Source organism: Procambarus clarkii, chromosome 89 (genome assembly GCF_040958095.1).
Source record: "Procambarus clarkii isolate CNS0578487 chromosome 89, FALCON_Pclarkii_2.0, whole genome shotgun sequence".
In the NCBI taxonomy this organism is placed as follows: Eukaryota; Metazoa; Arthropoda; class Malacostraca; order Decapoda; family Cambaridae; genus Procambarus; species Procambarus clarkii.
In genome coordinates, this window is record NC_091238.1 from 19,953,259 (window position 1) to 20,025,347 (window position 72,089).

Below are 72,089 nucleotides of genomic sequence, written 5' to 3' on the forward strand. Positions count from 1 at the left end.
CTTCCAAGATACTCTCACCAGCACCTCTCCTTCCATTCCACTCTCACCAGCCACTCTCCATCCATTTTACTCTCACCAGCACCTCTCATTCCATTCTACTCTCATCAGCACCTCTCCTTCCATGCTACTCTCACCAACTCATCTCCTTGCATGTTACTCTCACCAGAACCTCTCCTTCCTTGCTACTCTCACCAACACCTCTCCTTCCATGCTTCTCTCACCAGTACCTCTCCATCCATGCTACTCTCACCAGCACCTCTCTTTCCATGCTACTCTAACCAACACCTCTCCTTCCATGCTACTCTCACCAACACCTCTCCTTCCATGCTACTCTCACCAGTACCTCTCCTTCCATGCTACTCTCACCCACTCCTCTCCTTCCATGCTACTCTCACCAACACCTCTCCTTCCATGGTACTCTCACCAGCACCTCTCCTTCCATGCTACTCTGACCAGCAGCTCTCCTTCCATGCTACTCTCCCTAGCACCTCTCTTTCCATGCTACTCTCACCAAAACCTCTTCTTCCATGCTACTCTCACCAGCACCTCTCCTTCCATGTTACTCTCAAAAGCACCTCTCCTTCCATGCTACTCTATCCAGCACCTCTCCTTACATGCTACTCTTACCAACACCGCTCCTTAGGTGCTACTCTCACCAGCACCTCTCCTTCCATGCTACTCTTACCAACACCTCTCCGTAGGTGCTACTCTCACCAGCACCTCTCCTTCCATGCTACTCTCACCAACACCTCTCCTTCCATGATACTCTCACTAACACCTCTCCTTCCATGCTACTCTCACCAGCACCTCTCCTTCCATGCTACTCTCACCAACACCTCTCCTACCATGCTACTCTCACCAGTACCTCTCCTTCCATGCTACTCTCAACAACACCTCTCCTTCCATGCTACTCTCAACAGCACCTCTCCTTCCATGCTACTCTCACCAAAACCTCTCTCTCCATGCTACTCTAACCAACACCTCTCCTTCCATGCTACTTTCACCAGCACCTCTCCTTCATGCTTCTCTTACCAACACCTCTCCTTCCATGCTACTCTCACCAACACCTCACCTTCCATGCTACTCTCACCAGCACCTCTCCTTCCATGCTTCTCTCACCAGCACCTCTCCTTCCATGCTACTCTCGCCAGCACCTCTCATTAGGTGCTACTCTCACCAGCACCTCTCCTACCATGCTACTCTCACCAACACCTCTCATTAGGTGCTACTCTCACCAGCATCTCTCCTTCTGTGCTATTCTCACCAGCACCTCTCTTTCCGGGCTACTCTCACGAGCACCTCTCCTTCTATGCTACTCTTACCAACACCTCTCCTTCCATGCTACTCTCGCCAGCACCTCACCTTCCTTGCTACTCTCACTAACACCTCTCCTTCCATGCTACTCTCACCAACATCTCTCTTTCCATGCAACTCTCACCAGCACCTCTCCTTCCATGCTACTCTCACCAGCACCTCTCCTTCCATGCTACTCTCACCAGCACCTCTCCTTCCATGTTACTCTCTCCAGCACCTCTCCTTCCATGCTACTCTCACCAACACCTCTCATGCTGCTCTCACCAACACCTCTCCTTCCATGTTACTCTCACCATCACCTCTCCTTAGGTGCTACTCTCACCAGCACCTCTCCTTCCATGCTACTCTCACCAGCACCTCTCCTTCCATGCTTCTCTCACCAGTACCTTTCCTTCCATGCTACTCTCTCCAGCACCTCTCCTTCCATGCTACTTTCACCAGCACCTCTCCTTCATGCTTCTCTTACCAACACCTCTCCTTCAATGCTACTCTCACCAACACCTCACCTTCCATGCTACTCTCACCAGCACCTCTCCTTCCATGCTTCTCTCACCAGCACCTCACCTTCCATGCTACTCTCACCAGCACCTCTCCTTCCATGCTACTCTCACCAACACCTCTCCTTCTATGCTACTCTCACCAGCACCTCTCCTTCCATGCTACTCTCACCAGTACCTCTCTTTCCATGCTACTCTTACCAACACCTCTCCTTCCATGCTACTCTCAACAGCGCCTCTCCTTCCATGCTACTCTCACCAACATCTCTCTTTCCATGCTACTCTCTCCAGCACCTCTCTTTAAATGCTACTCCACCAGCACCTCTCCTTCTATGCTACTCTCACCAGCACCTCACCTTCCATGCTACTCTCACTAGCACCTCTCCTTCCATGCTACTCTCGCCAGCACCACTCATTAGGTGCTACTCTCACCAGGACGTCTCCTTCTATGCTACTCTCACCAGCACCTCTCCTTCCATGCTACTCTTACCAACACCTCTCCTTCCATGCTACTCTCACCAGCACCTCTCTTTCCACGCTTCTCTCACCAGCACCTCTCCTTCTATGCTACTCTCACCAGCACCTCTCCTTCCATGCTACTCTCACCAGCACCTCTCCTTTCATGCTACTCTCACCAACATCTCTCTTTCCATTGAACTCTTACCAGCACCTCTCCTTCAATGCTACTCTCACCAGCACCTCTCCTTCCATGCTACTCTCACCTACACCTCTCCTTCCATGCTACTCTCACTCGCACCTCTCCTTCCATGCTACTCTCACCAGCACCTCTCCTTCCATGCTACTCTCACCAACACTTCTCCTTTCATGCTAACCTTACCAACACCTTCCTTTCCATGCTTCTCTCACCAGCACCTCTCCTACCATGCTACTCTCATCAGCATCTCTCCTTCCATCCTACTCTCACCAGCACCTCTCCTTCCATGCTACTCTCACCAGCACCTCTTCTTTCAAGCTACTCTCGCAAGCACCTCTCCAATGCTACTCGCACCAACACCCCTCTTTCCATGCTACTCTCACCAGCACCTCTCATTCCATGTTACTCTAACCAGCACCTCTCCTTCCATGCTACTCTTACCAGCACCTCTCCTTCCATGCTACTCTCATTAACACCTCTCCTTAGACGCTACTCTCACCAGCACCTCACCTTCTATGCTACTCTCACCAGCACCTCTCCTTTCATGCTACTCTCACCAGCACCTCTCCTTCCATGCTACTCTCACCAGCACCTCTCCTTCCATGTTACTCTCACCAGCACCTCTCCTTCCATGCTACTCTCACCAACACCTCTCCTTCCATTCTACTCTCACTAGCACCTCTCCTTCCATGCTACTCTCACCGCACCTCTCCTTCCATGCTACTCTCACCAGCACCTCTCCTTCCATGCTACTCTCACCAGCACCTCTTCAGCCATGCTACTCTCACTAGCACCTCTCCTTCCATGCTACTCTCACCACCAACTCTCCTTCCATGCTACTTTCACCAGCACCTTTACTTAGGTGCTACTCTCACCAGCACCTCTCATTCCGTGCTACTCTAACCAGCACCTTTCCTTCCATGCTACTCTCACCAGCACCTCTCCTTCCATGCTACTCTCACCATCACCTCTCCTTCCGTGCTACTCTCACCAACATCTCTCCTTCCATGCTACTCTCACCAACACCTCTCCTACCATGCTACTCTGACTTGCACCTCTCCATCCATGCTACTCTCACCAGCACCTCTCCTTCCATGCTATTCTCACTAGCACCTCTCCTTCCATGCTACTCTCTCCAGCACCTCTCTTTCCATGCTACTCTCACCAACATTTCTCCTTCCATGCTACACTCACCAGCACCTCTCCTTCCATGCTACTCTCACCAGCACCTCTCCTTCTATGCTACTCTCACCAGCACCTCTCCTTCCATGCTACTCTCACCAGAACCTCTCCTTCCATTCTACTCTCACCAGCACCTCTCCTTCCATTCTACTCTCACCATCACCTCTCCTTCCATGCTACTCTCACCAACACCTCTCCTTCCATGCTACTCTCCCCAACACCTCTCCTTCCATTCTACTCTCACCAGCACCTCTCCTTCCATGTTACTCTCACCAGCACCTCTCCTTCCATGCTACTCTCACCAGCACCTCTCCTTCCATGCTACTCTCACCAGCACCTCTCCTTCCATGTTACTCTCTCCAGCACCTCTCCTTCCATGCTACTCTCACCAACACCTCTCATGCTGCTCTCACCAACACCTCTCCTTCCATTTTACTCTCAACAGCACCTCTCCTTCCATGCTACTCTCACCAGCACCTCTCCTTCCATGCTACTCTCACCAGCACCTCTCCTTCCATGCTATTCTCACCATCACCTCTCCATCCATGCTACTCTCACCAGCACCTCTCCTTCCATGCTACTCTCACCAGCACCTCTCCTTCCATGCTACTCTCGCCAGCACCTCTCCTTGCATGCTACTCTCACCAGCACCTCTCCTTCCATGCTACTCTCGCCAACACCTCTCCTTCCATGCTACTCTAACCAACACCTCTCCTTAGGTGCTACTCTCACGAGCACCTCTCCTTCTATGCTACTCTTACCAACACCTCTCATTCTATGCTACTCTCGCCAGCACCTCTCCTTCCTTGCTACTCTCACTAACACCTCTCCTTCCATGCTACTCTCAGCAACATCTCTCTTTCCATGCAACTCTCACCAGCACCTCTCCTTCCATGCTACTCTCACCAGCACCTCTCCTTCCATGCTACTCTCACCAGCACCTCTATATCCATGTTACTCTCTCCAGCACCTCTCCTTCCATGCTACTCTCACCAACACCTCTCATGCTGCTCTCACCAACACCTCTCCTTCCATGTTACTCTCACCATCACCTCTCCTTAGGTGCTACTCTCACCAGCACCTCTCCTTCCATGCTACTCTCACCAACACCTCTCCTTCCATGTTACTTTCACCAACACTTTTCCTTCCATGCTACCGTCACCAACACCTCTCCTTCCATGTTGCACTCACCTGCACCTCTCCTTCCATGCTACTCTCTCCAGCACCTCTCCCACCATGCTACTCTCACCAGCACCTCTCCTTAGGTGCTACTCCCACCAGCACCTCTCTTTCCATGCTACTCTCACCAACACCTCTCTTTCCATGCTACTCTCACCAGCACCTCTCCTTCCATACTACTCTCAGCAACCCATCTCCTTCCATGCTACTTTCACCAACACCTCTCCTTCCATGTTACTCTCACCAACACCTCTCCTTCCATGCTACTCTCACCAACACCTCTCCTTAGATGATACTTTCACTAGCACCTTTCCTTCCATGCTACTCTCACCAGCACCTCCCCTTCCATGCTACTCTCACAAACACCTCTCCTTAGATGCTACTCTCACTAGCACCTCTCCTTCCATGCTACTCTCATTAACACCTCTCCTTAGACGCTACTCTCACCAGCACCTCACCTTCCATTCTACTCTCACCAGCACCTCTCCTTTCATCCTACTCTCACCAGCACCTCTCCTTCCATGCTACTCTCACCAGCACCTCTCCTTCCATGTTACTCTCACCAGCACCTCTCCTTCCATGCTACTCTCACCAACACCTCTCCTTCCATGCTACTCTCACTAGCACCTCTCCTTCCATGCTACTCTCACCGCACCTCTCCTTCCATGCTATTCTCACTAGCACCTCTCCTTCCATGCTACTCTCACCGCACCTCTCCTTCCGTGCTATTCTCACAATCACCTCTCCATCTATGCTACTCTCACCAGCACCTCTTTTTCCATGCTACTCTCACCAGCACCTCTCCATCCATGCTACTCTCACCAGCACCTCTCCTTCCATGCTACTCTCACCAACACCTCTCCTTCCTTGCTTCTCTCACCAGTACCTTTCCTTCCATGCTACTCTCACCAGCACCTCTCCTTCCATGTTACTCTCACCAACACCTCTCCTTAGATGCAACTAATACCAGCACCTCTCCATCCATGCTACTCTCACCAACACCTCTCCCACCATGCTACTCTCACCAACACCTTTCCTTTCATGCTACTCTCACCAGCGCCTCTCCTTCCATGCTACTCTCACCAACATCTCTCCTTCCATGCTACTCTCACCAACACCTCTCCTACCATGCTACTCTCTCCAGCACCTCTCTTTCCATGCTACTCTCACCAACATTTCTCCTTCCATGCTACTCTCACCAGCACCTCCCCTTCCATGCTACTCTCACAAACACCTCTCCTTAGATGCTAATCTCACCAGCACCTCTCCTTCCATGCTACTCTCATTAACACCTCTCCTTAGACGCTACTCTCACCAGCACCTCACCTTCCATGCTACTCTCACCAGCACCTCTCCTTTCATGCTACTCTCACCAGCACCTCTCCTTCCATGCTACTCTCACCAGCACCTCTCCTTCCATGCTACTCTCACCAACACCTCTCCTTCCATTCTACTCTCACTAGCTCCTCTCCTTCCATGCTACTCTCACCGCACCTCTTCTTCCATGCTATTCTCACTAGCACCTCTCCTTCCATGCTACTCTCGCCAACACTTCTTCTTCCTTGCTACTCCCACCAGCACCTCTCCTTCCATGCTACTCTCGCCAACACCTCTTCTTCCTTGCTACTCTAACCAACACCTCTCCTTAGGTGCTACTCTCACCAGCACCTCTCCTACCATGCTACTCTCACCAACACCTCTCATTAGGTGCTACTCTCACCAGCACCTCTCCTTCTGTGCTACTCTCACTAGCACCTCTCCTTCCATGCTACTCTCACCAGCACCTCTCTTTCCATGCTACTCTCACCAGCACCTCTCCTTCTATGCTACTCTCACTAGAACCTCTCCTTACATGCTACTCTCACCAACACCTCTTTTTCTATGCTACTCTTACCAACACCTCTCCTTCCATGCTACTCTCACCAGCACCTCTCCTTCCATGCTACTCTCACCAGCACTTCTCCTTCCATGCTACTCTCACCAACATCTCTCTTTCCATGCAACTCTTACCAGCCCCTCTCCTTCCATGCTACTCTCACCCGCACCTCTCCTTCCATGCTACTCTCACCGCACCTATCCTTCCATGCTACTCTCACTAACACCTCTCCTTCCATGCTAATCTTACCAACACCTTTCCTTCATTGCTACTCTCACCAACACCTCTCCTTAGGTGCTACTTTCACCATCGCCTCTCCTTCAATGCTACTCTCACCATCACCTCTCCTTATGTGCTACTCTCACCTGCACCTCTACTTCCATGCTACTCTCACCAGCACCTCTCCTTCCATGCTACTCTCACCAGCACCTCTCCTTAGGAGCTACTCTCGCCAGTATCTCTCCTTCATGCTACTCTTACCAGCACCTCTCCTTCCATTCTACTCTCACCATCACCTCTCCTTCCATGCTACTCTCTCCAGCACCTCTCCTTTCATGCTACTCTCTCCAGCACCTCTCCTTCCATGCTATTCTTTTCAACACCTCTGCTTATGTGCTACTCTCAGCAGAACCTCTCCTTCGATGCTACTCTCACCAACACCTCTCCTTCCATGTTACTCTCACCAGCACCTCTCCTTCCATGCTACTCTCACCAGCACCTCTCCTTCCATGCTACTCTCACCAGCACCTCTCTTTCCATGCTACTCTCACCAGCACCTCTTCAGCCATACTACTCTCACTAGCACCTCTCCTTCCATGCTACTCTCACCACCAGCTCTCCTTCCATGCTACTTTCACCAGCACCTTTACTTAGGTGCTACTCTCACCAGCACCTCTCCTTCCGTGCTACTCTAACCAGCACCTTTCCTTCCATGCCACTCTCACCAGCACCTCTCCTTCCATGCTACTCTCACCATCACCTCTCCTTCCATGCTACTCTCACCAACATCTCTCCTTCCATGCTACTCTCACCAACACCTCTCCTACCATGCTACTCTGACTTGCACCTCTCCTTCCATGCTACTCTCACCAGCACCTCTCCTTCCATGCTATTCTCACTAGCACCTCTCCTTCCATGCTACTCTCTCCAGCACTTCTCTTTCCATGCTACTCTCACCAACATTTCTCCTTCCATGCTACACTCACCAGCACCTCTCCTTCCATGCTACTCTCACAAGCACCTCTCCTTCTATGCTACTCTCACCAGCACCTCTCCTTCCATGCTACTCTCACCAGCACCTCTCCTTCCATTCTACTCTCACCAGCACCTCTCCTTCCATTCTACTCTCACCATCACCTCTCCTTCCATGCTACTCTCACCAACACCTCTCTTCCCATGCTACTCTCCCCAACACCTCTCCTTCCATTCTACTCTCACCAGCACCTCTCCTTCCATGTTACTCTCACCAGCACCTCTCCTTCCATGCTACTCTCACCAGCACCTCTCCTTCCATGCTACTCTCACCAGCACCTCTCCTTCCATGTTACTCTCTCCAGCACCTCTCCTTCCATGCTACTCTCACAAACACCTCTCATGCTGCTCTCACCAACACCTCTCCTTCCATGTTACTCTCAACAGCACCTCTCCTTCCATGCTACTCTCACCAGAACCTCTCCTTCCATGCTACTCTCACTAGCACCTCTCCTTCCATGCTACTCTAACAAGCACCTCTCCTTCCATGCTATTCTCACTATCACCTCTCCATCCATGCTACTCTCACCAGCACCTCTCTTTCCATGCTACTCTCACCAGCACCTCTCCTTCCATGCTACTCTCGCCAGCACCTCTCCTTGCATGCTACTCTCACCAGCACCTCTCCTTCCATGCTTCTCTCGCCAACACCTCTCCTTCCATGCTACTCTAACCAACACCTCTCCTTAGGTGCTACTCTCACCAGCACCTCTCCTACCATGCTACTCTCACCAACACCTCTCATTAGGTGCTACTCTCACCAGCATCTCTCCTTCTGTGCTATTCTCACCAGCACCTCTCTTTCCGGGCTACTCTCACGAGCACCTCTCCTTCTATGCTACTCTTACCAACACCTCTCATTCCATGCTACTCTCGCCAGCACCTCTCCTTCCTTGCTACTCTCACTAACACCTCTCCTTCCATGCTACTCTCACCAACATCTCTCTTTCCATGCAACTCTCACCAGCACCTCTCCTTCCATGCTACTCTCACCAGCACCTCTCCTTCCATGCTACTCTCACCAGCACCTCTCCTTCCATGTTACTCTCTCCAGCACCTCTCCTTCCATGCTACTCTCACTAACACCTCTCATGCTGCTCTCACCAACACCTCTCCTTCCATGTTACTCTCACCATCACCTCTCCTTAGGTGCTACTCTCACCAGCACCTCTCCTTCCATGCTACTCTCACCAGCACCTCTCCTTCCATGCTTCTCTCACCAGTACCTTTCCTTCCATGCTACTCTCACCAGCACCTCTCCTTCCATGTTACTCTCACCAACACCTCTCCTTAGATGCAACTAATACCAGCACCTCTCCTTCCATGCTACTCTCACTAACACCTTTCCTTCCATGCTACTCTCACCAACACCTCTCCTTCCATGTTACTTTCACCAACACTTTTCCTTCCATCCTACTCTCACCAGCACCTCTCCATCCATGCTACTCTCACCAGCACCTCTCCATCCATGCTACTCTCACCAGCACCTCTCCTTCCATGCTACTCTCGCCAACACCTCTCCTTCCTTGCTTCTCTCACCAGTACCTTTCCTTCCATGCTACTCTCACCAGCACCTCTCCTTCCATGCTACTCTCACCAACACCTCTCCTTAGATGGAACTAATACCAGCACCTCTCCTTCCATGCTACCCTCACCAACACCTCTCCTTCCATGTTACTTTCACCAACACTTTTCCTTCCATGCTACCCTCACCAACACCTCTCCTTCCATGTTGCTCTCACCTGCACCTCTCCTTCCATGCTACTCTTTCCAGCACCTCTCCCACCATGCTACTCTCACCAGCACCTCTCCTTAGGTGCTACTCCCACCAGCAACTCTCTTTCCATGCTACACTCACCAACACCTCTCTTTCCATGCTACTCTCACCAGCACCTCTCCTTCCATACTACTCTCAGCAACCCATCTCCTTCCATGCTACTTTCACCAACACCTATCCTTCCATGTTACTCTCACCAACACCTCTCCTTCCATGCTACTCTCACCAACACCTCTCCTTAGATGATACTTTCACTAGCACCTTTCCTTCCATGCTACTCTCACCAGCACCTCCCCTTCTATGCTACTCTCACCAGCACCTCTCCTTTCATGCTACTCTCACCAGCACCTCTCCTTCCATGCTACTCTCACCAGCACCTCTCCTTCCATGTTACTCTCACCAGCACCTCTCCTTCCATGCTACTCTCACCAACACCTCTCCTTCCATGCTACTCTCACTAGCACCTCTCCTTCCATGCTACTCTCACCGCACCTCTCCTTCCATGCTATTCTCACCAGCACCTCTCCTTCCATGCTACTCTCACCGCACCTCTCCTTCCGTGCTATTCCCACAATCACCTCTCCTTCCATGCTACTCTCACCAACACCTCTCCTTCCATGCTACTCTCACTAGCACCTCTCCTTCCATGCTACTCTCACCGCACCTCTCCTTCCATGCTATTCTCACTAGCACCTCTCCTTCCATGCTACTCTCACCGCACCTCTCCTTCCGTGCTATTCTCACAATCACCTCTCCATCTATGCTACTCTCACCAGCACCTCTTTTTCCATGCTACTCTCACCAGCACCTCTCCATCCATGCTACTCTCACCAGCACCTCTCCTTCCATGCTACTCTCACCAACACCTCTCCTTCCTTGCTTCTCTCACCAGTACCTTTCCTTCCATGCTACTCTCACCAGCACCTCTCCTTCCATGTTACTCTCACCAACACCTCTCCTTAGATGCAACTAATACCAGCACCTCTCCATCCATGCTACTCTCACCAACACCTCTCCCACCATGCTACTCTCACCAACACCTTTCCTTTCATGCTACTCTCACCAGCGCCTCTCCTTCCATGCTACTCTCACCAACATCTCTCCTTCCATGCTACTCTTACCAACACCTCTCCTACCATGCTACTCTCTCCAGCACCTCTCTTTCCATGCTACTCTCACCAACATTTCTCCTTCCATGCTACTCTCACCAGCACCTCCCCTTCCATGCTACTCTCACAAACACCTCTCCTTAGATGCTAATCTCACCAGCACCTCTCCTTCCATGCTACTCTCATTAACACCTCTCCTTAGACGCTACTCTCACCAGCACCTCACCTTCCATGCTACTCTCACCAGCACCTCTCCTTTCATGCTACTCTCACCAGCACCTCTCCTTCCATGCTACTCTCACCAGCACCTCTCCTTCCATGCTACTCTCACCAACACCTCTCCTTCCATTCTACTCTCACTAGCTCCTCTCCTTCCATGCTACTCTCACCGCACCTCTTCTTCCATGCTATTCTCACTAGCACCTCTCCTTCCATGCTACTCTCGCCAACACTTCTTCTTCCTTGCTACTCCCACCAGCACCTCTCCTTCCATGCTACTCTCGCCAACACCTCTTCTTCCTTGCTACTCTAACCAACACCTCTCCTTAGGTGCTACTCTCACCAGCACCTCTCCTACCATGCTACTCTCACCAACACCTCTCATTAGGTGCTACTCTCACCAGCACCTCTCCTTCTGTGCTACTCTCACTAGCACCTCTCCTTCCATGCTACTCTCACCAGCACCTCTCTTTCCATGCTACTCTCACCAGCACCTCTCCTTCTATGCTACTCTCACTAGAACCTCTCCTTACATGCTACTCTCACCAACACCTCTTTTTCTATGCTACTCTTACCAACACCTCTCCTTCCATGCTACTCTCACCAGCACCTCTCCTTCCATGCTACTCTCACCAGCACTTCTCCTTCCATGCTACTCTCACCAACATCTCTCTTTCCATGCAACTCTTACCAGCCCCTCTCCTTCCATGCTACTCTCACCCGCACCTCTCCTTCCATGCTACTCTCACCGCACCTATCCTTCCATGCTACTCTCACTAACACCTCTCCTTCCATGCTAATCTTACCAACACCTTTCCTTCATTGCTACTCTCACCAACACCTCTCCTTAGGTGCTACTTTCACCATCGCCTCTCCTTCCATGCTACTCTCACCATCACCTCTCCTTATGTGCTACTCTCACCTGCACCTCTACTTCCATGCTACTCTCACCAGCACCTCTCCTTCCATGCTACTCTCACCAGCACCTCTCCTTAGGAGCTACTCTCGCCAGTATCTCTCCTTCATGCTACTCTTACCAGCACCTCTCCTTCCATTCTACTCTCACCATCACCTCTCCTTCCATGCTACTCTCTCCAGCACCTCTCCTTTCATGCTACTCTCTCCAGCACCTCTCCTTCCATGCTATTCTTTTCAACACCTCTGCTTATGTGCTACTCTCAGCAGAACCTCTCCTTCGATGCTACTCTCACCAACACCTCTCCTTCCATGTTACTCTCACCAGCACCTCTCCTTCCATGCTACTCTCACCAGCACCTCTCCTTCCATGCTACTCTCACCAGCACCTCTCTTTCCATGCTACTCTCACCAGCACCTCTTCAGCCATACTACTCTCACTAGCACCTCTCCTTCCATGCTACTCTCACCACCAACTCTCCTTCCATGCTACTTTCACCAGCACCTTTACTTAGGTGCTACTCTCACCAGCACCTCTCCTTCCGTGCTACTCTAACCAGCACCTTTCCTTCCATGCCACTCTCACCAGCACCTCTCCTTCCATGCTACTCTCACCATCACCTCTCCTTCCATGCTACTCTCACCAACATCTCTCCTTCCATGCTACTCTCACCAACACCTCTCCTACCATGCTACTCTGACTTGCACCTCTCCTTCCATGCTACTCTCACCAGCACCTCTCCTTCCATGCTATTCTCACTAGCACCTCTCCTTCCATGCTACTCTCTCCAGCACTTCTCTTTCCATGCTACTCTCACCAACATTTCTCCTTCCATGCTACACTCACCAGCACCTCTCCTTCCATGCTACTCTCACAAGCACCTCTCCTTCTATGCTACTCTCACCAGCACCTCTCCTTCCATGCTACTCTCACCAGCACCTCTCCTTCCATTCTACTCTCACCAGCACCTCTCCTTCCATTCTACTCTCACCATCACCTCTCCTTCCATGCTACTCTCACCAACACCTCTCTTCCCATGCTACTCTCCCCAACACCTCTCCTTCCATTCTACTCTCACCAGCACCTCTCCTTCCATGTTACTCTCACCAGCACCTCTCCTTCCATGCTACTCTCACCAGCACCTCTCCTTCCATGCTACTCTCACCAGCACCTCTCCTTCCATGTTACTCTCTCCAGCACCTCTCCTTCCATGCTACTCTCACAAACACCTCTCATGCTGCTCTCACCAACACCTCTCCTTCCATGTTACTCTCAACAGCACCTCTCCTTCCATGCTACTCTCACCAGAACCTCTCCTTCCATGCTACTCTCACTAGCACCTCTCCTTCCATGCTACTCTAACAAGCACCTCTCCTTCCATGCTATTCTCACTATCACCTCTCCATCCATGCTACTCTCACCAGCACCTCTCTTTCCATGCTACTCTCACCAGCACCTCTCCTTCCATGCTACTCTCGCCAGCACCTCTCCTTGCATGCTACTCTCACCAGCACCTCTCCTTCCATGCTTCTCTCGCCAACACCTCTCCTTCCATGCTACTCTAACCAACACCTCTCCTTAGGTGCTACTCTCACCAGCACCTCTCCTACCATGCTACTCTCACCAACACCTCTCATTAGGTGCTACTCTCACCAGCATCTCTCCTTCTGTGCTATTCTCACCAGCACCTCTCTTTCCGGGCTACTCTCACGAGCACCTCTCCTTCTATGCTACTCTTACCAACACCTCTCATTCCATGCTACTCTCGCCAGCACCTCTCCTTCCTTGCTACTCTCACTAACACCTCTCCTTCCATGCTACTCTCACCAACATCTCTCTTTCCATGCAACTCTCACCAGCACCTCTCCTTCCATGCTACTCTCACCAGCACCTCTCCTTCCATGCTACTCTCACCAGCACCTCTCCTTCCATGTTACTCTCTCCAGCACCTCTCCTTCCATGCTACTCTCACTAACACCTCTCATGCTGCTCTCACCAACACCTCTCCTTCCATGTTACTCTCACCATCACCTCTCCTTAGGTGCTACTCTCACCAGCACCTCTCCTTCCATGCTACTCTCACCAGCACCTCTCCTTCCATGCTTCTCTCACCAGTACCTTTCCTTCCATGCTACTCTCACCAGCACCTCTCCTTCCATGTTACTCTCACCAACACCTCTCCTTAGATGCAACTAATACCAGCACCTCTCCTTCCATGCTACTCTCACTAACACCTTTCCTTCCATGCTACTCTCACCAACACCTCTCCTTCCATGTTACTTTCACCAACACTTTTCCTTCCATCCTACTCTCACCAGCACCTCTCCATCCATGCTACTCTCACCAGCACCTCTCCATCCATGCTACTCTCACCAGCACCTCTCCTTCCATGCTACTCTCGCCAACACCTCTCCTTCCTTGCTTCTCTCACCAGTACCTTTCCTTCCATGCTACTCTCACCAGCACCTCTTCTTCCATGCTACTCTCACCAACACCTCTCCTTAGATGGAACTAATACCAGCACCTCTCCTTCCATGCTACCCTCACCAACACCTCTCCTTCCATGTTACTTTCACCAACACTTTTCCTTCCATGCTACCCTCACCAACACCTCTCCTTCCATGTTGCTCTCACCTGCACCTCTCCTTCCATGCTACTCTTTCCAGCACCTCTCCCACCATGCTACTCTCACCAGCACCTCTCCTTAGGTGCTACTCCCACCAGCAACTCTCTTTCCATGCTACACTCACCAACACCTCTCTTTCCATGCTACTCTCACCAGCACCTCTCCTTCCATACTACTCTCAGCAACCCATCTCCTTCCATGCTACATTCACCAACACCTATCCTTCCATGTTACTCTCACCAACACCTCTCCTTCCATGCTACTCTCACCAACACCTCTCCTTAGATGATACTTTCACTAGCACCTTTCCTTCCATGCTACTCTCACCAGCACCTCCCCTTCTATGCTACTCTCACCAGCACCTCTCCTTTCATGCTACTCTCACCAGCACCTCTCCTTCCATGCTACTCTCACCAGCACCTCTCCTTCCATGTTACTCTCACCAGCACCTCTCCTTCCATGCTACTCTCACCAACACCTCTCCTTCCATGCTACTCTCACTAGCACCTCTCCTTCCATGCTACTCTCACCGCACCTCTCCTTCCATGCTATTCTCACCAGCACCTCTCCTTCCATGCTACTCTCACCGCACCTCTCCTTCCGTGCTATTCCCACAATCACCTCTCCTTCCATGCTACTCTCACCAACACCTCTCCTTCCATGCTACTCTCACCAGCACCTCTCCTTCCATGCTACTCTCACCGCACCTCTCCTTCCATGCTATTCTCACTAGCACCTCTCCTTCCATGCTACTCTCACCAGCACCTCCCCTTCTATGCTACTCTCACCAGCACCTCTCCTTTCATGCTACTCTCACCAGCACCTCTCCTTCCATGTTACTCTCACCAGCACCTCTCCTTCCATGCTACTCTTTCCAGCACCTCTCCCACCATGCTACTCTCACCAGCACCTCTCCTTAGGTGCTACTCCCACCAGCAACTCTCTTTCCATGCTACACTCACCAACACCTCTCTTTCCATGCTACTTTCACCAACACCTATCCTTCCATGTTACTCTCACCAACACCTCTCCTTCCATGCTACTCTCACCAACACCTCTCCTTAGATGATACTTTCACTAGCACCTTTCCTTCCATGCTACTCTCACCAGCACCTCCCCTTCTATGCTACTCTCACCAGCACCTCTCCTTTCATGCTACTCTCACCAGCACCTCTCCTTCCATGCTACTCTCACCAGCACCTCTCCATCTATGTTACTCTCACCAGCACCTCTTTTTCCATGCTACTCTCACCAGCACCTCTCCATCCATGCTACTCTCACCAGCACCTCTCCTTCCATGCTACTCTCACCAACACCTCTCCTTCCTTGCTTCTCTCACCAGTACCTTTCCTTCCATGCTACTCTCACCAGCACCTCTCCTTCCATGTTACTCTCACCAACACCTCTCCTTAGATGCATCTAATACCAGCACCTCTCCTTCCATGCTACTCTCACCAACACCTCTCCTTCCATGTTACTTTCACCAACACTTTTCCTTCCATGCTCCCCTCACCAACACCTCTCCTTTCATGTTGCTCTCACCTGCACCTCTCCTTCCATGCTACTCTCTGCAGCACCTCTCCCACCATGCTACTCTCACCAGCACCTCTCCTTAGGTGCTAGTCCCACCAGCACCTCTCTTTCCATGCTACTCTCACCAACACCTCTCCTTTCATGCTACTCTCACCAGCACCTCTCCTTCCATACTACTCTCAGCAACCCATCTCCTTCCATTCTACTTTCACCAACACCTCACCTTCCATGTTACTCTCACCAACACCTCTCCTTCCATGCTACTCTCACCAACACCTCTCCTTAGATGATACTCTCACTAGCACCTTTCCTTCCATGCTACTCTCACCAGCACCTCCCCTTCCATGCTACTCTCACAAACACCTCTCCATAGATGCTACTCTCACCAGCACCTCTCCTTCTATGCTACTCTCATTAACACCTCTCCTTAGACGCTACTCTCACCAGCACCTCACCTTCCATGCTACTCTCACCAGCACCTCTCCTTTCATGCTACTCTCACCAGCACCTCTCCTTCCATGCTACTCTCACCAGCACCTCTCCTTCCATGTTACTCTCACCAGCACCTCTCCTTCCATGCTACTCTCACCAACACCTCTCCTTCCATTCTACTCTCACTAGCACCTCTCCTTCCATGCTACTCTCACCGCACCTCTCCTTCCGTGCTATTCTCACAATCACCTCTCCATCCATGCTACTCTCACCAGCACCTCTTCTTCCATGCTACTCCCACCAGCACCTCTCCTTCCATGCTACTCTCGCCAACACCTCTTCTTCCTTGCTACTCTAACCAACACCTCTCCTAAAGTGCTACTCTCACCAGCACCTCTCCTACCATGCTACTCTCACCAACACCTCTCATTAGGTGCTACTCTCACCAGCACCTCTCCTTCTGTGCTACTCTCACCAGCACCTCTCCTTCCATGCTACTCTCACCAGCACCTCTCTTTCCACGCTACTCTCACCAGCACCTCTCCTTCTATGCTACTCTCACTAGAACCTCTCCTTACATGCTACTCTCACCAACACCTCTTTTTCTATGCTACTCTTACCAACACCTCTCCTTCCATGCTACTCTCACCAGCACCTCTCCTCCCATGCTACTCTCACCAGCACTTCTCCTTCCATGCTACTCTCACCAACATCTCTCTTTCCATGCAACTCTTACCAGCACCTCTCCTTCCATGCTACTCTCACCCGCACCTCTCCTTCCATGCTACTCTCACCGCACCTATCCTTCCATGCTACTCTCACTAACACCTCTCCTTCCATGCTAATCTTACCAACACCTTTCCTTGATTGCTACTCTCACCAGCACCTCTTCTTTGGTGCTACTCTCACCAGTACCTCTCCTTCCATGTTACTCTCACCAGCACCTCTCCTTCCATGCTACTCTCACCATCACCTCTCTTTAGGTGCTACTCTCACCAACACCTCTCCTTCCATGCTACTCTCACCAGCACCTCTCCTTCCATACTACTCTCACAGCACCTCTCTTTCCATGCTACTCTCACAAACCCCTCTCCTTCCAGGCTACTTTCACCATCGCCTCTCCTTCCATGCTACTCTCACCATCACCTCTCCTTATGTGCTACTCTCACCTGCACCTCTCCTTCCATGCTACTCTCACCAGCACCTCTCCTTCCATGCTACTCTCACCGACTCCTCTCCTTCCGTGTTACTTTCACAAACAGCTCTCCTTAGATGCTACTCTCACCAGCACCTCTCCTTCCATGCTACTCTCACCAGCATCTCTCCTTCCATGCTACTCTCACCAGCACTTCTCTTTCCATGTTACTCTCACCAACACCTCTCCTTCCATGTTACTCTCACCAACACCTTTCCCTCCATGCTACTCTCACCAGCACCTTTCCATCCATGCTACTCTCACCAGCACCTCTCCTTCCATGCTACTCTCACCAACACCTCTCCTTCCTTGCTACTCTCACCAGCACCTCTCCATCCATGCTACTCTCACCAGCATCTCTCGTTCCATGCTACTCTCACAGCAACTCTCCTTCCATGCTACTCTCACCAGCACCTTTGCCTTGGTGCTACTCTCACCAGCACCTCTCCTTCCATGCTACTCTCACCAGCACCTCTTCAGCCATGCTACTCTCACTAGCACCTCTCCTTCCATTTTACTCTCACCACCAACTCTCCTTCCATGCTACTTTCACCAGCACCTTTACTTAGGTGCTAATCTCACCAGCACCTCTCCTTCCGTGCTACTCTAACCAGCACCTTTCCTTCCATGCTACTCTCACCAGCACCTCTCCTTTCATGCTACTCTCACCATCACCTCTCCTTCCATGCTACTCTCACCAACATCTCTCCTTCCATGCTACTCTCACCAACACCTCTCCTTCCATGTTACTCTCACCAACACCTCTCCTTAGATGCAACTAATACCAGCACCTCTCCTTCCATGCTACTCTCACTAACACCTTTCCTTCCATGCTACTCTCACCAACACCTCTCCTTCCATGTTACTTTCACCAACACTTTTCCTTCCATCCTACTCTCACCAGCACCTCTCCATCCATGCTACTCTCACCAGCACCTCTCCATCCATGCTACTCTCACCAGCACCTCTCCTTCCATGCTACTCTCGCCAACACCTCTCCTTCCTTGCTTCTCTCACCAGTACCTTTCCTTCCATGCTACTCTCACCAGCACCTCTCCTTCCATGCTACTCTCACCAACACCTCTCCTTAGATGGAACTAATACCAGCACCTCTCCTTCCATGCTACTCTCACCAACACCTCTCCTTCCATGTTACTTTCACCAACACTTTTCCTTCCATGCTACCCTCACCAACACCTCTCCTTCCATGTTGCTCTCACCTGCACCTCTCCTTCCATGCTACTCTCTCCAGCACCTCTCCCACCATGCTACTCTCACCAGCACCTCTCCTTAGGTGCTACTCCCACCAGCAACTCTCTTTCCATGCTACACTCACCAACACCTCTCTTTCCATGCTACTCTCACCAGCACCTCTCCTTCCATACTACTCTCAGCAACCCATCTCCTTCCATGCTACTTTCACCAACACCTATCCTTCCATGTTACTCTCACCAACACCTCTCCTTCCATGCTACTCTCACCAACACCTCTCCTTAGATGATACTTTCACTAGCACCTTTCCTTCCATGCTACTCTCACCAGCACCTCCCCTTCCATGCTACTCTCACCAGCACCTCTCCTTTCATGCTACTCTCACCAGCACCTCTCCTTCCATGCTACTCTCACCAGCACCTCTCCTTCCATGTTACTCTCACCAGCACCTCTCCTTCCATGCTACTCTCACCAACACCTCTCCTTCCATGCTACTCTCACTAGCACCTCTCCTTCCATGCTACTCTCACCGCACCTCTCCTTCCATGCTATTCTCACTAGCACCTCTCCTTCAATGCTACTCTCACCAGCACCTCTCCATCCATGCTACTCTCACCAGCATCTCTCGTTCCATGCTACTCTCACAGCAACTCTCCTTCCATGCTACTCTCACCAGCACCTTTGCTTAGGTGCTACTCTCACCAGCACCTCTCCTTCCATGCTACTCTCACCAGCACCTCTTCAGCCATGCTACTCTCACTAGCACCTCTCCTTCCATTTTACTCTCACCACCAACTCTCCTTCCATGCTACTTTCACCAGCACCTTTACTTAGGTGCTAATCTCACCAGCACCTCTCCTTCCGTGCTACTCTAACCAGCACCTTTCCTTCCACGCTACTCTCACCAGCACCTCTCCTTTCATGCTACTCTCACCATCACCTCTCCTTCCATGCTACTCTCACCAACATCTCTCCTTCCATGCTACTCTCACCAACACCTCTCCTACCATGCTACTCTGACTTGCACCTCTCCTTCCATGCTACTCTCACCAACACCTCTCCTTCCATGCTATTCTCACTAGCACCTCTCCTTCCATGCTACTCTCTCCAGCACCTCTCTTTCCATGCTACTCTCACCAACATTTCTCCTTCCATGCTACACTCACCAGCACCTCTCCTTCCATGCTACTCTCACCAGCACCTCTCCTTCTATGCTACTCTCACCAGCACCTCTCCTTCCATGCTACTCTCACCAGCACCTCTCCTTCCATTCTACTCTCACCAGCACCTCTCTTTCCATTCTACTCTCACCATCACCTCTCCTTCCATGCTACTCTCACTAACACCTCTCCTTCCATGCTACTCTCCCCAACACCTCTCCTTCCATTCTACTCTCACCAGCACCTCACCTTCCATGTTACTCTCACCAGCACCTCTCCTTCCATGCTACTCTCAACAGCACCTCTCCTTCCATGCAACTCTCGCCAGCACCTCTCCTTCCATGTTACTCTCTCCAGCACCTCTCCTTCCATGCTACTCTCACCAACACCTCTCATGCTGCTCTCACCAACACCTCTCCTTCCATGTTACTCTCAACAGCACCTCTCCTTCCATGCTACTCTCACCAGCACCTCTCCTTCCATGCTATTCTCACCATCACCTCTCCATCCATGCTACTCTCACCAGCACCTCTCCTTCCATGCTACTCTCACCAGCACCTCTCCTTCCATGCTACTCTCGCCAGCACCTCTCCTTGCATGCTACTCTCACCAGCACCTCTCCTTCCATGCTACTCTCGCCAACACCTCTCCTACCATGCTACTCTCACCAACACCTCTCATTAGGTGCTACTCTCACCAGCATCTCTCCTTCTGTGCTATTCTCACCAGCAAATCTCTTTCCAGGCTACTCTCACGAGCACCTCTCCTTCTATGCTACTCTTACCAACGCCTCTCCTTCCATGCTACTCTCGCTAGCACCTCTCCTTCCTTGCTACTCTCACTAACACCTCTCCTTCCATGCTACTCTCACCAACATCTCTCTTTCCATGCAACTCTTACCAGCACCTCTCCTTCAATGCTACTCTCACCAACACCTCTCCTTCTATGCTACTCTTACCAACACCTCTCCTTCCATGCTACTCTCACCAGCACCTCTCCTTCCATGCTTCTCTCACCAGCACCTCTCCTTCCATGCTACTCTCTCCAGCACTTCTCCTTCCATGCTACTCTCACTAACATCTCTCTTTCCATGCAACTCTTACCAGCACCTCTCCTTCCATGCTACTCTCACCCGCACCTATCCTTCAATGCTACTCTCACCAACACCTCTCCTTCCATGCTAATCTTACCAACACCATTCCTTCATTGCTACTCTCACCAGCACCTCTTCTTTGGTGCTACTCTCACCAGTACCTCTCCTTCCATGTTACTCTCACCAGCACCTCTTTTTCCATGCTACTCTCACCAGCACCTCTCCATCCATGCTACTCTCACCAGCACCTCTCCTTCCATGCTACTCTCACCAACACCTCTCCTTCCTTGCTTCTCTCACCAGTACCTTTCCTTCCATGCTACTCTCACCAGCACCTCTCCTTCCATGTTACTCTCACCAACACCTCTCCTTAGATGCATCTAATACCAGCACCTCTCCTTCCATGCTACTCTCACCAACACCTCTCCTTCCATGTTACTTTCACCAACACTTTTCCTTCCATGCTCCCCTCACCAACACCTCTCCTTTCATGTTGCTCTCACCTGCACCTCTCCTTCCATGCTACTCTCTGCAGCACCTCTCCCACCATGCTACTCTCACCAGCACCTCTCCGTAGGTGCTACTCCCACCAGCACCTCTCTTTCCATGCTACTCTCACCAACACCTCTCCTTTCATGCTACTCTCACCAGCACCTCTCCTTCCATACTACTCTCAGCAACCCATCTCCTTCCATGCTACTTTCACCAACACCTCACCTTCCATGTTACTCTCACCAACACCTCTCCTTCCATGCTACTCTCACCAACACCTCTCCTTAGATGATACTCTCACTAGCACCTTTCCTTCCATGCTACTCTCACCAGCACCTCCCCTTCCATGCTACTCTCACAAACACCTCTCCATAGATGCTACTCTCACCAGCACCTCTCCTTCTATGCTACTCTCATTAACACCTCTCCTTAGACGCTACTCTCACCAGCACCTCACCTTCCATGCTACTCTCACCAGCACCTCTCCTTTCATGCTACTCTCACCAGCACCTCTCCTTCCATGCTACTCTCACCAGCACCTCTCCTTCCATGTTACTCTCACCAGCACCTCTCCTTCCATGCTACTCTCACCAACACCTCTCCTTCCATTCTACTCTCACTAGCACCTCTCCTTCCATGCTACTCTCACCGCACCTCTCCTTCCATGCTATTCTCACTAGCACCTCTCCTTCCATGCTACTCTCACCGCACCTCTCCTTCCGTGCTATTCTCACAATCACCTCTCCATCCATGCTACTCTCACCAGCACCTCTTCTTCCATGCTACTCCCACCAGCACCTCTCCTTCCATGCTACTCTCGCCAACACCTCTTCTTCCTTGCTACTCTAACCAACACCTCTCCTTAGGTGCTACTCTCACCAGCACCTCTCCTACCATGCTACTCTCACCAACACCTCTCATTAGGTGCTACTCTCACCAGCACCTCTCCTTCTGTGCTACTCTCACCAGCACCTCTCCTTCCATGCTACTCTCACCAGCACCTCTCTTTCCACGCTACTCTCACCAGCACCTCTCCTTCTATGCTACTCTCACTAGAACCTCTCCTTACATGCTACTCTCACCAACACCTCTTTTTCTATGCTACTCTTACCAACACCTCTCCTTCCATGCTACTCTCACCAGCACCTCTCCTGCCATGCTACTCTCACCAGCACATCTCCTTCCATGCTACTCTCACCAACATCTCTCTTTCCATGCAACTCTTACCAGCACCGGCCTCTCCTTCCATGCTACTCTCACCCGCACCTCTCCTTCCATGCTACTCTCACCGCACCTATCCTTCCATGCTACTCTCACTAACACCTTTCCTTCCATGCTAATCTTACCAACACCTTTCCTTCATTGCTACTCTCACCAGCACCTCTTCTTTGGTGCTACTCTCACCATTACCTCTCCTTCCATGTTACTCTCACCAGCACCTCTCCTTCCATGCTACTCTCACCATCACCTCTCTTTAGGTGCTACTCTCACCAACACCTCTCCTTCCATGCTACTCTCACCAGCACCTCTCCTTCCATACTACTCTCACAGCACCTCTCTTTCCATGCTACTCTCACAAACACCTCTCCTTCCAGGCTACTTTCACCATCGCCTCTCCTTCCATGCTACTCTCACCATCACCTCTCCTTATGTGCTACTCTCACCTGCACCTCTCCTTCCATGCTACTCTCACCAGCACCTCTCCTTCCATGCTACTCTCACCGACACCTCTCCTTCCGTGTTACTTTCACAAACAGCTCTCCTTAGATGCTACTCTCACCAGCACCTCTCCTTCCATGCTACTCTCACCAGCATCTCTCCTTCCATGCTACTCTCACCAGCACTTCTCTTTCCATGTTACTCTCACCAACACCTCTCCTTCCATGTTACTCTCACCAACACCTTTCCCTCCATGCTACTCTCACCAGCACCTCTCCATCCATGCTACTCTCACCAGCACCTCTCCTTCCATGCTACTCTCACCAACACCTCTCCTTCCTTGCTACTCTCACCAGCACCTCTCCATCCATGCTACTCTCACCAGCATCTCTCGTTCCATGCTACTCTCACAGCAACTCTCCTTCCATGCTACTCTCTCCAGCACCTTTGCTTCGGTGCTACTCTCACCAGCACCTCTCCTTCAATGCTACTCTCACCAGCACCTCTTCAGCCATGCTACTCTCACTAGCTCCTCTCCTTCCATTTTACTCTCACCACCAACTCTCCTTCCATGCTACTTTCACCAGCACCTTTACTTAGGTGCTAATCTCACCAGCACCTCTCCTTCCGTGCTACTCTAACCAGCACCTTTCCTTCCATGCTACTCTCACCAGCACCTCTCCTTTCATGCTACTCTCACCATCACCTCTCCTTCCATGCTACTCTCTCCAACATCTCTCCTTCCATGCTACTCTCACCAACACCTCTCCTACCATGCTACTCTGACTTGCACCTCTCCTTCCATGCTACTCTCACCAACACCTCTCCTTCCATGCTATTCTCACTAGCACCTCTCCTTCCATGCTACTCTCTCCAGCACCTCTCTTTCCATGCTACTCTCACCAACATTTCTCCTTCCATGCTACACTCACCAGCACCTCTCCTTCCATGCTACTCTCACCAGCACCTCTCCTTCTATGCTACTCTCACCAGCACCTCTCCTTCCATGCTACTCTCACCAGCACCTCTCCTTCCATTCTACTCTCACCAGCACCTCTCTTTCCATTCTACTCACACCATCACCTCTCCTTCCATGCTACTCTCACTAACACCTCTCCTTCCATGCTACTCTCCCCAACACCTCTCCTTCCATTCTACTCTCACCAGCACCTCACCTTCCATGTTACTCTCACCAGCACCTCTCCTTCCATGCTACTCTCAACAGCACCTCTCCTTCCATGCAACTCTCACCAGCACCTCTCCTTCCATGTTACTCTCTCCAGCACCTCTCCTTCCATGCTACTCTCACCAACACCTCTCATGCTGCTCTCACCAACACCTCTCCTTCCATGTTACTCTCAACAGCACCTCTCCTTCCATGCTACTCTCACCAGCACCTCTCCTTCCATGCTGCTCTCACTAGCACCTCTCCTTCCATGCTACTCTAACAAGCACCTCTCCTTCCATGCTATTCTCACCATCACCTCTCCATCCATGCTACTCTCACCAGCACCTCTCCTTCCATGCTACTCTCACCAGCACCTCTCCTTCCATGCTACTCTCGCTAACACCTCTCCTTCCATGCTACTCTAACCAACACCTCTCCTTAGGTGCTACTCTCACCAGCACCTCTCCTACCATGCTACTCTCACCAACACCTCTCATTAGGTGCTACTCTCACCAGCATCTCTCCTTCTGTGCTATTCTCACCAGCACCTCTCTTTCCAGGCTACTCTCACGAGCACCTCTCCTTCTATGCTACTCTTACCAACGCCTCTCCTTCCATGCTACTCTCGCCAGCACCTCTCCTTCCTTGCTACTCTCACTAACACCTCTCCTTCCATGCTACTCTCACCAACACCTCTCCTTCCATGCTATTCTCACTAGCACCTCTCCTTCCATGCTACTCTCTCCAGCACCTCTCTTTCCATGCTACTCTCACCAACATTTCTCCTTCCATGCTACACTCACCAGCACCTCTCCTTCCATGCTACTCTCACCAGCACCTCTCCTTCTATGCTACTCTCACCAGCACCTCTCCTTCCATGCTACTCTCACCAGCACCTCTCCTTCCATTCTACTCTCACCAGCACCTCTCTTTCCATTCTACTCACACCATCACCTCTCCTTCCATGCTACTCTCACTAACACCTCTCCTTCCATGCTACTCTCCCCAACACCTCTCCTTCCATTCTACTCTCACCAGCACCTCACCTTCCATGTTACTCTCACCAGCACCTCTCCTTCCATGCTACTCTCAACAGCACCTCTCCTTCCATGCAACTCTCACCAGCACCTCTCCTTCCATGTTACTCTCTCCAGCACCTCTCCTTCCATGCTACTCTCACCAACACCTCTCATGCTGCTCTCACCAACACCTCTCCTTCCATGTTACTCTCAACAGCACCTCTCCTTCCATGCTACTCTCACCAGCACCTCTCCTTCCATGCTGCTCTCACTAGCACCTCTCCTTCCATGCTACTCTAACAAGCACCTCTCCTTCCATGCTATTCTCACCATCACCTCTCCATCCATGCTACTCTCACCAGCACCTCTCCTTCCATGCTACTCTCACCAGCACCTCTCCTTCCATGCTACTCTCGCCAGCACCTCTCCTTGCATGCTACTCTCACCAGCACCTCTCCTTCCATGCTACTCTCGCTAACACCTCTCCTTCCATGCTACTCTAACCAACACCTCTCCTTAGGTGCTACTCTCACCAGCACCTCTCCTACCATGCTACTCTCACCAACACCTCTCATTAGGTGCTACTCTCACCAGCATCTCTCCTTCTGTGCTATTCTCACCAGCACCTCTCTTTCCAGGCTACTCTCACGAGCACCTCTCCTTCTATGCTACTCTTACCAACGCCTCTCCTTCCATGCTACTCTCGCCAGCACCTCTCCTTCCTTGCTACTCTCACTAACACCTCTCCTTCCATGCTACTCTCACCAACATCTCTCTTTCCATGCAACTCTTACCAGCACCTCTCCTTCAATGCTACTCTCACCAACACCTCTCCTTCTATGCTACTCTTACCAACACCTCTCCTTCCATGCTACTCTCACCAGCACCTCTCCTTCCATGCTACTCTCACCAGCACCTCTCCTTCCATGCTACTCTCACCAGCACTTCACCTTCCATGCTACTCTCACCAACATCTCTCTTTCCATGCAACTCTTACCAGCACCTCTCCTTCCATGCTACTCTCACCCGCACCTATCCTTCAATGCTACTCTCACCAACACCTCTCCTTCCATGCTAATCTTACCAACACCATTCCTTCATTGCTACTCTCACCAGCACCTTTTCTTTGGTGCTACTCTCACCAGTACCTCTCCTTCCATGTTACTCTCACCAGCACCTCTCCTTCCATGCTACTCTCACCATCACCTCTCCTTATGTGCTACTCTCACCTGCACCTCTCCTTCCATGCTACTCTCACCAGCACCTCTCCTTCCATGCTACTCTCACCAGTACCTCTCCTTCCATGCTACTCTCACCGACACCTCTCCTTCCGTGTTACTTTCACTAACAGCTGTCCTTAGATGCTACTCTCACCAGCACCTCTCTTTCCATGTTACTCTCACCAACACCTCTCCTTCCATGTTACTCTCACCAACACCTTTCCCTCCATGCTACTCTCACCAGCACCTCTCCATCCATGCTACTCTCACCAGCACCTCTCCATCCATGCTACTCTCACCAGCACCTCTCCTTCCATGCTACTCTCACCAGCATCTCTCCTTCCATGCTACTCTCACAGCAACTCTCCTTCCATGCTACTCTCACCAGCTCCTTTGCTTAGGTGCTACTCTCACCAGCACCTCTCCTTCCATGCTACTCTCAACAGCACCTCTTCAGCCATGCTACTCTCACTTGCACCTCTCCTTCCATGCTACTCTCACCACCAACTCTCCTTCCATGCTACTTTCACCAGCACCTTTACTTAGGTGCTACTCTCACCAGCACCTCTCCTTACATGCTATTCTTACTAGCACCTCTCCTTCCATGCTACTCTCTCCAGCACCTCTCTTTCCATGCTTCTCTCACCAACATTTCTCCTTCCATGCTACACTCACCAGCACCTCTCCTTCCATGATACTCTCACCAGCACCTCTCCTTCTATGCTACTCTCACCAGCACCTCTCCTTCCATGCTACTCTCACCAGCACCTCTCCTTCCATTCTACTCTCACCAGCACCTCTCCTTCCATTCTACTCTCACCATCACCTCTTTTTCCATGCTACTCTCACCAACACCTCTCCATCCATGCTACTCTCCCCAACACCTCTCCTTCCATTCTACTCTCACCAGCACGTCTCCTTCCATGCTACTCTCACCATCACCTCTCCTTCCATGCTACTCTCACCAACATCTCTCCTTCCATACTACTCTCACCAACACCTCTCCTACCATGCTACTCTGACTTGCACCTCTCCCTCCATGCTACTCTCACCAGCACCTCTCCTTACATGCTATTCTCACTAGCACCTCTCCTTCCATGCTACTCTCTCCAGCACCTCTCTTTCCATGCTACTCTCACCAACATTTCTCCTTCCATGCTACACTCACCAGCACCTCTCCTTCCATGCTACTCTCACCAGCACCTCTCCTTCTATGCTACTCTCACCAGCACCTCTCCTTCGATGCTACTCTCACCAGCACCTCTCCTTCCATTCTACTCTCACCAGCACTTCTCCTTCCATTCTACTCTCACCATCACCTCTCCTTCCATGCTACTCTCACCAACACCTCTCCTTCCATGCTACTCTCCCCAACACCTCTCCTTCCATTCTACTCTCACCAACACCTCTCCTACCATGCTACTCTGACTTGCACCTCTCCTTCCATGCTACTCTCACCAACACCTCTCCTTCCATGCTATTCTCACTAGCACCTCTCCTTCCATGCTACTCTCTCCAGCACCTCTCTTTCCATGCTACTCTCACCAACATTTCTCCTTCCATGCTACACTCACCAGCACCTCTCCTTCCATGCTACTCTCACCAGCACCTCTCCTTCTATGCTACTCTCACCAGCACCTCTCCTTCCATGCTACTCTCACCAGCACCTCTCCTTCCATTCTACTCTCACCAGCACCTCTCTTTCCATTCTACTCTCACCATCACCTCTCCTTCCATGCTACTCTCACTAACACCTCTCCTTCCATGCTACTCTCCCCAACACCTCTCCTTCCATTCTACTCTCACCAGCACCTCACCTTCCATGTTACTCTCACCAGCACCTCTCCTTCCATGCTACTCTCAACAGCACCTCTCCTTCCATGCAACTCTCACCAGCACCTCTCCTTCCATGTTACTCTCTCCAGCACCTCTCCTTCCATGCTACTCTCACCAACACCTCTCATGCTGCTCTCACCAACACCTCTCCTTCCATGTTACTCTCAACAGCACCTCTCCTTCCATGCTACTCTCACCAGCACCTCTCCTTCCATGCTGCTCTCACTAGCACCTCTCCTTCCATGCTACTCTAACAAGCACCTCTCCTTCCATGCTATTCTCACCATCACCTCTCCATCCATGCTACTCTCACCAGCACCTCTCCTTCCATGCTACTCTCACCAGCACCTCTCCTTCCTTGCTACTCGCGCCAGCACCTCTCCTTGCATGCTACTCTCACCAGCACCTCTCCTTCCATGCTACTCTCGCCAACACCTCTCCTTCCATGCTACTCTAACCAACACCTCTCCTTAGGTGCTACTCTCACCAGCACCTCTCCTACCATGCTACTCTCACCAACACCTCTCATTAGGTGCTACTCTCACCAGCATCTCTCCTTCTGTGCTATTCTCACCAGCACCTCTCTTTCCAGGCTACTCTCACGAGCACCTCTCCTTCTATGCTACTCTTACCAACGCCTCTCCTTCCATGCTACTCTCGCCAGCACCTCTCCTTCCTTGCTACTCTCACTAACACCTCTCCTTCCATGCTACTCTCACCAACATCTCTCTTTCCATGCAACTCTTACCAGCACCTCTCCTTCAATGCTACTCTCACCAACACCTCTCCTTCTATGCTACTCTTACCAACACCTCTCCTTCCATGCTACTCTCACCAGCACCTCTCCTTCCATGCTACTCTCACCAGCACCTCTCCTTCCATGCTACTCTCACCAGCACTTCTCCTTCCATGCTACTCTCACCAACATCTCTCTTTCCATGCAACTCTTACCAGCACCTCTCCTTCCATGCTACTCTCACCCGCACCTATCCTTCAATGCTACTCTCACCAACACCTCTCCTTCCATGCTAATCTTACCAACACCATTCCTTCATTGCTACTCTCACCAGCACCTCTTCTTTGGTGCTACTCTCACCAGTACCTCTCCTTCCATGTTACTCTCACCAGCACCTCTCCTTCCATGCTACTCTCACCATCACCTCTCCTTATGTGCTACTCTCACCTGCACCTCTCCTTCCATGCTACTCTCACCAGCACCTCTCCTTCCATGCTACTCTCACCAGTACCTCTCCTTCCATGCTACTCTCACCGACACCTCTCCTTCCGTGTTACTTTCACTAACAGCTGTCCTTAGATGCTACTCTCACCAGCACCTCTCTTTCCATGTTACTCTCACCAACACCTCTCCTTCCATGTTACTCTCACCAACACCTTTCCCTCCATGCTACTCTCACCAGCACCTCTCCATCCATGCTACTCTCACCAGCACCTCTCCATCCATGCTACTCTCACCAGCACCTCTCCTTCCATGCTACTCTCACCAGCATCTCTCCTTCCATGCTACTCTCACAGCAACTCTCCTTCCATGCTACTCTCACCAGCTCCTTTGCTTAGGTGCTACTCTCACCAGCACCGCTCCTTCCATGCTACTCTCACCAGCACCTCTTCAGCCATGCTACTCTCACTTGCACCTCTCCTTCCATGCTACTCTCACCACCAACTCTCCTTCCATGCTACTTTCACCAGCACCTTTACTTAGGTGCTACTCTCACCAGCACCTCTCCTTACATGCTATTCTTACTAGCACCTCTCCTTCCATGCTACTCTCTCCAGCACCTCTCTTTCCATGCTTCTCTCACCAACATTTCTCCTTCCATGCTACACTCACCAGCACCTCTCCTTCCATGATACTCTCACCAGCACCTCTCCTTCTATGCTACTCTCACCAGCACCTCTCCTTCCATGCTACTCTCACCAGCACCTCTCCTTCCATTCTACTCTCACCAGCACCTCTCCTTCCATTCTACTCTCACCATCACCTCTCCTTCCATGCTACTCTCACCAACACCTCTCCTTCCATGCTACTCTCCCCAACACCTCTCCTTCCATTCTACTCTCACCAGCACCTCTCCTTCCATGCTACTCTCACCATCACCTCTCCTTCCATGCTACTCTCACCAACATCTCTCCTTCCATACTACTCTCACCAACACCTCTCCTACCATGCTACTCTGACTTGCACCTCTCCCTCCATGCTACTCTCACCAGCACGTCTCCTTACATGCTATTCTCACTAGCACCTCTCCTTCCATGCTACTCTCTCCAGCACCTCTCTTTCCATGCTACTCTCTCCAACATTTCTCCTTCCATGCTACACTCACCAGCACCTCTCCTTCCATGCTACTCTCACCAGCACCTCTCCTTCTATGCTACTCTCACCAGCACCTCTCCTTCGATGCTACTCTCACCAGCACCTCTCCTTCCATTCTACTCTCACCAGCACTTCTCCTTCCATTCTACTCTCACCATCACCTCTCCTTCCATGCTACTCTCACCAACACCTCTCCTACCATGCTACTCTCCCCAACACCTCTCCTTCCATTCTACTCTCACCAACACCTCTCCTACCATGCTACTCTGACTTGCACCTCTCCTTCCATGCTACTCTCACCAACACCTCTCCTTCCATGCTATTCTCACTAGCACCTCTCCTTCCATGCTACTCTCTCCAGCACCTCTCTTTCCATGCTACTCTCACCAACATTTCTCCTTCCATGCTACACTCACCAGCACCTCTCCTTCCATGCTACTCTCACCAGCACCTCTCCTTCTATGCTACTCTCACCAGCACCTCTCCTTCCATGCTACTCTCACCATCACCTCTCCTTCCATGCTACTCTCACTAACACGTCTCCTTCCATGCTACTCTCCCCAACACCTCTCCTTCCATTCTACTCTCACCAGCACCTCACCTTCCATGTTACTCTCACCAGCACCTCTCCTTCCATGCTACTCTCAACAGCACCTCTCCTTCCATGCAACTCTCACCAGCACCTCTCCTTCCATGTTACTCTCTTCAGCACCTCTCCTTCCATGCTACTCTCACCAACACCTCTCATGCTGCTCTCACCAACACCTCTCCTTCCATGTTACTCTCAACAGCACCTCTCCTTCCATGCTACTCTCACCAGCACCTCTCCTTCCATGCTGCTCTCACTAGCACCTCTCCTTCCATGCTACTCTAACAAGCACCTCTCCTTCCATGCTATTCTCACCATCACCTCTCCATCCATGCTACTCTCACCAGCACCTCTCCTTCCATGCTACTCTCACCAGCACCTCTCCTTCCATGCTACTCTCGCCAGCACCTCTCCTTGCATGCTACTCTCACCAGCACCTCTCCTTCCATGCTACTCTCGCCAACACCTCTCCTTCCATGCTACTCTAACCAACACCTCTCCTTAGGTGCTACTCTCACCAGCACCTCTCCTACCATGCTACTCTCACCAACACCTCTCATTAGGTGCTACTCTCACCAGCATCTCTCCTTCTGAGCTATTCTCACCAGCACCTCTCTTTCCAGGCTACTCTCACGAGCACCTCTCCTTCTATGCTACTCTTACCAACGCCTCTCCTTCCATGCTACTCTCGCCAGCACCTCTCCTTCCTTGCTACTCTCACTAACACCTCTCCTTCCATGCTACTCTCACCAACATCTCTCTTTCCATGCAACTCTTACCAGCACCTCTCCTTCAATGCTACTCTCACCAACACCTCTCCTTCTATGCTACTCTTACCAACACCTCTCCTTCCATGCTACTCTCACCAGCACCTCTCCTTCCATGCTACTCTCACCAGCACCTCTCCTTCCATGCTACTCTCACCAGCACTTCTCCTTCCATGCTACTCTCACCAACATCTCTCTTTCCATGCAACTCTTACCAGCACCTCTCCTTCCATGCTACTCTCACCCGCACCTATCCTTCAATGCTACTCTCACCAACACCTCTCCTTCCATGCTAATCTTACCAACACCATTCCTTCATTGCTACTCTCACGAGCACCTCTTCTTTGGTGCTACTCTCACCAGTACCTCTCCTTCCATGTTACTCTCACCAGCACCTCTCCTTCCATGCTACTCTCACCATCACCTCTCCTTATGTGCTACTCTCACCTGCACCTCTCCTTCCATGCTACTCTCACCAGCACCTCTCCTCCCATGCTACTCTCACCAGTACCTCTCCTTCCATGCTACTCTCACCGACACCTCTCCTTCCGTGTTACTTTCACTAACAGCTGTCCTTAGATGCTACTCTCACCAGCACCTCTCTTTCCATGTTACTCTCACCAACACCTCTCCTTCCATGTTACTCTCACCAACACCTTTCCCTCCATGCTACTCTCACCAGCACCTCTCCATCCATGCTACTCTCACCAGCACCTCTCCATCCATGCTACTCTCACCAGCACCTCTCCTTCCATGCTACTCTCACCAGCATCTCTCCTTCCATGCTACTCTCACAGCAACTCTCCTTCCATGCTACTCTCACCAGCTCCTTTGCTTAGGTGCTACTCTCACCAGCACCTCTCCTTCCATGCTACTCTCACCAGCACCTCTTCAGCCATGCTACTCTCACTTGCACCTCTCCTTCCATGCTACTCTCACCACCAACTCTCCTTCCATGCTACTTTCACCAGCACCTTTACTTAGGTGCTACTCTCACCAGCACCTCTCCTTACATGCTATTCTTACTAGCACCTCTCCTTCCATGCTACACTCACCAGCACCTCTCCTTCCATGATACTCTCACCAGCACCTCTCCTTCTATGCTACTCTCACCAGCACCTCTCCTTCCATGCTACTCTCACCAGCACCTCTCCTTCCATTCTACTCTCACCAGCACCTCTCCTTCCATTCTACTCTCACCATCACCTCTCCTTCCATGCTACTCTCACCAACACCTCTCCTTCCATGCTACTCTCCCCAACACCTCTCCTTCCATTCTACTCTCACCAGCACCTCTCCTTCCATGCTACTCTCACCATCACCTCTCCTTCCATGCTACTCTCACCAACATCTCTCCTTCCATACTACTCTCACCAACACCTCTCCTACCATGCTACTCTGACTTGCACCTCTCCCTCCATGCTACTCTCACCAGCACCTCTCCTTACATGCTATTCTCACTAGCACCTCTCCTTCCATGCTACTCTCTCCAGCACCTCTCTTTCCATGCTACTCTCTCCAACATTTCTCCTTCCATGCTACACTCACCAGCACCTCTCCTTCCATGCTACTCTCACCAGCACCTCTCCTTCTATGCTACTCTCACCAGCACCTCTCCTTCGATGCTACTCTCACCAGCACCTCTCCTTCCATTCTACTCTCACCAGCACTTCTCCTTCCATTCTACTCTCACCATCACCTCTCCTTCCATGCTACTCTCACCAACACCTCTCCTTCCATGCTACTCTCCCCAACACCTCTCCTTCCATTCTACTCTCACCAACACCTCTCCTACCATGCTACTCTGACTTGCACCTCTCCTTCCATGCTACTCTCACCAACACCTCTCCTTCCATGCTATTCTCACTAGCACCTCTCCTTCCATGCTACTCTCTCCAGCACCTCTCTTTCCATGCTACTCTCACCAACATTTCTCCTTCCATGCTACACTCACCAGCACCTCTCCTTCCATGCTACTCTCACCAGCACCTCTCCTTCTATGCTACTCTCACCAGCACCTCTCCTTCCATGCTACTCTCACCATCACCTCTCCTTCCATGCTACTCTCACTAACACGTCTCCTTCCATGCTACTCTCCCCAACACCTCTCCTTCCATTCTACTCTCACCAGCACCTCACCTTCCATGTTACTCTCACCAGCACCTCTCCTTCCATGCTACTCTCAACAGCACCTCTCCTTCCATGCAACTCTCACCAGCACCTCTCCTTCCATGTTACTCTCTTCAGCACCTCTCCTTCCATGCTACTCTCACCAACACCTCTCATGCTGCTCTCACCAACACCTCTCCTTCCATGTTACTCTCAACAGCACCTCTCCTTCCATGCTACTCTCACCAGCACCTCTCCTTCCATGCTGCTCTCACTAGCACCTCTCCTTCCATGCTACTCTAACAAGCACCTCTCCTTCCATGCTATTCTCACCATCACCTCTCCATCCATGCTACTCTCACCAGCACCTCTCCTTCCATGCTACTCTCACCAGCACCTCTCCTTCCATGCTACTCTCGCCAGCACCTCTCCTTGCATGCTACTCTCACCAGCACCTCTCCTTCCATGCTACTCTCGCCAACACCTCTCCTTCCATGCTACTCTAACCAACACCTCTCCTTAGGTGCTACTCTCACCAGCACCTCTCCTACCATGCTACTCTCACCAACACCTCTCATTAGGTGCTACTCTCACCAGCATCTCTCCTTCTGTGCTATTCTCACCAGCACCTCTCTTTCCAGGCTACTCTCACGAGCACCTCTCCTTCTATGCTACTCTTACCAACGCCTCTCCTTCCATGCTACTCTCGCCAGCACCTCTCCTTCCTTGCTACTCTCACTAACACCTCTCCTTCCATGCTACTCTCACCAACATCTCTCTTTCCATGCAACTCTTACCAGCACCTCTCCTTCAATGCTACTCTCACCAACACCTCTCCTTCTATGCTACTCTTACCAACACCTCTCCTTCCATGCTACTCTCACCAGCACCTCTCCTTCCATGCTACTCTCACCAGCACCTCTCCTTCCATGCTACTCTCACCAGCACTTCTCCTTCCATGCTACTCTCACCAACATCTCTCTTTCCATGCAACTCTTACCAGCACCTCTCCTTCCATGCTACTCTCACCCGCACCTATCCTTCAATGCTACTCTCACCAACACCTCTCCTTCCATGCTAATCTTACCAACACCATTCCTTCATTGCTACTCTCACCAGCACCTCTTCTTTGGTGCTACTCTCACCAGTACCTCTCCTTCCATGTTACTCTCACCAGCACCTCTCCTTCCATGCTACTCTCACCATCACCTCTCCTTATGTGCTACTCTCACCTGCACCTCTCCTTCCATGCTACTCTCACCAGCACCTCTCCTCCCATGCTACTCTCACCAGTACCTCTCCTTCCATGCTACTCTCACCGACACCTCTCCTTCCGTGTTACTTTCACTAACAGCTGTCCTTAGATGCTACTCTCACCAGCACCTCTCTTTCCATGTTACTCTCACCAACACCTCTCCTTCCATGTTACTCTCACCAACACCTTTCCCTCCATGCTACTCTCACCAGCACCTCTCCATCCATGCTACTCTCACCAGCACCTCTCCATCCATGCTACTCTCACCAGCACCTCTCCTTCCATGCTACTCTCACCAGCATCTCTCCTTCCATGCTACTCTCACAGCAACTCTCCTTCCATGCTACTCTCACCAGCTCCTTTGCTTAGGTGCTACTCTCACCAGCACCTCTCCTTCCATGCTACTCTCACCAGCACCTCTTCAGCCATGCTACTCTCACTTGCACCTCTCCTTCCATGCTACTCTCACCACCAACTCTCCTTCCATGCTACTTTCACCAGCACCTTTACTTAGGTGCTACTCTCACCAGCACCTCTCCTTACATGCTATTCTTACTAGCACCTCTCCTTCCATGCTACTCTCTCCAGCACCTCTCTTTCCATGCTTCTCTCACCAACATTTCTCCTTCCATGCTACACTCACCAGCACCTCTCCTTCCATGATACTCTCACCAGCACCTCTCCTTCTATGCTACTCTCACCAGCACCTCTCCTTCCATGCTACTCTCACCAGCACCTCTCCTTCCATTCTACTCTCACCAGCACCTCTCCTTCCATTCTACTCTCACCATCACCTCTCCTTCCATGCTACTCTCACCAACACCTCTCCTTCCATGCTACTCTCCCCAACACCTCTCCTTCCATTCTACTCTCACCAGCACCTCTCCTTCCATGCTACTCTCACCATCACCTCTCCTTCCATGCTACTCTCACCAACATCTCTCCTTCCATACTACTCTCACCAACACCTCTCCTACCATGCTACTCTGACTTGCACCTCTCCCTCCATGCTACTCTCACCAGCACCTCTCCTTACATGCTATTCTCACTAGCACCTCTCCTTCCATGCTACTCTCTCCAGCACCTCTCTTTCCATGCTACTCTCACCAACATTTCTCCTTCCATGCTACACTCACCAGCACCTCTCCTTCCATGCTACTCTCACCAGCACCTCTCCTTCTATGCTACTCTCACCAGCACCTCTCCTTCGATGCTACTCTCACCAGCACCTCTCCTTCCATTCTACTCTCACCAGCACTTCTCCTTCCATTCTACTCTCACCATCACCTCTCCTTCCATGCTACTCTCACCAACACCTCTCCTTCCATGCTACTCTCCCCAACACCTCTCCTTCCATTCTACTCTCACCAGCACCTCTCCTTCCATGTTACTCTCACCAGCACCTCTCCTTCCATGCTACTCTCACCAGCACCTCTCCTTCCATGCTACTCTCACCAGCACCTCCCCTTCCATGTTACTCTCTCCAGCACCTCTCCTTCCATGCTACTCTTACCAACACCTCTCATGCTGCTCTCACCAACACCTCTCCTTCCATGTTACTCTCAACAGTACCTCTTCTTCCATGCTACTCTAACAAGCACCTCTCCTTCCATGCTATTCTCACCATCACCTCTCCATCCATGCTACTCTCACCAGCACCTCTCCTTCCATGCTACTCTCACCAGCACCTCTCCTTCCATGCTACTGTCGCCAGCACCTCTCCTTGCATGCTACTCTCACTAGCACCTCTCCTTCCATGCTACTCTCGCCAACACCTCTCCTTCCATGCTACTCTAACCAACACCTCTCCTTAGGTGCTACTCTCACCAGCACCTCTTCTACCATGCTACTCTCACCAACACCTCTCATTAGGTGCTACTCTCACCAGCATCTCTCCTTCTGTGCTATTCTCACCAGCACCTCTCTTTCCAGGCTACTCTCACGAGCACCTCTCCTTCCATGCTACTCTCACCAACATCTCTCTTTCCATGCAACTCTTACCAGCACCTCTCCTTCAATGCTACTTTCACTAGGACCTCTTCTTCCATGCTACTCTCACCCGCACCTCTCCTTCCATGCTACTCTCACCGCACCTCTCCTTCCATGCTACTCTCACCGCACCTCTCCTTCCATGCTACTCTCACCGCACCTCTCCTTCCATGCTACTCTCACTAACACCTCTCCTTCCATGCTACTTTTACCAGCACCTCTCCTTCCATGCTACTCTCACCAACATCTCTCCTTCCATGCTACTCTCGCCAGCACCTCTCCTTCCATGCTACACTCAATAACACCTCTCCTTCCATGCTACTCTCACCAGCACCTCTCCTTCCATGCTACTCTCACCAGCACCTATCTTTCCATACTACTCTCACCAGGACCTCTCCTTCCATGCTACTCTCACCAGCACCTCTCCTTCCGTGCTACTCTCACCATCACCTCTCCTTAGGTGCTACTCTCACCAGCACCTCTCCTTCCATGCTACTCTCACCAGCACCTCTCCATCCATTTTTCTCTCACCAGCACCTTTCCTTCCATGCAACTCTCACCAGCACCTCTCCTTCCATGTTACTCTCACCGACACCTATCCTTAGATGCAACTAATACCAGCACCTCTCCTTCCATGCTACTCTCACTAACACCTCTCCTTCCATGCTACTCTCACCAACACCTCTCCTTCCATGTTACTTTCACCAACACTTTTCCTTCCATCCTACTCTCACCAGCACCTCTCCATCAATGCTACTCTCACCAGCACCTCTCCATCCATGCTACCCTCACCAGCCCCTCTCCTTCCATGCTACTCTCACGAACACCTCTCCTTCCTTGCTTCTCTCACCAGTACCTTTCCTTCCATGCTACTCTCACCAGCACCTCTCCTTCCATGTTACTCTCACCAACACCTCTCCTTAGATGCAACTAATACCAGCATCTCTCCTTCCATGCTACTCTCACTAACACCTCTCTTTCCATGCTACTCTCACCAACACCTCTCCTTCCATGTTACTTTCACCAACACTTTTCCTTCCATGCTACTCTCACCAGCACCTCTCCTTCCATGTTACTCTCACCAACACCTCTCCTTAGATGCAACTAATACCAGCACCTCTCCTTCCATGCTACTCTCACTAACACCTCTCTTTCCATGCTACTCTCACCAACACCTCTCCTTCCATGTTACTTTCACCAACACTTTTCCTTCCATTTTGCTCATACCTGCACCTCTCCTTCCATGCTACTCTCTCCAGCACCTCTCCCACCATGCTACTCTCACCAGCACCTCTCCTTCCATGATACTCTCACCAGCACCTCTCCTTCTATGCTACTCTCACCAGCACCTCTCCTTCCATGCTACTCTCACCAGCACCTCTCCTTCCATTCTACTCTCACCAGCACCTCTCCTTCCATTCTACTCTCACCATCACCTCTCCTTCCATGCTACTCTCACCAACACCTCTCCTTCCATGCTACTCTCCCCAACACCTCTCCTTCCATTCTACTCTCACCAGCACCTCTCCTTCCATGCTACTCTCACCATCACCTCTCCTTCCATGCTACTCTCACCAACATCTCTCCTTCCATACTACTCTCACCAACACCTCTCCTACCATGCTACTCTGACTTGCACCTCTCCCTCCATGCTACTCTCACCAGCACCTCTCCTTACATGCTATTCTCACTAGCACCTCTCCTTCCATGCTACTCTCTCCAGCACCTCTCTTTCCATGCTACTCTCTCCAACATTTCTCCTTCCATGCTACACTCACCAGCACCTCTCCTTCCATGCTACTCTCACCAGCACCTCTCCTTCTATGCTACTCTCACCAGCACCTCTCCTTCGATGCTACTCTCACCAGCACCTCTCCTTCCATTCTACTCTCACCAGCACTTCTCCTTCCATTCTACTCTCACCATCACCTCTCCTTCCATGCTACTCTCACCAACACCTCTCCTTCCATGCTACTCTCCCCAACACCTCTCCTTCCATTCTACTCTCACCAACACCTCTCCTACCATGCTACTCTGACTTGCACCTCTCCTTCCATGCTACTCTCACCAACACCTCTCCTTCCATGCTATTCTCACTAGCACCTCTCCTTCCATGCTACTCTCTCCAGCACCTCTCTTTCCATGCTACTCTCACCAACATTTCTCCTTCCATGCTACACTCACCAGCACCTCTCCTTCCATGCTACTCTCACCAGCACCTCTCCTTCTATGCTACTCTCACCAGCACCTCTCCTTCCATGCTACTCTCACCATCACCTCTCCTTCCATGCTACTCTCACTAACACGTCTCCTTCCATGCTACTCTCCCCAACACCTCTCCTTCCATTCTACTCTCACCAGCACCTCACCTTCCATGTTACTCTCACCAGCACCTCTCCTTCCATGCTACTCTCAACAGCACCTCTCCTTCCATGCAACTCTCACCAGTACCTCTCCTTCCATGTTACTCTCTTCAGCACCTCTCCTTCCATGCTACTCTCACCAACACCTCTCATGCTGCTCTCACCAACACCTCTCCTTCCATGTTACTCTCAACAGCACCTCTCCTTCCATGCTACTCTCACCAGCACCTCTCCTTCCATGCTGCTCTCACTAGCACCTCTCCTTCCATGCTACTCTAACAAGCACCTCTCCTTCCATGCTATTCTCACCATCACCTCTCCATCCATGCTACTCTCACCAGCACCTCTCCTTCCATGCTACTCTCACCAGCACCTCTCCTTCCATGCTACTCTCGCCAGCACCTCTCCTTGCATGCTACTCTCACCAGCACCTCTCCTTCCATGCTACTCTCGCCAACACCTCTCCTTCCATGCTACTCTAACCAACACCTCTCCTTAGGTGCTACTCTCACCAGCACCTCTCCTACCATGCTACTCTCACCAACACCTCTCATTAGGTGCTACTCTCACCAGCATCTCTCCTTCTGTGCTATTCTCACCAGCACCTCTCTTTCCAGGCTACTCTCACGAGCACCTCTCCTTCTATGCTACTCTTACCAACGCCTCTCCTTCCATGCTACTCTCGCCAGCACCTCTCCTTCCTTGCTACTCTCACTAACACCTCTCCTTCCATGCTACTCTCACCAACATCTCTCTTTCCATGCAACTCTTACCAGCACCTCTCCTTCAATGCTACTCTCACCAACACCTCTCCTTCTATGCTACTCTTACCAACACCTCTCCTTCCATGCTACTCTCACCAGCACCTCTCCTTCCATGCTACTCTCACCAGCACCTCTCCTTCCATGCTACTCTCACCAGCACTTCTCCTTCCATGCTACTCTCACCATCATCTCTCTTTCCATGCAACTCTTACCAGCACCTCTCCTTCCATGCTACTCTCACCCGCACCTATCCTTCAATGCTACTCTCACCAACACCTCTCCTTCCATGCTAATCTTACCAACACCATTCCTTCATTGCTACTCTCACCAGCACCTCTTCTTTGGTGCTACTCTCACCAGTACCTCTCCTTCCATGTTACTCTCACCAGCACCTCTCCTTCCATGCTACTCTCACCATCACCTCTCCTTATGTGCTACTCTCACCTGCACCTCTCCTTCCATGCTACTCTCACCAGCACCTCTCCTCCCATGCTACTCTCACCAGTACCTCTCCTTCCATGCTACTCTCACCGACACCTCTCCTTCCGTGTTACTTTCACTAACAGCTGTCCTTAGATGCTACTCTCACCAGCACCTCTCTTTCCATGTTACTCTCACCAACACCTCTCCTTCCATGTTACTCTCACCAACACCTTTCCCTCCATGCTACTCTCACCAGCACCTCTCCATCCATGCTACTCTCACCAGCACCTCTCCATCCATGCTACTCTCACCAGCACCTCTCCTTCCATGCTACTCTCACCAGCATCTCTCCTTCCATGCTACTCTCACAGCAACTCTCCTTCCATGCTACTCTCACCAGCTCCTTTGCTTAGGTGCTACTCTCACCAGCACCTCTCCTTCCATGCTACTCTCACCAGCACCTCTTCAGCCATGCTACTCTCACTTGCACCTCTCCTTCCATGCTACTCTCACCACCAACTCTCCTTCCATGCTACTTTCACCAGCACCTTTACTTAGGTGCTACTCTCACCAGCACCTCTCCTTACATGCTATTCTTACTAGCACCTCTCCTTCCATGCTACTCTCTCCAGCACCTCTCTTTCCATGCTTCTCTCACCAACATTTCTCCTTCCATGCTACACTCACCAGCACCTCTCCTTCCATGATACTCTCACCAGCACCTCTCCTTCTATGCTACTCTCACCAGCACCTCTCCTTCCATGCTACTCTCACCAGCACCTCTCCTTCCATTCTACTCTCACCAGCACCTCTCCTTCCATTCTACTCTCACCATCACCTCTCCTTCCATGCTACTCTCACCAACACCTCTCCTTCCATGCTACTCTCCCCAACACCTCTCCTTCCATTCTACTCTCACCAGCACCTCTCCTTCCATGCTACTCTCACCATCACCTCTCCTTCCATGCTACTCTCACCAACATCTCTCCTTCCATACTACTCTCACCAACACCTCTCCTACCATGCTACTCTGACTTGCACCTCTCCCTCCATGCTACTCTCACCAGCACCTCTCCTTACATGCTATTCTCACTAGCACCTCTCCTTCCATGCTACTCTCTCCAGCACCTCTCTTTCCATGCTACTCTCACCAACATTTCTCCTTCCATGCTACACTCACCAGCACCTCTCCTTCCATGCTACTCTCACCAGCACCTCTCCTTCTATGCTACTCTCACCAGCACCTCTCCTTCGATGCTACTCTCACCAGCACCTCTCCTTCCATTCTACTCTCACCAGCACTTCTCCTTCCATTCTACTCTCACCATCACCTCTCCTTCCATGCTACTCTCACCAACACCTCTCCTTCCATGCTACTCTCCCCAACACCTCTCCTTCCATTCTACTCTCACCAGCACCTCTCCTTCCATGTTACTCTCACCAGCACCTCTCCTTCCATGCTACTCTCACCAGCACCTCTCCTTCCATGCTACTCTCACCAGCACCTCCCCTTCCATGTTACTCTCTCCAGCACCTCTCCTTCCATGCTACTCTTACCAACACCTCTCATGCTGCTCTCACCAACACCTCTCCTTCCATGTTACTCTCAACAGTACCTCTTCTTCCATGCTACTCTAACAAGCACCTCTCCTTCCATGCTATTCTCACCATCACCTCTCCATCCATGCTACTCTCACCAGCACCTCTCCTTCCATGCTACTCTCACCAGCACCTCTCCTTCCATGCTACTGTCGCCAGCACCTCTCCTTGCATGCTACTCTCACTAGCACCTCTCCTTCCATGCTACTCTCGCCAACACCTCTCCTTCCATGCTACTCTAACCAACACCTCTCCTTAGGTGCTACTCTCACCAGCACCTCTTCTACCATGCTACTCTCACCAACACCTCTCATTAGGTGCTACTCTCACCAGCATCTCTCCTTCTGTGCTATTCTCACCAGCACCTCTCTTTCCAGGCTACTCTCACGAGCACCTCTCCTTCCATGCTACTCTCACCAACATCTCTCTTTCCATGCAACTCTTACCAGCACCTCTCCTTCAATGCTACTTTCACTAGGACCTCTTCTTCCATGCTACTCTCACCCGCACCTCTCCTTCCATGCTACTCTCACCGCACCTCTCCTTCCATGCTACTCTCACCGCACCTCTCCTTCCATGCTACTCTCACCGCACCTCTCCTTCCATGCTACTCTCACTAACACCTCTCCTTCCATGCTACTTTTACCAGCACCTCTCCTTCCATGCTACTCTCACCAACATCTCTCCTTCCATGCTACTCTCGCCAGCACCTCTCCTTCCATGCTACACTCAATAACACCTCTCCTTCCATGCTACTCTCACCAGCACCTCTCCTTCCATGCTACTCTCACCAGCACCTATCTTTCCATACTACTCTCACCAGGACCTCTCCTTCCATGCTACTCTCACCAGCACCTCTCCTTCCGTGCTACTCTCACCATCACCTCTCCTTAGGTGCTACTCTCACCAGCACCTCTCCTTCCATGCTACTCTCACCAGCACCTCTCCATCCATTTTTCTCTCACCAGCACCTTTCCTTCCATGCAACTCTCACCAGCACCTCTCCTTCCATGTTACTCTCACCGACACCTATCCTTAGATGCAACTAATACCAGCACCTCTCCTTCCATGCTACTCTCACTAACACCTCTCCTTCCATGCTACTCTCACCAACACCTCTCCTTCCATGTTACTTTCACCAACACTTTTCCTTCCATCCTACTCTCACCAGCACCTCTCCATCAATGCTACTCTCACCAGCACCTCTCCATCCATGCTACCCTCACCAGCCCCTCTCCTTCCATGCTACTCTCACGAACACCTCTCCTTCCTTGCTTCTCTCACCAGTACCTTTCCTTCCATGCTACTCTCACCAGCACCTCTCCTTCCATGTTACTCTCACCAACACCTCTCCTTAGATGCAACTAATACCAGCACCTCTCCTTCCATGCTACTCTCACTAACACCTCTCTTTCCATGCTACTCTCACCAACACCTCTCCTTCCATGTTACTTTCACCAACACTTTTCCTTCCATGCTACTCTCACCAGCACCTCTCCTTCCATGTTACTCTCACCAACACCTCTCCTTAGATGCAACTAATACCAGCACCTCTCCTTCCATGCTACTCTCACTAACACCTCTCTTTCCATGCTACTCTCACCAACACCTCTCCTTCCATGTTACTTTCACCAACACTTTTCCTTCCATTTTGCTCATACCTGCACCTCTCCTTCCATGCTACTCTCTCCAGCACCTCTCCCACCATGCTACTCTCACCAGCACCTCTCCTTCCATACTACTCTCAGCAACCCATCTCCTTCCATGCTACTTTCACCAACACCTCTCCTTCCATGTTACTCTCACCAACACCTCTCCTTCCATGCTACTCTCACCAACACCTCTCCTTAGATGATACTCTCACTAGCACCTTTTCTTCCATGCTACTCTCACCAGCACCTCCCCTTCCATGCTACTCTCACAAACACCTCTCCTTAGATGCTACTCTCACCAGCACCTCTCCTTCCATGCTACTCTCATTAACACCTCTCCTTAGATGCTACTCTCACCAGCACCTCTCCTTCCATGCTACTCTCACCAGCACCTCTCCTTCCATTCTACTCTCACCAGCACCTCTCCTTCCATTCTACTCTCACTATCACCTCTCCTTCCATGCTACTCTCACCAACACCTCTCCTTCCATGCTACTCTCCCCAACACCTCTCCTTCCATTCTACTCTCATCAGCACCTCTCCTTCCATGTTACTCTCACCAGCACCTCTCCTTCCATGCTACTCTCACCAGCACCTCTCCATCCATGCTACTCTCACCAGCACCTCTCCTTCCATGCTACTCTCACCAGCACCTCTCCATCCATGCTACTCTCACCAACACCTCTCATGCTGCTCTCACCAACACCTCTCCTTCCATGTTACTCTCAACAGTACCTCTCCTTCCTTGCTACTCTCACTAGCACCTCTCCTTCCATGCTACTCTAACAAGCACCTCTCCTTCCATGCTATTCTCACTATCACCTCTCCATCCATGCTACTCTCACCAGCACCTCTCCTTCCATGCTACTCTCACCAGCACCTCTCCTTCCATGCTACTGTCGCCAGCACCTCTCCTTGCATGCTACTCTCACCAGCCCCTCTCCTTCCATGCTACTCTCGCCAACACCTCTCCTTCCATGCTACTCTAACCAACACCTCTCCTTAGGTGCTACCAGCACCTCTCCTACCATGCTACTCTCACCAACACCTCTCATTAGGTGCTACTCTCACCAGCATCTCTCCTTCTGTGCTATTCTCACCAGCACCTCTCTTTCCAGGCTACTCTCACGAGCACCTCTCCTTCTATGCTACTCTTACCAACACCTCTCCTTCCATGCTACTCTCGCCAGCACCTCTCCTTCCTTGCTACTCTCACTAACACCTCTCCTTCCATGCTACTCTCACCAACATCTCTCTTTCCATGCAACTCTTACCAGCACCTCTCCTTCAATGCTACTCTCACTAGGACCTCTTCTTCCATGCTACTCTCACCCGCACCTCTCCTTCCATGCTACTCTCACCGCACCTCTCCTTCCATGCTACTCTTACCGCACCTCTCCTTCCATGCTACTCTCACCAGCAACTCTCCTTCCATGTTACTCTCACCAACACCTATCCTTAGATGCAACTAATACCAGCACCTCTCCTTCCATGCTACTCTCACTAACACCTCTCCTTCCATGCTACTCTCACCAACACCTCTCCTTCCATGTTACTTTCACCAACACTTTTCCTTCCATCCTACTCTCACCAGCACCTCTCCATCAATGCTACTCTCACCAGCACCTCTCCATCCATGCTACTCTCACCAGCACCTCTCCTTCCATGCTACTCTCACCAACACCTCTCCTTCCTTGCTTCTCTCACCAGTACCTTTCCTTCCATGCTACTCTCACCAGCACCTCTCCTTCCATGTTACTCTCTCCAACACCTCTCCTTTGATGCAACTAATACCAGCACCTCTCCTTCCATGCTACTCTCACTAACACCTCTCTTTCCATGCTACTCTCACCAACACCTCTCCTTCCATGTTACTTTCACCAACACTTTTCCTTCCATGCTACTCTCACCAACACCTCTCCTTCCATGTTACTTTCACCAACACTTTTCCTTCCATGCTACCCTCACCAACACCTCTCCTTCCATGTTGCTCTCACCTACACCTCTCCTTCCATGCTACTCTCTCCAGCACCTCTCCCACCATGCTACTCTCACCAGCACCTCTCCTTAGGTGCTACTCCCACCAGCACCTCTCTTTACATGCTACTCTCACCAACACCTCTCCTTCCATGCTACTGTCACCCGCACCTCTCCTTCCATACTACTCTCAGCAACCCATCTCCTTCCATGCTACTTTCACCAACACCGCTCCTTCCATGTTACTCTCACCAACACCTCCCCTTCCATGCTACTCTCACAAACACCTCTCCTTAGATGATACTCTCACCAGCACCTCTCCTTCCATGCTACTCTCACCAGCACCTCTCCTTCCATGCAACACTCACCAGCACCTCTTTTTCCACGGTACTCTCAACAACACCTCACCTTCCATGCTACTCTCACCAGCACCTCTCCTTCCATGCTACTCTCACCAGCACCTCTCCTTCCATGCTACTCTCACCAGCACCTATCCTTCCATATTACTCTCACCAGCACCTCTCCTTCCATGTTACTCTCACCAACTCCTCTCCTAAGATGCTACTCTCACTAGCACGTCTCCTTCAAACGCTGCTCTCACCAGCACCTCTCCTACCATGTTACTCTCACCAGCACCTCTCCTTCCATGCTACTCTCACCAACACCTCTCATGCTGCTCTCACCAACACCTCTCATGCTGTTCTCACCAACACCTCTCCTTGCATGTTACTCTCAACAGCACCTCTCCTTCCATGTTACTCTCACCAGCACCTCTCCTTTCATGCTACTCTCACTAGCACCTCTCCTTCCATGCTACTCTCACCGCACCTCTTTTTCCATGCTATTCTCACAATCACCTCTCCATCCATGCTACTCTCACCAGCACCTCTCCTTCCATGCTACTCTCACCATCACCTCTCCCTCCATGCTACTCTCACCAGCACCTCTCCATCCATGCTACTCTCACCAGCACCTCTCCTTCCATGCTACTCTCACCAACAAATCTCCTTCCTTGCCTCTCTCACCAGTACCTTTCCTTCCATGCTACTCTCACCAGCACCTCTCCTTCCATGTTACTCTCACCAACACCTCTCCTTAGATGCAACTAATACCAGCACCTCTCCTTCCATGCTACTCTCACTAACACCTCTCTTTCCATGCTACTCTCACCAACACCTCTCCTTCCATGTTACTTTCACCAACACTTTTCCTTCCATGCTACCCTCACCAACACCTCTCCTTCCATGTTGCTCTCACCTGCACCTCTCCTTCCATGCTACTCTCTCCAGCACCTCTCCCACCATGCTACTCTCACCAGCACCTCTCCTTAGGTGCTACTCCCACCAGCACCTCTCTTTCCATGCTACTCTCACCAACACCTCTCCTTCCATGCTACTCTCACCCGTACCTCTCCTTCCATACTACTCTGAGCAACCCATCTCCTTCCATGCTACTTTCACCAACACCTCTCCTTCCATGTTACTCTCACCAACACCTCTCCTTCCATGCTACTCTCACCAACACCTCTCCTTAGATGATACTCTCACTAGCACCTTTTCTTCCATGCTACTCTCACCAGCACCTCCCCTTCCATGCTACTCTCACAAACTTCTCTCCTTAGATGCAACTCTCACCAGCACCTCTCCTTCCATGCTACTCTCATTAACACCTCTCCTTAGATGCTTCTCTCACCAGCACCTCTCCTTCCATGCAACACTCACCAGCACCTTTTCCTCGATACTCTCAACAACACCTCTCCTTCCATGCTACTCTCACCAGCACCTCTCCTTCCATGCTACTCTCACCAGCACCTCTCCTTCCATGCTACTCTCACCAGCACCTATCCTTCCATATTACTCTCACCAGCACCTCTCCTTCCAGGTTACTCTCACCAACTCCTCTCCTTAGATGCTACTCTCACTAGCACGTCTCCTTCAAACGCTGCTCTCACCAGCACCTCTCCTTCCATGTTACTCTCACCAGCACCTCTCCTTCCATGCTACTCTCACCAACACCTCTCATGCTGCTCTCACCAACACCTCTCATGCTGTTCTCACCAACATCTCTCCTTGCATGTTACTCTCAACAGCACCTCTCCTTCCATGTTACTCTCACCAGCACCTCTCCTTCCATGCTACTCTCACTAGCACCTCTCCTTTCATGCTACTCTCACAGCACCTATCCTTCCATGCTATTCTCACAATCACCTCTCCATCCATGCTACTCTCACCAGCACCTCTCCTTCCATGCTACTCTCACCATCACCTCTCCCTCCATGCTACTCTCCCCAGCACCTCTCCTTCCATGCTACTCTCACCAGCACCTCTCCTTCCATGCTTCTCTCACCAGCACCTTTCCATCCATGCTACTCTCACCAGCACCTCTCCTTCCATGCTACTCTCACCATCACCTCTCCCTCCATGCTACTCTCACCAGCACCTCTCCTTCCATGCTACTCTCAACAGCACCTCTCCTTCCATGCTACTCTCACCAGCACCTCTCCTTCCATGCTACTCTCCCCAGCACCTCTTCTTCCATGCTACTCTCACCAGCACCTCTCCTTCCATGCTACTCTCACCAGCACCTCTCCTTTCGTGCTACTCTCACCATCACCCCTCCTTATGTGCTACTCTCACCAGCACCTCTCCTTCCATGCTACTCTCACCAGCACCTCTCCTCCATGCTTCTCTCACCAGTACCTTTCCTTCCATGCTACTCTCACCAGCACCTCTACTTCCATGTTACTCTCACCAACACCTATCCTTAGATGCAACTAATACCAGCACCTCTCCTTCCATGCTACTCTCACTAACACCTCTCCATCCATGCTACTCTCACCAGCACCTCTCCTTCCATGCTACTCTCACCAATACCTCTCTTTCCATGCTACTCTCACCGCACCTCTCCTTCCATGCTACTCTCAACGCACCTCTCCTTCCATGCTACTCTCACCAACACCTCTCCTTCCATGCTACTTTCACCAGCACCTCTCCTTCCATGCTACTCTCACCAACATCTCTCCTTCCATGCTACTCTCGCCAGCACCTCTCCTTCCATGCTACACTCACCAACACCTCTCCTTCCATGCTACTCTCACCAGCACCTCTCCTTCCATGCTACTCTCACCAGCACCTCTCTTTCCATACTACTCTCACCAGCACCTCTCCTTCCATGCTACTCTCACCAGCACCTCTCCTTCCGTGCTACTCTCACCATCACCTCTCCTTAGGTGCTACTCTCACCAGCACCTCTCCTTCCATGCTACTCTCACCAGCACCTCTCCATCCATGCTTCTCTCACCAGTACCTTTCCTTCCATGCTACTCTCACCAGCACCTCTCCTTCCATGTTACTCTCACCAACACCTATCCTTAGATGCAACTAATACCAGCACCTCTCCTTCCATGCTACTCTCACTAACACCTCTCCTTCCATGCTACTCTCACCAACACCTCTCCTTCCATGTTACTTTCACCAACACTTTTCCTTCCATCCTACTCTCACCAGCACCTCTCCATCAATGCTACTCTCACCAGCACCTCTCCATCCATGCTACTCTCACCAGCACCTCTCCTTCCATGCTACTCTCACCAACAAATCTCCTTCCTTGCTTCTCTCACCAGTACCTTTCCTTCCATGCTACTCTCACCAGCACCTCTCCTTCCATGTTACTCTCACCAACACCTCTCCTTAGATGCAACTAATACCAGCACCTCTCCTTCCATGCTACTCTCACTAACACCTCTTTTTCCATGCTACTCTCACCAACACCTCTCCTTCCATGTTACTTTCACCAACACTTTTCCTTCCATGCTACCCTCACCAACACCTCTCCTTCCATGTTGCTCTCACCTGCACCTCTCCTTCCATGCTACTCTCTCCAGCACCTCTCCCACCATGCTACTCTCACCAGCACCTCTCCTTAGGTGCTACTCCCACCAGCACCTCTCTTTCCATGCTACTCTCACCAACACCTCTCCTTCCATGCTTCTCTCACCCGTACCTCTCCTTCCATACTACTCTGAGCAACCCATCTCCTTCCATGCTACTTTCACCAACACCTCTCCTTCCATGTTACTCTCACCAACACCTCTCCTTCCATGCTACTCTCACCAACACCTCTCCTTAGATGATACTCTCACTAGCACCTTTTCTTCCATGCTACTCTCACCAGCACCTCCCCTTCCATGCTACTCTCACAAACACCTCTCCTTAGATGCTACTCTCACCAGCACCTCTCCTTCCATGCTACTCTCATTAACACCTCTCCTTAGATGCTACTCTCACCAGCACCTCTCCTTCCATGCTACTCTCACCAGCACCTCTCCTTCCATGCTACTCTCAACAGCACCTATCCTTCCATATTACTCTCACCAGCACCTCTCCTTCCATTTTACTCTCACCAACTCCTCTCCTTAGATGCTACTCTCACTAGCACGTCTCCTTCAAACGCTGCTCTCACCAGCACCTCTTCTTCCATGTTACTCTCACCAGCACCTCTCCTTCCATGCTACTCTCACCAACACCTCTCATGCTGCTCTCACCAACACCTCTCATGCTGTTCTCACCAACATCTCTCCTTGCATGTTACTCTCAACAGCACCTCTCCTTCCATGTTACTCTCACCAGCACCTCTCCTTCCATGCTACTCTCATTAGCACCTCTCCTTTCATGCTACTCTCACAGCACCTATCCTTCCATGTTATTCTCACAATCACCTCTCCATCCATGCTACTCTCACCAGCACCTCTCCTTCCATGCTACTCTCACCCTCACCTCTCCCTCCATGCTACTCTCCCCAGCACCTCTCCTTCCATGCTACTCTCACCAGCACCTCTCCTTCCATGCTTCTCTCACCAGTACCTTTCCTTCCATGCTACTCTCACCAGCACCTCTCCTTCCATGTTACTCTCACCAACACCTATCCTTAGATGCAACTAATACCAGCACCTCTCCTTCCATGCTACTCTCACTAACACCTCTCCTTCCATGCTACTCTCACCAACACCTCTCCTTCCATGTTACTTTCACCAACACTTTTCCTTCCATGCTACTCTCACCAGCACCTCTCCATCCATGCTACTCTCACCAGCACCTCTCCATCCATGCTACTCTCACCAGCACCTCTCCTTCCATGCTACTCTCACCAACACCTCTCCTTCCATGCTACTCTCACCGCACCTCTCCTTCCATGCTACTCTCACCGCACCTCTCCTTCCATGCTACTCTCACCAACACCTCTCCTTCCATGCTACTTTCACCAGCACCTCTCCTTCCATGCTACTCTCACCAACACCTCTCCTTCCATGCTACTCTCACCAGCACCTCTCCTTCCATGCTTCTCTCACCAGTACCTTTCCTTCCATGCTACTCTCACCAGCACCTCTACTTCCATGTTACTCTCACCAACACCTATCCTTAGATGCAACTAATACCAGCACCTCTCCTTCCATGCTACTCTCACTAACACCTCTCCTTCCATGCTACTCTCACCAACACCTCTCCTTCCATGTTACTTTCACCAACACTTTTCCTTCCATCCTACTCTCACCACCACCTCTCCTTCCATACTACTCTGAGCAACCCATCTCCTTCCATGCTACTTTCACCAACACCTCTCCTTCCATGTTACTCTCACCAACACCTCTCCTTCCATGCTACTCTCACCAACACCTCTCCTTAGATGATACTCTCACTAGCACCTTTTCTTCCATGCTACTCTCACCAGCACCTCCCCTTCCATGCTACTCTCACAAGCACCTCTCCTTAGATGCTACTCTCACCAGCACCTCTCCTTCCACGATTCTCTTAACAACACCTCACCTTCCATGCTACTCTCACCAGCACCTCTCCTTCCATGCTACTCTCACCAGCACCTCTCCTTCCATGCTACTCTCACCAGCACCTATCCTTCCATATTACTCTCACCAGCACCTCTCCTTCCATGTTACTCTCACCAACTCCTCTCCTTAGATGCTACTCTCACTAGCACGTCTCCTTCAAACGCTGCTCTCACCAGCACCTCTCCTTCCATGTTACTCTCACCAGCACCTCTCCTTCCATGCTACTCTCACCAACACCTCTCATGCTGCTCTCACCAACACCTCTCATGCTGTTCTCACCAACACCTCTCCTTGCATGTTACTCTCAACAGCACCTCTCCTTCCATGTTACTCTCACCAGCACCTCTCCTTCCATGCTACTCTCACTAGCACCTCTCCTTCCATGCTACTCTCACAGCACCTATCCTTCCATGCTATTCTCACAATCACCTCTCCATCCATGCTACTCTCACCAGCATCTCTCCTTCCATGCTACTCTCACCATCACCTCTCCCTCCATGCTACTCTCACCAGCACCTCTCCTTCCATGCTACTCGCACCAGCACCTCTCCTTCCATGCTTCTCTCACCAGTACCTTTCCTTCCATGCTACTCTCACCAGCACCTCTCCTTCCATGTTACTCTCACCAACACCTATCCTTAGATGCAACTAATACCAGCACCTCTCCTTCCATGCTACTCTCACTAACACCTCTCCTTCCATGCTACTCTCACCAACACCTCTCCTTCCATGTTACTTTCACCAACACTTTTCCTTCCATCCTACTCTCACCAGCACCTCTCCATCCATGCTACTCTCACCAGCACCTCTCCATCCATGCTACTCTCACCAGCACCTCTCCTTCCAGGCTACTCTCACCGCACCTCTCCTTCCATGCTACTCTCACCGCACCTCTCCTTCCATGCTACTCTCACCAACACCTCTCCTTCCATGCTACTTTCACCAGCACCTATCCTTCATGCTACTCTCACCAACATCTCTCCTTCCATGCTACTCTCGCCAGCACCTCTCCTTCCATGCTACACTCACCAACACATCTCCTTCCATGCTACTCTCACCAGCACCTCTCCTTCCATGCTACTCTCACCAGCACCTCTCTTTCCATACTACTCTCACCAGCACCTCTCCTTCCATGCTACTCTCACCAGCACCTCTCCTTTCGTGCTACTCTCACCATCACCTCTCTTTAGGTGCTACTCTCACCAGCACCTCTCCTTCCATGCTACTCTCACCAGCACCTCTCCATCCATGCTTTTCTCACCAGCACCTCTCCATCCATGCTACTCTCACCAGCACCTCTCCTCCCATGCTACTCTCACCAACACCTCTCCTTCCTTGCTTCTCTCACCAGTACCTCTCCTTCCATGTTACTCTCACCAACACCTCTCCTTAGATGCAACTAATACCAGCACCTCTCCTTCCATGCTACTCTCACTAACACCTCTCTTTCCATGCTACTCTCACCAACACCTCTCCTTCCATGTTACTTTCACCAACACTTTTCCTTCCATGCTACCCTCACCAACACCTCTCCTTCCATGTTGCTCTCACCTGCACCTCTCCTTCCATGCTACTCTCTCCAGCACCTCTCCCACCATGCTACTCTCACCAGCACCTCTCCTTAGGTGCTACTCCCACCAGCACCTCTCTTTACATGCTACTCTCACCAACACATCTCCTTCCATTCTACTCTCACCCGCACCTCTCCTTCCATACTACTCTCAGCAACCCATCTCCTTCCATGCTACTTTCACCAACACCTCTCCTTCCATGTTACTCTCACCAACACCTCTCCTTCCATGCTACTCTCACCAACACCTCTCCTTAGATGATACTCTCACTAGCACCTTTCCTTCCATGCTACTCTCACCAGCACCTCCCCTTCCATGCTACTCTCACAAACACCTCTCCTTAGATGCTACTCTCACCAGCACCTCTCCTTCCATGCTACTCTCATTAACACCTCTCCTTAGATGCTACTCTCACCAGCACCTCTCCTTCCATGCAACACTCACCAGCACCTCTTCTTCCACGATACTCTCAACAGCACCTCACCTTCCATGCTACTCTCACCAGCACCTCTCCTTCCATGCTACTCTCATCAGCACCTCTCCTTCCACGATACTCTCACCAGCACCTCTCCTTCCACGATACTCTCACCAGCACCTCTCCTTCCATGCTACTCTCACCAGCACCTATCCTTCCATATTACTCTCACCAGCACCTCTCCTTCCATTTTACTCTCACCAACTCCTCTCCTTAGATGCTACTCTCACTAGCACGTCTCCTTCAATCGCTGCTCTCACCAGCACCTCTCCTTCCATGTTACTCTCACCAGCACCTCTCCTTCCATGCTACTCTCACCAACACCTCTCATGCTGCTCTCACCAACACCTCTCATGCTGTTCTCACCAACACCTCTCCTTGCATGTTACTCTCAACAGCACCTCTCCTTCCATGTTACTCTCACCAGCACCTCTCCTTCCATGCTACTCTCACTAGCACCTCTCCTTCCATGCTACTCTCACCGCACCTCTCCTTCCATGCTATTCTCACAATCACCTCTCTATCCATGCTACTCTCACCAGCACCTCTCTTTCCATGCTACTCTCACCATCACCTCTCCCTCCATGCTACTCTCACCAGCACCTCTTCTTCCATGCTACTCTCACCAGCACCTCTCCTTCCATGCTACTCTCACCAGCACCTCTCCTTCCATGCTACTCTCACCAGCACCTCTTCTTCCATGCTACTCTCACCAGCACCTCTCCTTCCATGCTACTCTCACCAGCACCTCTCCTTTCGTGCTACTCTCACCATCACCTCTCCTTAGGTGCTACTCTCACCAGCACCTCTCCTTCCATGCTACTCTCACCAGCACCTCTCCTTCCATGCTACTCTCACCAACACCTCTCTTTCCATGTTACTTTCACCAACACTTTTCCTTCCATCCTACTCTCACCAGCACCTCTCCTTCCATGCGACTTTCACCAACACCTCTCCTTCCATGCTTCTCTCACCAGTACCTTTCCTTCCATGCTACTCTCACCAGCACCTCTCCTTCCATGTTACTCTCACCAACACCTCTCCTTAGATGCAACTAATACCAGCACCTCTCCTTCCATGCTACTCTCACTAACACCTCTCCTTCCATGCTACTCTCACCAACACCTCTCTTTCCATGTTACTTTCACCAACACTTTTCCTTCCATGCTACCCTCACCAACACCTCTCCTTCCAAGTTGCTCTCACCTGCACCTCTCCTTCCATGCTACTCTCTCCAGCACCTCTCCCACCATGCTACTCTCACCAGCACCTCTCCTTAGGTGCTACTCCCTCCAGCACCTCTCTTTCCATGCTACTCTCACCAACATCTCTCCTTCCATGCTACTCTCACCAGCACCTCTCCTTCCATACTACTCTCAGCAACCCATCTCCTTCCATGCTACTTTCACCAACACCTCTCCTTCCATGTTACTCTCACCAACACCTCTCCTTCCATGCTACTCTCACCAACACCTCTCCTTAGATGATACTCTCACTAGCTCCTTTCCTTCCATGCTACTCTCACCAGCACCTCCCCTTCCATGCTACTCTCACAAACACCTCTCCTTAGATGCTACTCTCACCAGCACCTCTCCTTCCATGCAACACTCACCAGCACCTCTTCTTCCACGATACTCTCACCAACACCTCACCTGCCATGCTACTCTCACCAGCACCTCTCCTTCCATGCTACTCTCACCAGCACCTCTCCTTCCATATTACTCTCACCAGCACCTCTCCTTCCATGTTACTCTCACCAACTCCTCTCCTTAGATGCTACTGTCACCAGCACCTCTCCTTCCATGCTACTCTCACCAGCACCTCTCCTTCCATGCTACTCTCACCAACACCTCTCATGCTGCTCTCACCAACACCTCTCCTTCCATGTTACTCTCAACAGCACCTCTCCTTCCATGTTACTCTCACCAGCACCTCTCCTTCCATGCTACTCTCACTAGCACCTCTCCTTCCATGCTACTCTCACCGCACCTCTCCTTCCATGCTATTCTCACAATCACCTCTCCATCCATGCTACTCTCACCAGCACCTCTCCTTCCATGCTACTCTCACCATCACCTCTCCATCCATACTACTCTCACCAGCACCTCTCCTTCCATGCTACTCTCACCAGCACCTCTCCTTCCATGCTACTCTCACCAGCACCTCTTCTTCCATGCTACTCTCACCAGCACCTCTCCTTCCATGCTACTCTCGCTAACACCTCTTCTTCCTTGCTACTCTAACCAACACCTCTCCTTAGGTGCTACTCTCACCAGCACCTCTCCTACCATGCTACTCTCACCAACACCTCTCATTAGGTGCTACTCTCACCAGCACCTCTCCTTCTGTGCTACTCTCACCAGCACCTCTCCTTCCATGCTACTCTCACCAGCACCTCTCTTTCCACGCTACTCTCACCAGCACCTCTCCTTCTATGCTACTCTCACTAGCACCTCTCCTTACATGCTACTCTCACCAACACCTCTCCTTCTATGCTACTCTTACCAACACCTCAGCTTCCATGCTACTCTCACCAGCACCGCTCCTTCCATGCTACTCTCACAAACACCTCTCCTTAGATGCTACTCTCACCAGCACCTCTCCTTCCATGCAACACTCACCAGCACCTCTTCTCCCACGATACTCTCAACAACACCTCTCCTTAGATGCTACTCTCACCAGCACGTCTCCTTCAAACGCTGCTCTCACCAGCACCTCTCCTTCCATGTTACTCTCACCAGCACCTCTCCTTCCATGCAACACTCACCAGCACCTCTCCTTCCATGTTACTCTCAACCGCACCTCTCCTTCCATGTTACTCTCACTAGCACCTCTCCTTCCATCCTACTCTCACCAGCACCTGTCCTTCCATGCTACTCTCACCAGCACCTCTTCTTCCATGCTACTCTCACCAGCACCTCTCCTTCCATGCTACTCTCACCAGCACCTCTCCTTCCGTGCTACTCTCACCATCACCTCTCCTTAGGTGCTACTCTCACCAGCACCTCTCCTTCCATGTTACTTTCTTTCACCAACACTTTTCCTTCCATCCTACTCTCTCCAGCACCTCTCCATCCATGCTACTCTCACCAGCACCTCTCCTTCCGTGCTACTCTCACCAACACCTCTCCTTAGGTGCTACTCTCACCAGCACTTCTCCTTCCATGCTACTCTCACCAGCACCTCTCCTTCCGTGCTACTCTCACCAACACCTCTCCTTAGGTGCTACTCTCACCAGCACCTCTCCTTCTGTGCTACTCTCACAAACACCTCTCCTTAGATGCTACTCTCACCAGCACCTCTCCTTCCATGCTACTCTCATTAACACCTCTCCTTAGATGCTACTCTCACCAGCACCTCTCCTTCCATGCAACACTCACCAGCACCTCTCCTTCCGTGCTACTCTCACCAACACCTCTCCTTAGGTGCTACTCTCACCAGCACCTCTCCTTCCATGCTACTCTCACCAGCACCTCTCTTTCCACGCTACTCTCACCAGCACCTCTCCTTCTATGCTACTCTCACTAGCACCTCTCCTTACATGCTACTCTCACCAACACCTCTCCTTCTATGCTACTCTCACAAACACCTCTCCTTAGATGCTACTCTCACCAGCACCTCTCCTTCCATGCTACTCTCAACAACACCTCACCTTCCATGCTACTCTCACCAGCACCTCTCCTTCCATACTACTCTCAGCAACCCATCTCCTTCCATGCTACTTTCACCAACACCTCTCCTTCCATGTTACTCTCACCAACACCTCTCCTTCCATGCTACTCTCACCAACACCTCTCCTTAGATGATACTCTCACTAGCACCTTTCCTTCCATGCTACTCTCACCAGCACCTCCCCTTCCATGCTACTCTCTCAAACACCTCTCCTTTGATGCTACTTTCACCAGCACCTCTCCTTCCATGCAACACTCACCAGCACCTCTTCCTCCACGATACTCTCACCAACACCTCACCTGCCATGCTACTCTCACCAGCACCTCTCCTTCCATGCTACTCTCACCAGCACCTCTCCTTCCATGCTACTCTCAAAAACACCTCTCCTTAGATGCTACTCTCACCAGCACCTCTCCTTCCATGCAACATTCACCAGCACCTCTTCTTCCACGATACTCTCACCAACACCTCACCTGCCATGCTACTCTCACCAGCACCTCTCCTTCCATGCTACTCTCACCAGCACCTCACCTTCCATATTACTCTCACCAGCACCTCTCCTTCCATGTTACTCTCACCAACTCCTCTCCTTAGATGCTACTCTCACCAGCACCTCTCCTTCCATGCTACTCTCAAAAACACCTCTCCTTAGATGCTACTCTCACCAGCACCTCTCCTTCCATGTTACTCTCACCAACTCCTCTCCTTAGATGCTACTCTCACCAGCACGTCTCCTTCAAACGCTGCTCTCACCAGCACCTCTCCTTCCATGTTACTCTCACCAGCACCTCTCCCTCCATGCTACTCTCACCAACACCTCTCATGCTGCTCTCACCAACACCTCTCCTTCCATGTTACTCTCAACAGCACCTCTCCTTTCATGTTACTCTCACCAGCACCTCTCCTTCCATGCTACTCTCACTAGCACCTCTCCTTCCATGCTACTCTCACCGCACCTCTCCTTCCATGCTATTCTCACAATCACCTCTCCATCCATGCTACTCTCACCAGCACCTCTCCTTCCATGCTACTCTCACCATCACCTCTCCATCCATGCTACTCTCACTAGCACCTCTCCTTCCATGCTACTCTCACCAGCACCTCTCCTTCCATGCTACTCTCACCAGCACCTCTTCTTCCATGCTACTCTCACCAGCACCTCTCCTTCCATGCTACTCTCACTAACACCTCTTCTTCCTTGCTACTCTAACCAACACCTCTCCTTAGGTGCTACTCTCACCATCACCTCTCCTACCATGCTACTCTCACCAACACCTCTCATTAGGTGCTACTCTCACCAGCACCTCTCCTTCTGTGCTACTCTCACCAGCACCTCTCCTTCCATGCTACTCTCACCAGCACCTCTCTTTCCACGCTACTCTCACCAGCACCTCTCCTTCTATGCTACTCTCACTAGCACCTCTCCTTACATGCTACTCTCACCATCACCTCTCCTTCTATGCTACTCTTACGAACACCTCTCCTTCCATGCTACTCTCACCAGCACCTCTCCTTCCATGCTACTCTCACAAACACCTCTCCTTAGATGCTACTCTCACCAGCACCTCTCTTTCCACGCTACTCTCACCAGCACCTCTCCTTCTATGCTACTCTCACTAGCACCTCTCCTTACATGCTACTCTCACCAACACCTCACCTTCCATGCTACTCTCACCAGCACCTCTCTTCCCACGCTACTCTCACCAGCACCTCTCCTTCTATGCTACTCTCACTAGCACCTCTCCTTACATGCTACTCTCATCAGCACCTCTCCTTCCATGCAACACTCACCAGCACCTCTTCTTAAAGACGATACTCTCAACAACACCTCACCTTCCATGCTACTCTCACCAGCACCTCTCCTTCCATGCTACTCTCACGAGCACCTCTCCTTCCATGCTACTCTCACCAGCACCACTCCTTCCATGTTACTCTCACCAGCACCACTCCTTCCATGCTACTCTCACCAGCACCTATCCTTCCATATTACTCTCACCAGCACCACTCCTTCCATGTTACTCTCACCAACTCCTCTCCTTAGATGCTACTCTCACCAGCACGTCTCCTTCAAACGCTGCTCTCACCAGCACCTCTCCTTCCATGTTACTCTCACCAGCACCTCTCCTTCCATGCTACTCTCACCAACACCTCTCATGCTGCTCTCACCAACACCTCTCATGCTGTTCTCACCAACACCTCTCCTTCCATGTTACTCTCAACAGCACCTCTCCTTCCATGTTACTCTCACCAGCACCTCTCCTTCTATGCTACTCTCACTAGCACCTCTCCTTCCATGCTACTCTCACCGCACCTCTCCTTCCATGCTATTCTCACAATCACCTCTCCATCCATGCTACTCTCACCAGCACCTCTCCTTCCATGCTACTCTCACCATCACCTCTCCCTCCATGCTACTCTCACCAGCACCTCTCCTTCCATGCTACTCTCACCAGCACCTCTTCTTCCATGCTACTCATCAGCACCTGTCCTTCCATGCTACTCTCACCAGCACCTCTCCTTCCATGCTACTCTCACCAGCATCTCTCCTTCCATGCTACTCTCACCAGCACCTCTCCTTCCAGGCTACTCTCACCAGCCCCTCTTCTTCCATGCTACTCATCAGCACCTCTCCTTCCATGCTACTCTCACCATCACCTCTCCTTAGGTGTGTTATGATCTCAGCCTGCAGGAGAAACGAGTCTCCCTTCTTGAGAGTTATTCAGCAAGCCTGACCTAACTAGAAGGTCTAGCAAATATTGAGGTGATAACCCATATGTAAAATGGCTGGTTGTATATGCATAACAGTTTGAGATTATGGGCAATGCAGAAGAAAATAGATAAATGACTGGCGAGGAGATATGGACATTTTGCTGGAGGCGTGAGGCTCGCTTCCGGAGGACCTTGACCTCACTTGAGTGCCAGACATCGCAGGGGGAAGCCGCGCTCCGTTTGAGCTCCCGCCAGAAGGGAACCCCTAGTGATATATCTCCAAGAGAAGAGAAGTGTGCAGACGTGCCAGCTGTGGAATTGAGCTGAGAACGTTGTGGTGTCAAGTCTTGGACGGCGAGGAGAGTTTAATAAGCTGCTCAGAGGCATTTTCGTGGGCTGTGTGGAGCGCCCTGACCAGACGCCGTCAGAGGGAAAGCGCCCTCGATCAGTTAATCTGTGGTAAGCACGATATACGCCAGTTCATAGTGATTGCTTGTAGTTGGTCGTGTGCCCAGCGACAGTAGCAATGTTTATTTATAAGTTAGACATGTTTTAATAAGGCAGAAAGCCTGAAATAGGAGAGTGAAGAGGGAGGAGCACGGAGCGACGTCCGTCCCCTCTGAGCTCTGACGGACGACTGAGGGAGCCCGGCACCTGACGGAGGAAGACCCTCCCAGCGAGTGAGGACCGCCGCCAGGCGAGGTGGAGTATGGACCTGCCCAAAACGGGGGAGTCCACTCTCACTGTATATAGAGGACAGATAGAGGTTGGAGACAAACATATTGTGTGAATATTTTTGTTTATGTGTTAAAGGGGAAACATTTTATTGGAGTGTCGATGGGTTGCAGGTTTGTCTTTGGGGAAGAAGTTGCTGAGAACTTCGAAGCCAGCATAGATGAAGTAATTGATGAGACTCCAAGGTAGTGAAGCAGAGGACCTCGAGCTGTGAGGAGAAGCAGTGAAGAGGAGTGTCACGTGCTTCTGTAGAGGTGGAGAAGCACCATAGTTGCTCGAGGAAACTTCATGGTGTAGCAGCCAAGAGAGCTGTGGAGGAACCTAGCAGAAGGGTGAAGCACCGTAGTTGCTCAAGGAAACTTCATGATAGCAGCCTGGAGGAGCTGCAGAGGATCCTGGTAGTGAAGCCTGGAAGAACCTAAGGATATTAGGGTAGTGAACTTCCAGAGGTGAAAGGGGATGTTCTGGTGGATTACTTATAGGGAGTTGATAGTGTTTGGTTGTCATTAGTGTGCAAGACGCAGTGAGAGGTGAGTGATTGTTGGCATTCTTATGTCAGGGAGTGTTTTAAACTGAAGTTTAGAGTCACAGTCGTAGGCTGGATTACCTACAGATGTATGCGGTCCAGGACTGACAGTGATCGATTGATCATTGTTGTGTATCAATGAACATTTATACTGATATATGTTATTGCATTCAAATGCTGATATTCTATGTATATATATTATCTTGCTGATGGTGCAACAGTGTATGTAGACTTGATCAACTTGAGGAGGTTGATAGTATCAGGTGGTGAACCAGGAGATAGGATACCACTTGATAAGCTGATAATAGAGTTCTGATGGTGTTGGAGTGCAACCTGATTGTGATATTATAGAGTATAGGATTCATTATTATTATATGTGTGTATGTATCGTGTATGTGCTTTGTCCAGTAAATGTATCCCAATTTGCTGGTGTTTGCCCTTGTCCTAGTGAGGCTTCCCAGAAGGTAGTAAAGAAGGAGAGAGAGAGAGAAAGAACCAAGAACCACTGCTGTGGACAGGGTAAAAGGTAATACTAATAAGTCAAAAGGGGATTGAGGAGATCATATCACCTAAGGAGAGAGTGGGGAGTCACAGCGGCTCGAGTGGGTGTGTGCACGTGACAACGAGGTAAAGTGTTGGAGCCGCATCCCCTAAACGTGTGACGCTGAGCCCCTCTCCAAGAGCCAGAAGTGCCAAGGGTGATCTCCTAGTATAAGCACTCTACCGAGTTGTGGGTTGGGTTGTCCATAGAGAAGGATCAACGACGACAACACCAACCAACCCACAGTCTTTAATAGTGCTACTCTCACCAGCACCTCTCCTTCCATGCTTCTCTCACCAGTACCTTTCCTTCCATGCTACTCTCACCAGCACCTCTCCTTCCATGTTACTCTCACCAACACCTATCCTTAGATGCAACTAATACCAGCACCTCTCCTTCCATGCTACTCTCACTAACACCTCTCCTTCCATGCTACTCTCACCAACACCTCTCCTTCCATGTTACTTTCACCAACACTTTTCCTTCCATCCTATTCTCACCAGCACCTCTCCATCCATGCTACTCTCACCAGCACCTCTCCATCCATGCTACTCTCACCAGCACCTCTCCTTCCATGCTACTCTCACATACACCTCTCCTTCCTTGCTTCTCTCACCAGTACCTTTCCTTCCATGCTACTCTCACCAGCACCTCTCCTTCCATGTTACTCTCACCAACACCTCTCCTTAGATGCAACTAATACCAGCACCTCTCCTTCCATGCTACTCTCACTAACACCTGTCCTTCCATGCTACTCTCACCAACACCTCTCTTTCCATATTACTTTCACCAACACTCTTCCTTCCATGCTACCCTCACCAACACCTCTCCTTCCATGTTGCTCTCACCTGCACCTCTCCTTCCATGCTACTCTCTCCAGCACCTCTCCCACCATGCTACTCTCACCAGCACCTCTCCATAGGTACTACTCCCACCAGCACCTCTCTTTCCATGCTACTTTCACCAACACCTCTCCTTCCATGTTACTCTCACCAACACCTCTCCTTCCATGCTACTCTCACCAACACCTCTCCTTAGATGATACTCTCACTAGCATCTTTCCTTCCATGCTACTCTCACCAGCACCTCCCCTTCCATGCTACTCTCACAAACACCTCTCCTTAGATGCTACTCTCACCAGCACCTCTCCTTCCATGCTACTCTCAAAAACACCTCTCCTTAGATGCTACTCTCACCAGCACCTCTTCTTCCACGATACTCTCACCAACACCTCACCTGCCATGCTACTCTCACCAGCACCTCTCCTTCCATGCTACTCTCACCAGCCTCCTCTCCTTCCATGTTACTCTCACCAACTCCTCTCCTTAGATGCTACTCTCACCAGCACGTCTCCTTCAAACGGTGCTCTCACCAGCACCTCTCCTTCCATGTTACTCTCACCAGCACCTCTCCTTCCAACGTACTCTCACCAACACCTCTCATGCTGCTCTCACCAACACCTCTCCTTCCATGTTACTCTCAACAGCACCTCTCTTTCCATGTTACTTTCACCAACACTTTTCCTTCCATGCTACCCTCACCAACACCTCTCCTTCCATGTTGCTCTCACCTGCACCTCTCCTTCCATGCTACTCTCACCAGCACCTCTCCTTCCATGCTACTCTCTCCAGCACCTCTCCCACCATGCTACTCTCACCAGCACCTCTCCTTAAGTGCTACTCCCACCAGCCCCTCTCTTTCCATGCTACTCTCACCAACACCTCTCCTTCCATGCTACTCTCACCAGCACCTCTCCTTCCATACTACTCTCAGCAACCCATCTCCTTCCATGCTACTTTCACCAACACCTCTCCTTCCATGTTACTCTCACCAACACCTCTCCTTCCATGCTACTCTCACCAGCACCTCTCTTTCCACGCTACTCTCACCAGCACCTCTCCTTCTATGCTACTCTCACTAGCACCTCTCCTTCCATGCTACTCTCACCAGCACCTATCCTTCCATATTACTCTCACCAGCACCTCTCCTTCCATGTTACTCTCACCAACTCCTCTCTTTAGATGCTACTCTCACCAGCACGTCTCCTTCAAACGGTGCTCTCACCAGCACCTCTCCTTCCATGTTACTCTCACCAGCACCTCTCCTTCCATGTTACTCTCACCAGCACCTCTCCTTCCAATGTACTCTCACCAACACCTCTCATGCTGCTCTCACCAACACCTCTCCTTCCATGTTACTCTCAACAGCACCTCTCCTTCCATGTTACTCTCACCAGCACCTCTCCTTCCATGCTACTCTCACTAGCACCTCTCCTTCCATGCTACTCTCACCGCACCTCTCCTTCCATGCTATTCTCACAATCACCTCTCCATCCATGCTACTCTCACCAGCACCTCTCCTTCCATGCTACTCTCACCATCACCTCTCCATCCATGCTACTCTTACCAGCACCTCTCCTTCCATGCTACTCTCACCAGCACCTCTCCTTCCATGCTACTCTCACCAGCACCTCTACTTCCATGCTACTCTCACCAGCACCTCTCCTTCCATGCTACTCTCGCTAACACCTCTTCTTCCTTGCTACTCTAACCAACACCTCTCCTTAGGTGCTACTCTCACCAGCACCTCTCCTACCATGCTACTCTCACCAACACCTCTCATTAGGTGCTACTCTCACCAGCACCTCTCCTTCTGTGCTACTCTCACCAGCACGTCTCCTTCCATGCTACTCTCACCAGCACCTCTCTTTCCACGCTACTCTCACCAGCACCTCTCCTTCTATGCTACTCTCACTAGCACCTCTCCTTACATGCTACTCTTACCAACACCTCTCCTTCCATGCTACTCTCACCAGCACCTCTCCTTCCATGCTACTCTCACCAACATCTCTCTTTTCATGCAACTCTTACCAGCACCTCTCCTTCAATGCTACTCTCACCAGCACCTCTCCTTCCATGCTACTCTCACCCGCACCTCTCCTTCCATGCTACTCTCACCGCACCTATCCTTCCATGCTACTCTCACCAACACCTCTCCTTCCATGCTAATCTTACCAACACCTCTCCTTCCATGCTACTCTCACCAGCACCTCTTCTTAGGTGCTACTCTCACCAGTACCTCTCCTTCCATGTTACTCTCACCAGCTCCTCTCCTTCCATGCTACTCTCACCATCACCTCTCCTTAGGTGCTACTCTCACTAACACCTCTCCTTCCATGCTACTCTCACCAGCACCTCTTCTTAGGTGCTACTCTCACCAGTACCTCTCCTTCCAGGCTAATTTCACCATCGCCTCTCCTTTCATGCAACTCTCACCATCACCTCTCCTTATGTGCTACTCTCACCAGCACCTCGCCTTCCATGCTACTCTCACCAGCACCTCTCCTTCCATGCTACTCTCACCAGTACCTCTCCTTCCATGCTACTCTCACCGACACCGCTCCTTCCGTGTTACTTTCACTAACAGCTCTCCTTAGATGCTACTCTCACCAGCACCTCTCCTTCCATGTTACTCTCACCAACACATCTCCTTCCATGTTACTCTCACCAACACCTTTCCCTCCATGCTACTCTCACCAACACCTCTCCTTCCTTGCTACTCTCACCAGCACCTCTCCATCCATGCTACTCTCACCAGCACCTCTCCTTCCATGCTACTCTCACAGCAACTCTCCTTCCATGCTACTCTCACCAGCACCTTTGCTTAGGTGCTTCTCTCACCAGCACCTCTCCTTCCATGCTACTCTCACCAGCACCTCTTCTGCCATGCTACTCTCACTAGCACCTCTCCTTCCATGCTACTCTCACCACCAACTCTCCTTCCATGCTATTCTCACCAGCACCTTTACTTAGGTGCTACTCTCACTAGCACCTCTCCTTCCGTGCTACTCTAACCAGCACATTTCCTTCCATGCTACTCTCACCACCACCTCTCCTTCCATGCTACTCTCACCATCACCTCTCCTTCCATGCTACTCTCACCAACATCTCTCCTTCCATCCTACTTTCACCAACACCTCTCCTTCCATGCTACTCTCACCAGCACCTTTCATTCCATGCTACACTCACCAGCCCCTCTCCTTTCATGCTACTCTCACCAACATCTCTCCTTCCATGCTACACTCACCAGCACCTCTCCTTCCATGCTACTCTCACCAGCACCTCTTCTGCCATGCTACTCTCACTAGCACCTCTCCTTCCATGCTACTCTCACCACCAACTCTCCTTCCATGCTATTCTCACCAGCACCTTTACTTAGGTGCTACTCTCACCAGCACCTCTCCTACCATGCTAATCTGACTTGCACCTCGCCTTCCATGCTACTCTCACCAGCACCTCTCCTTCCATGCTATTCTCACTAGCACCTCTCCTTCCATGCTACTCTCTCCAGCACCTCTCTTTCCATGCTACTCTCACCAACATATCTCCCTCCATGTTACTCTCACCAGCACCTTTCCTTCCATGCTACACTCACCAGCCCCTCTCCTTTCATGCTACTCTCACCAACATCTCTCCTTCCATGCTACACTCACCAGGACCTCTCCTTCCATGCTACTCTCACCAGCACCTCTCCTTCCATGCTACTCTCACCAGCACCTCTCCTTCCATGCTACTCTCACCAGCACCTCTCCTTCTATACTACTCTCACCAGCACCTCTCCTTCCATGTCACTCCCACCAAAATCTCTCCTTCCATGTTACTCTCACCAGCACCTTTCCTTCCATGCTACACTCACCAGCCCCTCTCCTTTCATGCTACTCTCATCAACATCTCTCCTTCCATGCTACTCTCACCCGCACCTCTCCTTCCATGCTACTCTCACCGCACCTATCCTTCCATGCTACTCTCACCAACACCTCTCCTTCCATGCTAATCTTACCAACACCTCTCCTTCCATGCTACTCTCACCAGCACCTCTTCTTAGGTGCTACTCTCACCAGTACCTCTCCTTCCATGTTACTCTCACCAGCTCCTCTCCTTCCATGCTACTCTCACCATCACCTCTCCTTAGGTGCTACTCTCACTAACACCTCTCCTTCCATGCTACTCTCACCAGCACCTCTTCTTAGGTGCTACTCTCACCAGTACCTCTCCTTCCAGGCTAATTTCACCATCGCCTCTCCTTTCATGCAACTCTCACCATCACCTCTCCTTATGTGCTACTCTCACCAGCACCTCGCCTTCCATGCTACTCTCACCAGCACCTCTCCTTCCATGCTACTCTCACCAGTACCTCTCCTTCCATGCTACTCTCACCGACACCGCTCCTTCCGTGTTACTTTCACTAACAGCTCTCCTTAGATGCTACTCTCACCAGCACCTCTCCTTCCATGTTACTCTCACCAACACATCTCCTTCCATGTTACTCTCACCAACACCTTTCCCTCCATGCTACTCTCACCAACACCTCTCCTTCCTTGCTACTCTCACCAGCACCTCTCCATCCATGCTACTCTCACCAGCACCTCTCCTTCCATGCTACTCTCACAGCAACTCTCCTTCCATGCTACTCTCACCAGCACCTTTGCTTAGGTGCTTCTCTCACCAGCACCTCTCCTTCCATGCTACTCTCATCAGCACCTCTTCTGCCATGCTACTCTCACTAGCACCTCTCCTTCCATGCTACTCTCACCACCAACTCTCCTTCCACGCTATTCTCACCAGCACCTTTACTTAGGTGCTACTCTCACCAGCACCTCTCCTTCCGTGCTACTCTAACCAGCACCTTTCCTTCCATGCTACTCTCACCAGCACCTCTCCTTCCATGCTACTCTCACCATCACCTCTCCTTCCATGCTACTCTCACCAACATCTCTCCTTCCATCCTACTCTCACCAACACCTCTCCTTCCATGCTACTCTCACCAGCACCTTTCCTTCCATGCTACACTCACCAGCCCCCTCTCCTTTCATGCTACTCTCACCAACATCTCTCCTTCCATGCTACACTCACCAGCACCTCTCCTTCCATGCTACTCTCACCAGCACCTCTTCTGCCATGCTACTCTCACTAGCACATCTCCTTCCATGCTACTCTCGCCACCAACTCTCCTTCCATGCTATTCTCACCAGCACCTTTACTTAGGTGCTACTCTCACCAGCACCTCTCCTACCATGCTACTCTGACTTGCACCTCGCCTTCCATGCTAATCTCACCAGCACCTCTCCTTCCATGCTATTCTCACTAGCACCTCTCCTTCCATGCTACTCTCTCCAGCACCTCTCTTTCCATGCTACTCTCACCAACATCTCTCCCTCCATGTTACTCTCACCAACATCTCTCCTTCCATGCTACACTCACCAGCACCTCTCCTTCCATGCTACTCTCACTAGCACCTCTCCTTCCATGCTACTCTCACCAGCACCTCTCCTTCCATGCTACTCTCACCAGCACCTCTCCTTCTATACTACTCTCACCAGCACCTCTCCTTCCATGTCACTCCCACCAAAATCTCTCCTTCCATGTTACTCTCACCAGCACCTTTCCTTCCATGCTACACTCACCAGCCCCTCTCCTTTCATGCTACTCTCACCAACATCTCTCCTTCCATGCTACACTCACCAGCACCTCTCCTTCCATGCTACTCTCACCAGCACCTCTCCTTCCATGCTACTCTCACCAGCACCTCTCCTTCCATGCTACTCCCACCAACATCTCTCCTTCCATGCTACTCTCACCAGCACCTCTCCTTCCATGCTACTCTCACTAGCACCTCTCCTTCCATGCTACACTCACCATCACCTCTCCTTCCATGCTACTCTCACCAACATCTCTCCTTCCATCCTACTCTCACCAACACCTCTCCTTCCATGCTACTCTCACCAGCACCTTTCCTTCCATGCTACACTCACCAGCCCCTCTCCTTTCATGCTACTCTCACCAACATCTCTCCTTCCATGCTACACTCACCAGCACCTCTCCTTCCATGCTACTCTCACCAGCACCTCTTCTGCCATGCTACTCTCACTAGCACCTCTCCTTCCATGCTACTCTCACCACCAACTCTCCTTCCATGCTATTCTCACCAGCACCTTTACTTAGGTGCTACTCTCACCAGCACCTCTCCTACCATGCTACTCTGACTTGCACCTCGCCTTCCATGCTACTCTCACCAGCACCTCTCCTTCCATGCTATTCTCACTAGCACCTCTCCTTCCATGCTACTCTCTCCAGCACCTCTCTTTCCATGCTACTCTCACCAACATCTCTCCCTCCATGTTACTCTCACCAGCACCTTTCCTTCCATGCTACACTCACCAGCCCGTCTCCTTTCATGCTACTCTCACCAACATCTCTCCTTCCATGCTACACTCACCAGCACCTCTCCTTCCATTCTACTCTCACCAGCACCTCTCCTTCCATGCTACTCTCACCAGCACCTCTCCTTCCATGCTACTCTCACCAGCACCTCTCCTTCTATACTACTCTCACCAGCACCTCTCCTTCCATGTCACTCCCACCAACATCTCTCCTTCCATGTTACTCTCACCAGCACCTTTCCTTCCATGCTACACTCACCAGCCCCTCTCCTTTCATGCTACTCTCACCAACATCTCTCCTTCCATGCTACACTCACCAGCACCTCTCCTTCCATGCTACTCTCACCAACATCTCTCCTTCCATGCTACTCTCACCAGCACCTCTCCTTCCATGCTACTCTCACTAGCACCTCTCCTTCCATGCTACACTCACCAGCACCTCTCCTTCCATGCTACACTCACCAGCACCTCTCCTTCCATGCTACTCTCACCAGCACCTCTTCTTCCATGCTACTCTCACCAGCACCTCTCTTTCCATGCTACTCCTACCAACATCTCTCCTTCCATGCTACTCTCACCAGCACCTCTCCTTCCATGCTACTCTCGCTAGCACCTCTCCTTCCATGCTACTCTCACTAGCACCTCTCCTTCCATGCTACACTCACCAGCACCTCTCCTTCCATGCTACTCTCACCAGCACCTCTCCTTCCATGCTACTCTCACTAGCACCTCTCCTTCCATGCTACTCTCTCCAGCACCTCTCCTTCCATGCTACTCTCACCAACACCCCTCCTTCCATGCTACTCTCACCAACACCTCTCCTTCCATGCTACACTCACCAACACCTCTCCTTCCATGCTACTCTCACCAGCATGTATGCAAAGTTTTTGGACCCTTACTTCCACCTGTCTTGGTCGTCCTATTTCAATTATCTCTGGGTCCTTGCTCTCAAGGTCTTACCTAACCTATATTTTGTGAGAGGGGAGGAAGAGGAGCTTGCAGATAGTGAACGCGTTTTTGTCTATGCTCTCTAATGCCATCTAACTAACTCGCTGTTTCACATATTCATTGGGTTCTCCATCGACCCGTTTCCAACCACTTGGGCTGGACTGTAGAGCGACGGTCTCGCTACATGCAGGTCGGCGTTCAATCCCCGACCGTCCACAAGTGGTTGGGCACCATTCCGTCTCCCCGTCTCATCCCAAATCTTTATCCTGACCCCTTCCAAATACTATATAGTCGTAATTGCTTTGCGCTTTTCCCCTGATAGTTCCCTTCCCTTCCTATCATAGTCTGGCGCGGTGTTTAGCACAGCTTGCACTCGGGCTCTGGTTCCTTTCATCCTTCTCCAAGCCAGAGCATTCACTTAGAAGAAAATATTAAAGGTTCACAACGGCATGGACTCAGCATCCCTAAACTACTCAGGCAACCGGTGTTGCGTCGCTTTAAGATCCGTGATCAGTATCTCATGAGAGTCTTTCTACAATTATGAAATGGTCTTTCGTCTAGCAGTTTATCTGCCATTCACTTGCTACTGTTCATTTTACGGAAGAATCAAAGTCTGCTGAGAGCTTTGACTGCTGAGTATTTTTCCTTATCAAACCTTTTTGTGCCGCCATCCTCTGGAAACGATTTTATGTTACTGCTGAACTTTATGCAGTTTCGTGAATTTTACACAAAATGTGTTCTCGTATACATGCCAGTTCCTATTTATGAAGCAAGGTTCATTTGTTTTTAAGCTGATTCTCGCAGGGCCTATGTGGCTCTGAAGTTCTTTAACCACCGTGCTGCGCTGCCTTAAAATATGATATTCCCGCTGTGCGCAGAAAAGAAATTCTTTGACAAAAGTTATTTTTCTTTCGAAATGTGTTAAATGCCCTCCCCTGATCACATATATGTTGAAAATATTGCACAAATATACTTACTTTGGCCGCAGTGGTGTCCAGAAAATGTTGGGTGCCGTCACAGCGTAGTAGTTGTCCGTTCTGTAGCCTCCTGCAGGCAGTCGTGCACCAGATTCAACAAGCGCGAGTTGCCGCAAATAATTTTATGATCATTTTTTCTGTACAATTACAAATGCATTCAGTTTTTTAGTTTTTTTTGGCTAGTTCTATGTATATTGAACAGGTTTACTATATTCAGGAAATAGAACATCCGTACTGTTCAAAGAAAATGTGTTACATGTATCACAAATGTGTCCACAAATATTGTTCATATTTTCTATATTATATGTTCAATTATTTACATTTGCAACTTATTTAACACACTGTACACTATCACAGACTGTATACATCACTGTCAACACACCTAGAACTGCGTAAGTGTGTGATAATCTCTGAAGCAGTCAACAGATCACAAGG